Source organism: Zonotrichia leucophrys, chromosome 14, assembly GCF_028769735.1.
Source record: "Zonotrichia leucophrys gambelii isolate GWCS_2022_RI chromosome 14, RI_Zleu_2.0, whole genome shotgun sequence".
NCBI classification, from domain to species: domain Eukaryota; kingdom Metazoa; phylum Chordata; class Aves; order Passeriformes; family Passerellidae; genus Zonotrichia; species Zonotrichia leucophrys.
In genome coordinates, this window is record NC_088184.1 from 10615012 (window position 1) to 10679546 (window position 64535).

A 64535-nucleotide genomic window follows, 5' to 3' on the forward strand; every position below is an offset into this window, starting at 1 on the left:
CTCATTGCTCTCACCAGTAACTACTCACTGCTCTCACCATCACCCACTCACTGCTCTCACCATTATCTACTCACTGCTCTCACCTTTACCTACTCACTCCTCTCACCTTTACCTACTCACTGCTCTCACCATTACCCACTCACTGCTCTCACTATTACCTACTCACTGCTCTCACCATTACACACTCAGTGCTCTCACCATTACCTACTCACTCCTCTCACCATCACCCACTTGCTGCTCTCACTATTACCCACTCACTGCTCTCACTGTTACCCACTCACTACTCTCACCATTATCTACTCACTGTTCTCACCATTACCACTCACAACTCACTAGTAACTACTCCTGTCAGGGCAGCCCACAGGCACAAAAGGCAGGGACCCACAGCTCCTCACCCCAATAACAGGCCTGAATGACAAGTGGGACAGAGAGAATTTATCAGTGTCCTAATGAATTACCCTGCAATGGAAAACTGATACCTGCTCCCCACCTAGGCATTTTCCAAAGGTTCTTTTCCCACCTCCCTCTAATCCCACTCTGGTTATCAGCAGCAAACCAGCTTGGCAGCACCTACAGCCACCCAGTAAACACGTGATGCAGTCACTGAAGCCAAAGTTTGTCTCTGAGTACCCTCCCACGAGGAATTCAGTTGTGGCAAACTGGTTTAGACCAACATCTGCATGGCCAAGATCAGCTCCTGCTGGCCCTGGGGAGGCCAAAGGGGACACACACTGCTGAGCAGTGACTCAGCAATAATTCCATCACAGATATTTATTAACTGCATGCTGGGCAGTGCCTGGTGATGTCAGAGGTGCTCACAGTGATTGTCACTATGGGCACAGCGCAGCACTGCTGCTCTTTGGTTTCCTGCTCCTCCACCTGCCTGTCCTAGGAGGTTTCTGGGTGTGATTTGTGCTCTCTGCCCCAGATATTGCAGGAGAACAATTGCAGAGGTTTCAGCATCTTTTTTCTTAATTTTTTTTTCAAATGATGTGAGCTTTCCTACTGTGCGGAGATCATAAAAATACAGACAAGTTCTCACTTAGTAGGACACCTACAAATTCACCCTCTGCCTAAGTATTTTTGGAAATATTATTGGCTCAGCAGGGAATTAGAAATGTATTGAAACATCCACAATACCTGATAGATAAATAGGCCACACAAACCCAGTTCAATTGGTTAATTATGTCTTTTCATTAAACAAAAAGCTTATGTAATAATCCATTCTTTTCCTAATCCTATAAATATATATTTTTCTTGATATAACTTATTTTTAATGGGTCAAGAGGAATTTAGCCATGGATTTTAAATAAAGAACAATTAGACCTAAATACAACAAAGTCCTAGGAAATGTAGCAATATCTTGCTTTAAAAAAGTCAGTTTTATATAAAACAAAATTAAAAGGTTTGTGTCCAATCAGATTATCTCAGTACAAAAATGCAAAGAAGAAAAAAATAAGGAAATATTTAAAAGGAAGTATCCCCTTGGGAAGACAAAACTGCAGTATATTAAAAGAGTAATAACAGGATTGGCACAAAATAGAAATTTTTAAATATAGACCAGTGGTTCTCAGCCTCTTCTGTGCCATGATCCCATACTTCAAGGGGGAAAAATTTGGGACCTTATCTATGGAAAGATGGGTGTTGCCTACTCCTTAGGGATGGAGAACCACAGATCCCACGCAGAGGATAAGGAACCAAAACCTCAAGGAAATTCAGAAGTAGTTCCAAACAGCCTTTTGGAGGATTTAGCTAGGTAATTTCTTAATCATGAACAATAATCTATCACCCAATCTACAACTGCTGTTGCTAAAATACATTAATACCAGAAAATAGGCCCCTAAACCATTTGGGTATCTTGGGAAATGCTAATCTCAGATCTCAAGACCTATTTTCCAAAGAGGGCTGGAAATCAGGACTGCCTTGCTGAAAAGATGATCAGCAGCTGAGAGCAGCCCAAGCCTTTGTGGCTCAGGTTTCAAAGTCCATGAGAACCTGGCTGATGACTCGCTCTGCCTCTCCAAGGCACACAGCACCTACAGCAATGGGAACCCTGCAGGCCAGTTTATCACCAAAGCAACCTCAGCAAACAAGATTTATCTCAGCAGCATCATCTCTCACTGCCTTACCTTGGTCTCATCCTGGCCCCAACAGCAGAGGCAGCTGTTGACCTGCACCCTCTGGGGAAATCTTTCCTTTTCCCCCTGTGGAGCTCAGTAAGCCATCCCACATTTTCTCTCTCTTTTGGAAGAGGTGTTGGTGGCTTTTAGTCTGGGAACCAAATCCCTTGCTAGCAAGAGACCTTCTACAAAGACTCTCCTTGTGAAGCAGAATCTTTGTGTGCCTGGCCATGCTGCAGGAAGTGAATGTGACTGTCTCCATGTGAGGCTTCTCAGAAGTGTCCCAGCTTATCAATTGTGCATGGCACAGGAATGAGAACTTCAGCAAGAAAACAGAAAAGATCATCAAAATGTCAGGAAGGCACCCCACACGCACAGACAAGACAAAAAGGACTTTCATGCACACAATGATTTTTTTCATCTCTGACTCAGATGGCCAAACACAGAGCAGAGTCTGGCCAGACTTGGGTGGGCTCTGTCTCCTCCCAAAGAGGGAAATGTTTGCTGAGGAACAGAATGATGTCTCCGTGTGGTGTTTGAGTGAACCTGACTTGGGGACAGCTGGGGAGAGATCAAACAACTTTCCAGGTAGTGCTGGTGAGACCCAGGGCGACTTCTTTCTCCATAAATATTTCAGGCAGATAGCACAAACCAGGTGTTCCTGTTGCTTGGCTCATCTCTGCTCCAAGGAGCATTCCTGGCATTTCTGCTCCCTCCTGCAGGCTGGCTATGCTGGAAGCACCCAGTGTACCCTGTCCAAATGAGGCCTGGGATGAGGCCTCACTCCAGCACTGCTGGGAAAGTCTTCCCAGGCTGTCCTGTGTTGCCAGGGGATGAAGATCTGGGCCCTGACTTCTAGGCTGCAAGCAGGACATGGCATGCAAGGGTTTTCCCCTCTCTGTCTTTTCTTCCTCACTCCACTGTTCCCCTCTGTCCAAGCCATACCAGGATGAACAAGTTGATGAAAGAGGCCACTGGAGGTTCAGGGACTGCCTGATCCTGGGTTTTACCTTCTGCTACCACAGAGGTGGTGACGTCTTACACCCCTTGGATATGACTCACCAAAGATGCCTGTGACCCTCCTGAACACAGTGAGGATTGATGAAAATAAGGCATTTCCGCCATCAACTTCTAAGCTGCACTTCTCCCTGAGATCATGATATGGCTGACCAGGCTTCCTAATTTATGTCTCGTCAGAACCAGAAGAGAAATCTAAGCAAATCTGAATAAGTTATGGTCAGCACTCCTAGCTGGCCTGTGAACTGTGAATGATTTTCTGTTTTTCTGCTACATTCATTCATCCATGAGGTGCTTTTGTGGTGTTACAATAGAGCCTCCCTGTTCTGTGCTGCTGCTGAGCAGCCTCTCCAGTGCATTTATATAATTCATATCAGTAAAATTTTCATGTGGGCTAATACATGAGACAGCCAGAGATAAGAAAGAAAGTTTGCTCAGGGGGAGGAAAAATACCATCAGCACCAGACTTAGCTGTTTCACTTAATAGCTTTCCTGGAATATACCCATCTTGCCAATAGGAGATAGTGGCTCCAGTAAAGCCATCTCCTTCACACAACATATGGGACCACAGAGTGTGGGGAAGATGAATTCCTAGAGCTACCTTTTGAAATGTAATAGCCTGGCTCACTCAGCCTGTTACCCATTTAACAGCAGAAGAATGAAATGCATCTCTGTGGATCTATTTCCACTGGGGTAAATGCCTTTTCTGCAGCTACCAGCTTAATCACACCATGCACTGGACTCTGCTCCCCACTGAGAGCTCCCAACCACCCCGTGGCTGATATGTCACCAGGGCAAAAGCCCTGCAATCAGATGGGAAGGGTGAAAAGCCATAGAATCACAGGATGGTTGGGTGAAAAGCCACAGAATCACAGAATGGTTTGTGTTGGAAGGGACCTTAAAGCTCATCCCATCCCCTGCCATGGGCAGGGACACCTTCCACTAGACCAGGTTGCTCCAAGCCCCATCCAAACTGGCCTTGAACTCCTCCAGACATCCCCACCTCTTTGGGCAACCTGTGCCATGGCCTCACCACCCTCACAGGGGAGAATTTCTTCCTGACATCTAATCTGCCCTCTCTCAGTTTAAAGCCATCACTCCTTGTACAGCCTTCTGGTTCCTACCTTCCCTTCTTTCCTGGAGAAATCTGGCCAAAACTGGGTGATGCCCCCCAAAGAAAAGCAGCAGCCATGGAGACACACATGGCTCTGGGCCCCTGTCCCTGTCAGCTCTGAAACTCCAGGCTTTGCTCTCCTCACTCACAGGGACCCTGGATGTGGGGTCCCCTCTGTCCTGCTCCTTCCTCTCTGTTCAAGCCCCCCACCAACTAACCATCGCTCTCCGCTCATGTCAGTTATTTTCCCCCCCTTTTCTGATCTCTTCCCTCTCTTTATCACTTTTCTCCCTCTTCACACATTTCCTTCTCTCCTTTCTACTGTTATTTTTCCACCATTTTTCCCTCCTACCTCACCCCTAACATCCCCTTCCAAAATTCACCCCAAGGCACTTTGTCTCACTGGAACTCTTCTGCAGGAAAGAATGACTGGGCTCATAAAACCTGGCTAAATCTCTGCTTAGGAACATCTTTTCTCTTTCCCTTTCCTCTCTTCCCTGCTCCCTGCTGACTGGGGGGGACTGAGAAATTATTTTCCTGCCTATCTGCTGGCACACACTGCACACTGTTGTTCTGCTGAGCTGTGAACCTCCCCAGTGCTGTAGTAAAATCAAGTGGCTCAGGCAAGGGATACAGTGGATATATTTGCCTTGTTTCTTGGAAACCTGAAAGCCAAAAACCTGTTCAGTAGAAAATGGTTGGACACTTTTTGCACTGGGAGCCGGAGGAGGGAAGAACTTTCAGCCAAAAAAATATCAGTTTTCTACTTGAAAATGGAAATGTAACTAAAGCAAATACTAATAAAATTGTTCAACTCACAGTACAGTTTCCATCTCAATGGAAGAATTTCCAGAAGTCTTAGCACAGTATTTTCTATAACTTATCATGTATCATGCTTATTCTGTGAGAATTATTTATGAACAAAAAGAAAATACTTTGTGGCTTTCTCTTGGTATGAAAGATTTCTTCAAGATTAGTCACCACTGTCAGCCTTCCTGATTAAAAATATTTATCAGAAATCAGTAAAAGATCAAAACATTAAATGTGAGGTCCTAGTAGTTCATAAGATTTCCAGTAATGAATTCTTCCAGAATGTATGATTTTTCACTAAGTTATAAAGCTTCATATAGTTGTTTTAAATTCTTTATATCCCACACTCAAGCCCCCAAAAATCTTGAGAAAATCTCATTTCACAGTTTCCCATAAAACCAGGTGCAAAACAGCTGCTTTGGGCATGGAGGGATTCCTGAAGCACTTCATTGGTATAAGTAGCCAGTGAAAAACCATGAAATTGAAGGGATTTTGATAGGTACAGTCCCAATCCTTCAAGAAGGTGCCATGGAGGATAGTATGGCTGAGCATTTCCCACATTTGCAGGAAGGACATTCACACAGTCAAGTTTTCCAAGCTCAGTGGAATATTGCAGTAATGGCTTGGTTTTTCTCTGTTCCACTGCTGAAAACAGCCTCAGCTTGCTCTGCAGTGCTGATATGGGTCACTGACACCCCAAAGCTCACTGAGAGCATCCATGGAGAAAGGAACTTCCCAGCCTTCCTTAATGACCCTCACACCTCAAAGATAAATGGCTTTGGCCATTTTGTGTGGCTTTCCTGGGTGGCTGCTGCCTTCCCCACCTACCTTCCCCAGAATCACTTGTTTATTTATGTCCATTAAGGCCATGGTAAGAGGGAGATTTTACCCATAACTTTTCCAAAGCCAATTAAAGACAAAATCTCTCCATAATTCATCTTCTTCAGCACTACTTTGATTGATCCCCAGGTTTCCTTCTGCTGAGTACCTGCCTTACTATAAGCCTTGCTTTAAAATTGTTCTCTCCAGACAGGTTCTGTAGGGCTGTAATTTAATTTAGGTGATTCAGCCCTAGAAACATTTACCACCTATGTCCCATTCTTCCTCCCCCAAACTGAGTTCTGCAGCTCCATAGGAATATCATTTCAATGACCATGTTTTCATCCACCTGGAGAAGGAAAAGGGTGAGATCATGTAATGTAATAAAGCCTGTAAAATTAAACCTAAACCACTGAGAAAGCAAAAGAAGCAGCTGCAGGTTCTAGGTTGCTAGATGTTGGGGGTTTTGTTTGGGGGTTTGGTTTTTTATTAGAACTCCATTGAACTTCTCACTGTTCAGCATTGATTTAAAAATATGCTGTTCTTAAGTACAGGTTATGCATTTCACTCACTATGTATGGCATCTGAGAAAGACATAATGATATGTGCTTAAAGGAGTCAAAACAGTGAATCAAACATTGATACTGGAAGAATGACAGTTCTTTTTTCCACCTCTACTTTAAATGATTATTTTAAAGAAGAGCACTGTGCAAATTGCAACAGCTTTAGCAAGACTCACCTACTGGGACAGAGTCTGACTGCACTGCATTGTAAAGGATGTTTTCTAGGGCCAGGGGGGTAGGTGGTCATTCTGGCTATAAGGGTGATACCAATGATATTCCTACTGTGAAGAAAGTATTCGATTTTCATCATTTGCTTAAAAAAGTACCGTTTTGTTTTAACAAATGGGAACATAAATGAAGGATATTTCTGTGTGCTTCGCTTACATGAATATTTCCCAGTGTTTTTATATCTCAGTTCTCCAAGGAATAATGTTTTTAATTTCCTTCTGAAATGTAAAATAAGACCTCTGGGCTTAAAGACTCCATAAACAATAGTTCTTACTTGCTTTCTATTTAATTAGCATGAAACAGATCATGTAATCACTCAGGGATAAATCCTGACCTCTCTGGAGAGAGAGGAGGGATAAGAATAAAGGAATTTTCTTCTTTTGTCAGTAGCAAACAAACAAATGCATCAAATATAAAAGACTGAACTGGCATTTGCTGTTCTATTAAAAAGTCACACTCTAATCAGAGGGGCAGGCTGGCTGGTGACAGAACTGATCAGCAGTAGAAGAAGGCATTTTAAATGCTGCTCCACGTGCTTTATGCCACTGCAAATCACAGAATCATTAAATGGTTTGGGTTGGAAGGGACCTGAAAGATCATCTGGTTCAATCTTCCTGAAAGTAAACCAGCTTTCAACTGCTAAACCAGAGGCATTTCCTTTCCACTGTCTGCATCACCTGCATATTCCAGGTCAGCTTTTGGTTAAGAGAAGTCCACAGATGGTGAAGAGCCATTATATAACAGTGTCCATAGGCAAGACAAAACCTTGGCCCAGTGCTCTCAAAACTGTCACTATTTATTGACACTTCTCACATTTTTCCACTGAGAAACCTGCCTCTGGAAAAGCAAGCTGCAGGGCTAGCACAGCCCATAATTGGTTGGAGACACACAGCTGAGCCTTGGAGCTCGCAGGCTCTGGAGACCAGAGCACAGGGAATAAACCCAGGACCATTTTCCATCAGCAATTCTCACAGCCCAAAGTCCCCTCCTTTCCCAAGGAAATTCGATGGCAACAAGAGGATTTCTTCACAGCCTGGGTCAGCCCTGAGCAGGTGGGGTTGGAAAGCAGCTTTGAGGTGCTGCTGTGAGTGGAAGGGAATTCTTTAAATCCCATTATTTCCCTGCCTGGGTATCTTCTGCTTTAACACAGGGTAGCCAGAGCTCTCTGGACACAGAACAGGTTTAGCACTGACCACAAATAGGAGGCTGCTCCTCAGCCCCTGCCTTTGCAAGAGCTGCATACTGTTTTTGGCCCAGGGATTTTGGATGTTACAACCCTGACCTGCTGTTCTCCTGACTCCAAATAGCTGTTTGTGCCTGTGAGGTGCAAGGCAGGTACAGAGCCAGCCCTGTCTGCTAGCAGGCTGCATTTATTTCTCCCTGGAAAGGTTTCCAGACTATAGATGTAGCAATAAACATCTGAAATGCCAGGAGAGATGGTCTACTAAATGCATGAGGCTAAGGACATAAATGAGTGGAATAAGCAGGTACTGGAGGAGCAAATTAGACACTTGGCTTCCTGTAGCTAATTTAAATGGGAAATGGGAGTTGTTCCAGGTATTCAGTAAACAGGCTTGCAAATTAGCTTCCCACAGTTTCCTTATGCTGCTGTACATGTATAAAAAAACACGTACTGTGGTTCATCGCTTTAACTCACTTTGTTTCCCAAATCAGTGCATTCTCCCATTATTTTTGTTTTTTAGAGTGGATGTTTTCATACCTGGTTTTGAGCAAATAGAGTAGGAGATAAGTAAGCACTGGGCTGTTAATAACCAGGTAGCCAGATTCCTTATTTGTGAAATGTTCCTTGAGCCTGGTGTTACCAGGGGATACAAAACTGCTTTTCAGTAGCTGCTATCTCCCTGTATGAGAGAGAGAGAGGCTCAGAACAGCTTCATATCTTCATCCCTTTTTCAATTCCATATGAATTAACTGGAGGCCAGTTCAGGCTCCAGAGGAGAAGCACAGAGGGAAGGAATCTGCTTCCCAGAACCAAATCAGCTCATGCTCATGGGGAAAAAGGAGTCTGGAAGGACACCTATTATTTAATAAGGGAAAAAATTGTTTAAATCACCCAATTCCTTCAGACTCCAATGTTAGCTCCAGATTACCTTCAAACCTTACCCCAGGATTAATCTATATGACAACAGATCTAACTGCCTGTACTTGCCCACACAATATCCCTTCCCTGGCTAAAGGCAGCAGCGAAGATGGTGTTACTGAGCTCATGACAGTCTCTGGCAAGTACCTACATGTCCCATGAGCTTCTACAAACAGTCCTTTCCTGTGTGCTCCCTGCCCATTCACAGGATGGAACACAAGAGTAGGGCAGCCCCTTCCTTTCAAACTGGTCAGAGACCATTATGCTTTAGGAATATAATGTCAAACTTCTGATTCCTGGCTGTTGAATCATCAGCAAAGGGGCCAGCAAAGCTCAGAGCAGAGCACAAGACCACCAGAACTACCCACAAACCATTTTCACTGGGAATATTCAGTTTGCTACATTGTCCATTTCATTTGAATGCTAAAGGCAAAAAAGAAATCAGCATTTCCACTTCTGCTCATTCCTTATATGGTGAAATGTTAGATAACTTGTGTTATTTATAACTTGCACATTTGGTATTTTTTTCATAAAGGGGGGAGGAGGAGGACATAGTGGGCAAGAAGACTCTGGATCTTTTCCTGTCTGACTGAAGAGTTAAGAATTAAACTGTGTCATAAGAGCAGTCAACTTTATGCCTATGCCATGTAGAGGGGGAAATTTTGACCTGGACAATCACAATTGATGTATTTTATAACTTTAAAAAGGGATCTACACACACACCACATACAGCATGGTAAAAAGTGATAGACATCAATCCTGAAGCTTTGACCCGTAAGGTAGCCTTTAAATGTTTGTATTTCAAAACCTTTATACATCCCAACTCTGTAGCACTAACTATAAAACCCTAGGAAAAAAGTTTTAGACTTACAGTGATAGATGGCTCATATAAGCTCCTGGCTTCCCTCCTGCCACAGCTGAGTTGCATTTTCAGTCATGATGAGCTGCATAACAGGGCTGTGCCACTGCTCATTCCCAGGTAAAGTGCTCTCCATCCCTCTTGTCACTGCCATCCAGCTGTGTCGTCTCATCTGCTCATTTTATTTTTCAGCAGTGTTATTGTTCTGAAGGTAAATCCTGCCAAACCTCACTAAAATGACTGTTCTCCCTCCATGGTGCTCATGCTATGTGTAGTGTGGAGCCTTCCTATTCCCCAGCCCAGGTTTCACAGACATCACTCACGAACCCCTCTTCCACACCACAGGAGATTTATTCCAGATGTGAAGGGAAGGTCACACCATCATCCTGCCACTCACCCTGATCAGCATATAGTGACATTTCTCTGCCATATTCATGAACCAGACCTCTTTTTAAAACTGTCAAACAGGCAATTTTATTTCACAGAAATCACTTTTGGACAAATGACCTTTACCTGAATGCGTGTGGCAGCTCTGTCAGGCATTCTGCAGCGCTACAGCACAGGACTCTGAAGCACATAATGCTGCCCTCTGTTATCTCCCCAAAATGTCAGTTATTTTCTCCATAGTGGCATTTAACTTGGGGGAAACCTCTTTGCATGTAGCAGTCTTTGTCCTAACTCTTCACTCAGCAACAGCAATGATATAAACAAGATCACAGGTTATTTCCAAACTAAGCCTAAAGCAAAGGTAAGAATGGCATGACATATGTGAATTTAAGGGCAGCCATTAGCTGTGCTTAAAGATTGCTTGCAGATGCTGACTACAGATTTTTTTTTTTTTTGCCTTGCTCTGCCTCTCAAAATATTGTTTTCAATGTCCTCATTGTCTTACTAGCCTTCCCTTCCCCCTGGACCCAGCGACATGCAAAAGGAATGACGGTAGATGTTACTTTTTCCTGCTCCGTGGCAGAGAGGAGTGTAGGGTTTCAGAGATTGTAAACTATTTCTTCTGCACTGAGAGATTGACTGCATGGGTAGAGCCCATTATATATAGCCATGCTGACAGTATTGCTTCAGAGTGTTCTGTGGGAAAAAATCTGTCTGCACTATGTTGGTACCTCCAGCCAGGCAGAGAGCTGTCTTGATAACTCATTCAGATAATGAATAAAATGTGGAATGAATTCCATGCAGGATCAGCACTCTGCTGATGTGAGAACCGGTTGCAAAACGTAGGACAGGATCCTCCTGTGGCTGTTGTTTTAAGCTTGGCAAATACCGTGGATTGTATATGCTAAAGTCAGGATATTATTAAAATAAACCTCTCAAAACTCCAGAGGGTTGAGATATGATGCGGCTTCTTTTGAACTCAGGTCCCCTTATCACCCAGAAATGTTGTATGTGAGTGCAGTTTTTTTATATGAAGTTCTTTAAGACCAGGACAGCCTGTTATTTCTGCCATGTCCAGGAAAACCAGGGAAGGTATGTAACAGTAATAAATCAATTATTTCTTGTAAATTAGACCAAGATAGCATTGCCTAACAGCAGTTTTCCAGATGGCTGGGATGAAAGGTGGACTGGGCTGGAGGGGAAGGGAGGATTTCTAGATAACCAGAATAAATGAGACACACTTTAGCAGTAGAACTGGAAAGATCCAGAGGGATGACACCTGTGTGTGAGGAAAGAGATATCTGGCAGCTTGGGTTATGTCACTGGGTTGGCAGAGCAGGCTGAAACAAAGACGTTTTCTTGACATCATCAAGGCGGCAAAGCTTTTGTGGTGTTGAATTAGGAGTAACCAAGAGGAAAGGAAATGACAGATTTAAATAAATGTGGTGTGTTCGTACTCACCCAGTAACCTTCAAGTGACACAGGACATCTTCCAGTTCTTCTAGGAGAGATCAGTCCAATACTCTTCAGATGGGGATGTTGAAAGCAATAGTAATTACAGTTTTAAAAATTAAACAAGTTTTGATCCTGCAAGGCTTTTATCATACCTAACCGCCAGCAGCTGTAAAGTGGTCAACTGAGCAAAGAACATAATCAAAGAAACTTGATGTTAATTAGCTAGAATTTGCCATTAACTCATTAATATGCATATCTTGAGATAATAAAACATAGCATCTAGTATTATTAATATATTAACATTAATTATTTTAATATTCATCTGCTCCTAATCAGAGGTAAAACTCTGAATGCTATTGAAGAATATCTACACACTGGTCCCCAAAAGGCAATCTTGATTGTCAGCAAAATGGGTGATTCCATGAATCCTTCAAGGAGAAGGATTCAAACCCCAAAGAAGTCCCTGACTGCCCAGCAGGGATGGCCAAGTGAGAGCCCAAGTAACTGAATCCAGCCTGTGAGTCTGCTCCCTGTGGCATTGTGACAAGCCAAACCAAACAGATTAAAAGCATTTTTGCAGGTATTTGTCAGTGAGGAGCCAGAGGGTCTGGTGAGGCACTGCCCAGATGCTGGGCCCTCCTCTGAACATCTGGCAGGGAATAAGAGTGGCTCTGGAGTGTAGGAAAACTGATGTGATAAACCAAATAATCCCTGCTAAGTCTGCATAACAGACCAACGTGTCTTCCCTGCTAGCTCTGAGAGGGAATTAGTCACTCAGAGGATTTGGGATGAACCTAAAGGAACAGCTTTTCACTTTGTGGGAAGCAAGAAACACTCAACATCATTTTGTGCCTACGCCTAAAATGCTGGTGAAGAAGTACATGTTTTACCAGAGGCGTTTTTCCCAGTGTCTCTCAAATTGCTGCCACTTTCACAGCACTCCTAAGACAATTCCTCAGCATAATTCCATCCCCCATGGCTGAGTTTGCTCAGGCCTAATCACACTTGGGCAGCTGATGAGAGCACGTGGTGTAAAGGATGTGTAGCTCATGCTCTGAAAGAGCAGGGCAAAGACAGACCTATGTCCCTCCTACCCCGTGGAGATTCTGGGCTGAACTTGAACCTATGGCAACATGGAATAGCCCCATGTTCTGCTATAAATTAGTTACAGACTCTTCACAGCTGCCCCTATGACGATGTGGAGATGAAAATCAGCCCAAGGCTCACACCAGGCACCAGGTGTCACTCTGTGTTTTGCATCAGTCCCACTGTCTTCATCAAAATGACTATTTTTCTCCTCTCAAAGACAGAAAACATCCACATCTGCTATATTTGGATGCTGGACATCTGAAAAAAGAATCACCCATGCAAACAGCCTGAATGAACCTGCTGAATGGCAAACCACTGCCAACAAGTCTCAATGATTTCTCTAGCAGAGATGTTTTTGCTGGTTTTGCCTCTGAGAAAAATAGAAAAGGATGGGGGAAGAGCTGGTTTCTTTTCTCACACATGCACCCATCATCAACAGCTTTGCTAAGGCAGGAAAATGATTTCTGGGTTGTTTTTCTTGTTCTTAAAACTTGTAAATTCAACAAAAGTGTTTTGGCTGTTATTGCTGTTATTGTGAGGTAATAAATACAGAACCTAAGAGTACAGAAATTCCAGGGACAGAAGTATTTAACCCAGACACAAAGAAACAGAAACATGAATCGCTTTGAGAATGAGGCAAGGGAAAACCAAAAAGTAAGGGAAGAGGATGAGGGTTTGTTCCAAGGTCTTCTCTGTAAGTGAAGAGGGTGGGTGGTTTGAGATAAAATCAGGAATTTGACTTCTCAGGACAGATGGATTTGAAAAAAAAAAAAAATACATCTACAGGCCAAACTAAAAATGGTTATCATGGTGAAGTTATGGGCTGTTTCAGGCTGCCAAGACAAATAGCTTGCATCCCAAAGCAGTAAAGGTTACATGCATGGAAAATGGAGCTATCCCTGAGGACTAACTAATATACTACAATTATTATTGTAATTTTATCAAAGTGTTTTGACAAAACCAGGGCATGCTGAGCTACCTAGTCTGACTGCATCTGCAAGAGTCTTAACAAGAGATATTCCAGCCTAAAATGTTTTCAGCTTCTGATCTTCATATTCTAGCTAACATCAGCTAATGCTGTTTGAGACATGAGGGCAGTGTCACTCCAGCAATTACCCAGAGCTGTTTGAGGTTACTGATGTACTGAAAATGCTTTGAATTTCAGTAAGTTTGAAGTTATTTCCTAATAGGCCTCATGCCACTGCTGCAGGAGACATACCCAAGGAAAATGTAATCACATGTGGAATTTCAGCTAAGTGCAGGTATTGCAGGGAGAAAAAGTATCCACACTTCTGACAAGGTTGTATCAATCTCCACTTATCTGCTGTTTTAGTAAAACTGCCAAGGTATGCAGAAAGGCACTGTGTCCAGCCTGGCACTTACTCTGATGCACTGATAATATACATTATTATGTAATTATTCTAGATTTATGCTTCTTATTGTATAAGAATATTGTTTCTTTTTGGAGCAACCTTCATGCTTGGAAGACAGTGTAAATTCCCCCATGTCCCATATTTCTCCACAAAGTGTAGCCTAATGGTTAGAGGAAAGGACAGGACACTGGGATCTCCCAGGCTTCTTTCCCAGCTGTGCAAACCATGAAGGTCACACAAATCAATGAAACTCTGCACTGAACTTTCCTGGGAACGCGATAAAATCCTTAATCTTCCCTATCCTGCAAGATATCAAGCACACCAGCCCAGCAAAGCCCTCCAGCAAATGCCTGGATCTCTGTAGCCAAATCCAGAGCTTGTGGTGAGCAGAGCTCAGGGTGTGCTGCTGCTTCCACAGCCAGGAATGAGTGGGGGGCGACTACATCCATCTATCCTCCAAAAGGATGTTTCAAACATTAAGTAACAGGATTCCTGGAGACTGGGCACAGGATGCAACAGAGGGAGATTATCATTTCTATCCCTATTCTTAATAGCTATTAATGGAAATGGGTGATAAAGTATCTCTAGCTACACATATACAACATTTCTCTCATCCTGTCAAGGTAGAGCATTACCTTGTAAAAAAAAACCAAAAAACCTGGGGTTCAGGTTGGGGAAGGGGCAAAGAAAAAGCTGTTTATATCACATTAAGCACAGTTTGGAAGTTTGTACTCTTATTTCTCCCTGGGAAGCCAGAACCTGCCTACAGGGTGTGTTGAGTTAGTTCCTCATTCTTTCATTGCTTTATTTTTTTTTTTTTTTAACTTCTTTTGAAATCACAGTGTGTGGAGCATACCTTGCCCCCAGGGAAGGTATTGCTGAGCCATTACTCACACTATAAAAGGGTGCTAGCTCTCACTCCTCCCTTGCTTTGAGGCCCCTTTGGAGGTGAGGAAAGGGCTGCCTGGCCAAACCACCAGAGCCCAGGGTTCAGCAGCCCTGGGGCACAGAACAGAGGGGTTTGGGGGCTCGTCCATGGTGCTGGCTCTGGGGAGCTCCAGCCTGGGGTCATGGTAGGCTCCAGGAGAACAGCCTGGAGGTCTGGTGTACCTCCTAAGGCTCGGATTGACTTAACAGCTTTCTTTTGGGGGAATATCTCCCTATGAAAGTCCAGTTTCTGTCTTCTGAATGAGTGGAGATTAGGAGGCAGTGGAAAAAGGGGGTGTGCTCTGAAATTTAAAGGTAAAATCCCTCACTCCCAGTTCCAGTGGACTCTGCCCCTTTTCTGTTTGCTTTTCCCTCTGCATGTGCTGGCAGTTGGCCCTAGATGAGGCTCATGCAGGGTCACGTTGATGCCCAAGCTCAGCAAATCTTGGAGCTTTCCCCTTCCCCTCAGCACAGCACACAGCCAGGGCTCCTCACAGGTGTCAGAAAAAAGGAGAAATTTCTCATGGTTTATAAACGTCTCTGACTTCATAGACCCCCATGAACCTGCAGCCTTCCAGCTCCCTACCACACTGCAACCCAAGCTACGTGAATGAGGAGAAAATCATCAATGTAGTTAGCAATGTACCATAAAATCCACTGATTAAATTACTGGATAAATATTTGAGTGGATCTAGCTGACAGGTATGTCATGCATGCAGTCTTAAAATAGGAAGGCAAAGGGAAATGAGGGAGAAATGAGCCAAGGAACAGGAACAGGAACAGGAATGTGATTTCTGGTAACACAGCTCATGTTCATCAGTGCCTTTTTGGCAATAGAGAGGATGTGTGTGGTGAAACTGAGAGCAAGGCACCATGTTAAAATAAACTGAGAGAAGTTGCAGCTATAAAGAAACAGAGCATTAAGCAGCAGTTCTCAGGGAATAAGGCTGGTGAACGAATTTATGAGGAATTACATCAGCTGAACCTGGCAGGTAGTTTTTAACATGCTTGCAAGAAACAGAGGCAGGTATTTCCAGCAAAATATTGGGGAGCTGGGGTGAATGTGGGCTCAGTGGAGAGTACAATGCTCTCACCAGCCTCTGATGGTGTTGGGCTGTGCCTCCACACTGGTTCCTTCACCTGCCATCTCCACCAGGGGCTGGCTGCTCCTTCTGCAGCACCAGGGTCTTGTGTTTAATATAAAAAGATGAAAGGAAGAGCTTGCCCTGTTGCACAAAGGCATCAGGGCAGTGTGTGGCAGCCAGCAGGGCCCTGCTGATGAGCTGTTGAGGCACACACAGCACAACTCTGGGCAGCAGCATCAGGGCAGGATTAGGCATCACCACATCCATCAGGTCAAGCCTGGGAAGGTCTCTAAGGACAGCCTGATCATATTTGTGCTGTTCCAAGTAAACAGTCTGCACAGGAATTACTTTAAAACACATTTAATCCATTTTTGACCGATTTTGCAAATGTTTCCCCTTTCCTCAATGCGGCATTGACTGGCCCTGCAGAGCATTTGGCAGTGGCCTGGGTGGTGTGTGCAGTCACTCTGCTCCTTGATGTTACCTCATCAAAGAGCAGCTGAAAATGATATTTCCAGCCAGACGGTTCTTGAGAGTGGCCGGTGAACTCACTCTGCCCTGTGCCCTCCAACTGGAGATTAGAGCAGCTTCCTGTATGCCAATTCAGTGATAAATTTAGGATTGCGACACGCTGACCAAAAAAAAAAAAAATCAGTAAAATCATGACAGGCTATTTTTGGATTCAAAAGAAACTCCTCTTGCTGGGTCTTTCTGAGCCCTCACCTCCACGTACAGCTGCAGAGGAGAAGGAAAACAGGATGCAGGTTTGCAGAGCTGGAGGAATAGAGCATAAATCAAAGGACACAAGCTGGTCCCTGTGTGGTGCCTGGGTTGGACCCCAACGTTTGGGCAAGGTGAGCATTTGTCCTCACTGGGGACTCTCCCAGGAACAGCTTTGCCCAGCTGCCTGAACGTTTATACTGGGCCATAGCCCCATCTCACTTTTTCCTCCCACTGTGTCACCTCCTTCCCCTGTGCTGACAAGTGATTTAGACAGCCTGCCCTGCTGGCCCTGCATTTGAAATGTAAATTAAACATGGGACATAAAGCTGGGTTTCAAAGTTGACTATTAACTAGGGCGGAAGGGGTGGCGTAGCAAAAACAAACAGTTCCAAGTTCAAGTCTAAACCATGAGAGCAGGCTACAAACCCTTCCTGCTCTCCCATCGCCAGCCAGCACGAGGCTGAGCACTCTCCTTGGAGCAGAACGTGCTTAGGGGCTGTCTGAGCTCCTATCCCCAGTGTCTGGACTCCAAATCAAGTCTAAGAACTGACTTCAAAGGGAGGAGGATGCTGGGATGCTGGCATTGCACATCAATGTGCAGTGGTCACAGAATCACAGAATGGTTTGGGTCAAAAGGAACCTTTAAATGTTGCCTAGTGCAGATCCTGATGTCCTGGAAGCTTTTGACATTGAGCTCTGCAGTGGGCTGGTACAATAGCTCACACCCCAGAACACTTCACAGGCCCTGCCTTGGAAAAGCTGGTGTTTGAAAGCAGCATCTCCTCAGCTTCCTCCAGGAGAGCTAATGGCCAGCTGTACCTCACAAGATGGGAGGTAATAAATACAGTACCCTGGAGGCACCTCTGCTGCCCCACTGCTTTCAAAACCAGTGGAAGTTTTGCTCCAAAACTATTGGAGGCCCAAAGCAAATCAGTGTGAACGTGGTTTTTAGCAAGTAGAGTGTACTTTTACCATTACAGAATGTAGTTTAATATTTATTTACTTGTCACCTCAAATAATTCTGGTGGGTGGGACCAGCAGCAGCACTTATTTTCTCTGAAAAGATTTGTACTATGACTTAGAAATTTGTCTCTGATAATTTTGTAGTGTCACCATTAAGGTCTAACTTGGAGCTCAGAGATATGAGTAACTGATCATGCAGAGAGGTGTGAAGCAGTGCTGGTAAGTGCACCCATCCTGGTACACAGCAGTTCCCTGGGCTTGGCCTGGCCAGCATCAAATCCTGCCTGGATAGGGAGTGAGATTTCTTTGCTCTCCAGGGCAATCTAGCAAGAAAGAAATCCTCACCTTTTTCTGAATTCCTTAAGGCAGTATTTTTAGTGCAAATTTTCTGACAGTGAGAGATGGTGAGAAGAGCAGCTGTGAAAGGTGCTGATCTCCAGTGGGCAGGGATGGCCCTAGTGGTGCTGGCCACCAAGCTGGCTGAGCAGGGGCAGATCCAGCCTTCAAACACCCTGCTCTGATAGATGGGTCACAGCCTCTGGTAGACAGGATGGTGCCCTGGACTCCAGGGAGCACCTCTGCCTGTCAGATGCCTTGGGCACATCATTGCATCTTTCTGCCCTCAGTGATCCTGTTGGTGGAGTGACAACAATTAATTGCTGTTGAAGACTCCTTTTGGGGAGGGAAGCAGAGCTGAGTGATGTTTCCTCACCTCAATCCTGCATTTCTGTCCCCAGGGCTGTGCTGGCACCTCTGTGTGCACAGGAGGCTGCTCCACCCCGGGGAGCAGCCCCACCCCAGGGCTCTCGGAAGGCAGAGAGCACCAAGGGCAGTTTCACACGAGCTGCTAACCAACATCCCTGTTAGTAACATTCCTTTGTTGATAGCTTGGACTGTTTTCAAACAGGCTTTGTCATCTCCTCCAATATGGGAAAGCGTTGTCTGAAGCCATATAGGATTATAACTGTCCTAGCCTTCCTGTAAATAATGTGTCACTGCAGTGAAGGGAACTGCTCTGCTCCTCATTAGGCAGCATTGCAGAGTTCATTGAAGCCAATTTACCAGAGCAGCAGTGAGGATATCATCTCACCATCTCTATTTCCATTAAACAACTGGATCTAACTCTCTTTTATTTTTAGGCTAACCATGCTGAGCTTTCAAATTGCCTTGATGATAATGTAGCTTTTAACTGATTTGTCGTGGCTGGTTGTTTTGCACATGAAAGTTGCTACTAGCTGATTAGGAAGAAAAAAAATTCCACCATTGCTTCTTCTATTGCTCAGGAAATTGCAATCCCCAATCTGCAGCTTGAAAAGCATGTTGCCATGGAAATGATGCTTATGCTGTCGTAAATAAAAGTATTCCAGGGTCACCAGGGTCTGTAGCATAAACAGGGGCACAAACACTGCCTGGAAAAGTGCCAGAGTGCTTTAAACATATAGGAAGATAATTTTAATGGTATTTTGCTTTCACTGTTATCATCAGAAGGACTGATGAAGGTTAACACATAGCTGTGACCTTGGCACAAAAGCGAAGCAGAAAAAGTCTTGCTCCTGGTATTAATAAAAGTAGAGAAAACTGTATCACAGCTCTCCTGGCCAGTGTTCCCCAGCTCAGTCAGAGCACTGTTCTTTTCCCACTGCATCTCTCACACATTCAGCAGTGAAATTTCATTGTATGTTCAGGGCACTTTATTGGATTCATGAGCACAGGAAAACCAGTTGATCCTGTGAAATGCTGTGTCATGGACTACCTGCTGATGCAGTGAATATTCCCTCATTCTCTGGCTACATCCCACCTACAGCCCAGGAAAACATAGGAAATTGCTCTTTTCCTTGGAGGGGAGACACTTTTGAAGAAGATCCCAGCTGAGGGAAGGAACCCATGTGCCTTTCACTGCTCCTGTGAGAGAGCAATGACAAACAACTCCCTGCAGGAGCATGGACACAGCTCCAAAGGAGAAATCCAGAGGCCAGCAACACAGAGGGTTTGGATGTGTTGGTTCTTGTGAGTGTTCATGAGGAAAGCAGGCAGTTACTGTTTCTGGTGGGTTCTTAACTGTTCAATGGACTGCTCAATGGCATTAAATGGGCCATACCCTGAAGCTGCCTTGGGCAGTATCAGATCAAGGATACACAATTTTCTCTCTGTGTTTTTAATACCCATACAAGCATTTCCAGCACAGGCAGTCACTTTAAATAAAACTACAAGAGATTGCAAATGCCACAGCTTGCTTATTTACTTACTGTCTCTTAGTCTGCCCAAAATGTGGAAATAATGTTTCCAGAGATGCTCGAATTCATGTGCCTGTTGAGAATCCTGGCTTCTGTCCTGGATGATATTGCATATTCAAGGGATGATTCACTCACTCCTGAGAGGGAGGAAGGACTGTACCAGCTGTACCACCTCCCCGTGGCTGACTGACAGCCTGGTGATGTTTCCACAAGGAAGCCTCATGCCTCCAGGTTAAGCCAGCAATTATGGAACAAACAAAAGAGAAGTGAAATGGAGAGATGAATCACTGAGAGACCAAACAAAAGAGAACTGGAAAGGTGATGCCAAAGCCAGAATCACAAAACAAAAACAAAGTCTTCATTTGTCTCAGCCCAAAATGTCTAGAGTGGATTCTGCATTTCTTTTTTGTGTAAATCAACAATGTTCTTTGCCATCTGCAAAGGGAGGATTTGGAAAGGACCAGCTCAGTTTTTAGGGCTTTCTCACCTCACTCCTGTGAGAGGCTGGTAAAACCTACAATCAGCAGCCCTTGGTTAAAACCAAGAGGACCCAACCCTAACACTCTTGACTGGTCCATAAACCGACTCAAAAGTCCAAGAAGTAGGTTTTCTCCTTTTGTACTCCAATTTTTAAAAAAGCTTTCATCCCTGTTGGGACAGGAACTGTGTGGGATCTGGGGCTGATACCATGTGCATTACACACCTCAGCATGGATTTGTCACAGCAGGGCTGGCCAGGGCTTTGAAGGCAGCTGACAGCTCCCAGCTGGCCAGGAACTCACTCGCGTGGCCTCTGCAGCTTCCTAATGGGAACAGGGTGGAAAACCTGGGCTCAAAGGTTGCCCAGAATGACTAAGAGAGGAAAAATCCCTCCTGCCACTCCTGTGCTAATCAAAGGGGTGTGGAGGAGAAGTTTCAATTCCTCACTGCCAAAGAGGAAAATAAGATAAATATATATGTGTATATATATAGAAATTACACAGCCAATTCCTGTATTAAGGAAGAAGCCTTCATGCCATTAAAATCAGTCTTGAAATAATCATGCTGGTGGTGTGGGGAAGCTGAGCCAGATAGCCCAAGCTCCCTTGAAATGTCTTTCAAACACATCTAATCTGTTTACTCCTGGGTTTTACTGCTGGCAGTACCTGGGACTTCGCCTCTGAGATTTCCTACAGTTTGTAATCCCAGCAGGTCAAAGTTCCCAAAGGTGGGGAGAAGAGAAAAGGCAATCCCTTCCCTGCCTGTAGCAAAGGTATGTGCCTTGGGGCTACTAATTTAGGACCAATGAATCAGGAATAAGTCACATAAAACCGTCCAGCAGTGGTGTTTACAGAGCAGCTCCTCTGAGCAGACAAAGGCGTGTGCCAACAGGGAAAGTGCCCTGTAGTTTGTGTGGCTATTCCAACGGCTTTTGCAGAGATGTGAACATGTTGCCAGGGAAGCAGGAGCCTGCACAGATAGAGGTGTCCTCCTGCTCTGTACAATAGGAAAATGGAGCTGCCCCTGCACTCCCCGCTTTTTGTTTTCCTCTTTGCAGCTTAAAAATAGGCAGAAAAGGCAGTTCTTCCAGAGGCTGATTAATGGCCCTTCTGCACAAACTGCATTTTGCACATATTTAAAAATCTTGAGCTAGATAACTCTTTGACCTAAAATATAATAGGTTCCTTTTTTTTTTTCCTGATAGTGTCCAACATTTGTACATTTTCATACCTTAGTCCTTTCTAACTTGAAGAACAAAGTGGCCAGGCTGTGGCTGTGGATGTGTGTGCACCCCCTGCACCTGTGTGGCTGCTGGCTGCTCTGAGACATCACTAGCCCAGCTCTGGGGCTCACCAACACATCTCAGACCAGTGGGAGAGATGTCCCAGCCTGGCAACAAGAGGCCCAGGAAATGTGCCCAGCACAGCTCCCATTCCCATGGGGCTGGGATGATCAATGTCATGCCCTGCCTGTGAACCATTCCCCAAATTTTCTGTGTGTGTGATGTGAGACCAGGTTATATTAAGCCCACTGCTGAAAGGAGCAGGGACCATGACTCCCATGGGCACATAGCAACTATGCTACAGAAAGAGTGAAAAATTCAGGGAACAAGTGGCACTGTAATCCATCTTACCTACCCGGAATAGATGTATCCATGTACTGATCTCTATAAACACGCCCTTTTTTCCATATGGGTGGGTATATATTTATATGCACCAGCCTCAAAATACCAGTAAGTTTTTATTAGCCCCATTTGCAGATGGGGTGATGATGACAGACAAAGTGCTTTGATCCCTCTAGGCTGCTCCTTCTTGGGAGGGGAGAGCTGGAGCCTTCTCTCCCCAGGAGAGGTAACAGAGGGAGGTGAGTTCTCCCAAACCCCCAAGGAGCTCCTTGGTGTGGAAATCTTGCTCAGCTCTCACTTGGAATCGTGCTGGCAAATAAACATGAAAGTGAAATCAGCATTGTGAGATAGTTATGCAAGAGCGGGCGGATCCCAGGACTCAGCCATTGTTCCAAAAGTTTAATTAACATTATGAAAGCTGATTAAAGGAAAATCTTTAACCTCCAGGGAAATCCCATTTTCCCTCACTTCCCATACTGCTGTAATTTTCACAATGTAAGAAGGAAAGTGTTATTTCAAGGCATGATTCATATCAGCTACAACCTGATCTTTGCCACAGTCATGTCCTGCATCTTAAATAATCACCAGCAGTGACACCAGACGGGGACACTTCTGAGACAGCATTTTTCCCCCTTTATCCCATGACCTGAATTGCCATCATAATTTCTAGACTTTGTGTCATCCTGGCACGACGACAAGCATTCACCCACGCTCCAGAAGTAAAAGTTGGTTTCACAAGGACAGTGATACCTACCCAGACTCAGCATCTCAGATACAAAGTGCGAGTGACACGCCACAGTCCAGCGTGGTAACAGCAGGGGCTGTTTGCTTTGGTCATCACAGCAAATTCCTTTGAAGGCAGGAGTTTGGAGCACCATCCCCAGTGACTCCCACCTAACCTTGAGCCAACTACTTACCCTTGCTGCTCTTTTGGAATTGGGGGCAAAGGCAGTGCTGCCTCTCAGGGCACTGCAAACTCATGAATATAACCAGGCACTAGAGATGTTTAGGTGGAAACTGCTGGTGTAAATTATGTTAGTGGAGAGATTTACTTTCAGCTGCAGTGGGTCTGTGAGCAAGCACAGCCCCCTGGTATTCAGCTGTGTATGGATGGCACATTGCCTCTCTGCTCCTCCAGGACTATTTTAATTACATGGCATGGCCCATCAGAGACCTAATCCCAGGATCTAATCCTGGAGGCAACAGACAGCTGCCTGTCTGCCCTGTGTGCTCAGAGAAGTGCCCTTGGGGCTGCAGTGAGGGTGATGCAGATGATGGGACAGCAAGACAAGCACTCACCCGACACACAGAGCAGGCACTAGCCCTGGTCACCCCCTGGCCAGGGCACCACCAGCTCCTTGACCTCTCTGACATGTGAGTGGCACTGGGCAGACTTCAGAGCCCTGGGTCCTCCTTTAGTTAGCAAGAATCTGGGTGGCTGCTGCATCCACAGACCTCCAAATCTAATTAAGAACGCACACGGCTCCAGTCCTTTCCGAGCATCAGGCTTATATAAATACATACACATATAAATACATGGTACAAATACAGCCTCTGGCAGCAGGAACAGTCTCGTACTCAGATCTTCAACAGCTCTTTCCATCTGTAGATCCTGCAGGTCAAAGACATGGCAGAGCTTCAGGAACCATTCTGAAAAGGGGAAAGATTATTTTTTCCCACTGTTGTCTGCATGTACTTGATGCAAAATCCATTTTAATTATGATACAACAGGGTCATCCTCACTACTCTGACTCTGAAGAACAGGCACCACTTTTGCGCACACAGAGACATTAGTAAAGCAGAAGCTCTATTTGTAGGATGAAATTTCTCCTTCAAAAAGCACTAGAACTAAATCAAATTCACACCATGAATACCAAATGCATGAAATTCTGACTCAATAAAACGCAGACAGCTGTATTTTCTGATAAAAATGTGCCTTTATTTTTTTAATATTTCTTTTCATTACCTGGATTCTGTGTTTGTCAGAGCAACAAAAACAAAACATAGTTCTCTTTGATACGCGGCAAATCTGAAAACAATCCTGCAAACAGCACAACACAAAAACTCCCACAAAAAGGGAAAGCTATAAAATTTGAGAGGCGACGAGGCTTTCAGAAGTGCCAGTTTCCCAGTGCAATGGCTGGAAGGGTGGCCTGGCCTGGCGGCAGTTCAATCATTTTGTAACGAAGGACAAATACTTTCAACATCCTGAGAAAGAGGGCGGGGGGACGGGGGCACGACTCCCTTGCTTTCCCTCCTCCTGCTATTCTTTCTCCTCCCTCCCCCCACCCCTTGGATTTTCAATAGCTCTTTAGTGTTTCCATCAAAGGCTTTTACCATTCATCCTCCCTTCTGGTGCCTGCCTTCCACCTGTCTATCCATCACAGCCCTAACCCAGGTCCCTTTCCCCCCCCCCCTTTTGCTATTTTTCACGCGGTGGGATTTGTTTATAAGCTTCTGTATTACCTAAACTGCAGGGGAAGAGGCTGCTGGGAGGAAAGTGAGAAAGCAGGATTAAGGAGGAATAATTCAGCTCCATTGCATTTCCATCTGAACGGTCATAAAATGTGCAAATCCTGTTCCTGGGAATTTCGTGTCAGAGGCCTTCCCTGCCACTGCCCTTCCCGTAGCCCTTCTCTCTTTCCCCCTCATGGAAAAACAAATGTTGGGAAGGATGACTGTGACTCCACAGACCCCAAAAGCCGTGACGTGTGTGCCAGCAGGGAGGAGGCTCCTACCAGCACGTGTGCAGGGAGACACTCCAGATGTGGCCAGAAACTACAGACAGTGGGGTGGGAGGCTGCAGGGATTGAATCCAGCAGGACAACAGGAGTGAGCAGGGAAAGGCCGCTCAATATGACAGCTCCCAACACCCCCCAGCTAATTAATGAGCCTGGGTAAAACACAAAAATAACCTCCCAGGCTTGTTGGCTCTCTAAGTAAATCGTACAGAAATATGTGATTCAGACCCCAGCAGCTTGAAGAGTTTCTACTCTCTCATTTTTAGCTCATCGCCATCACAAGGCACCAAAATAGGCACAGACCACATTTCCAGGCCCCAGAGAGCCACCAGCAATCCACCTGTCTGCAAACTGGGAGACAGAAGAAGGGCCACTGCTCTGTACAGTCAGACACTTGTAACTGATTCAAGCAGAAGTCACTGTGACCCCTGGACTACCTGACCAAACACTCTCAGGGGAGCAAAATTTTAAATTTTTAATTTTTAATGTTAGAAAAGGATGTGGCCCTTAATCTGTCCTCAACCCTTTTGAGCCCACAAACCTTTTCTTGGTGGAACTTCATCTCATATCTGCTGGACCTGGCAACAGCTAGCAGCTATCTTCCACTTACAGACACATCCTGGAGATACTGCAGATCACCCAGCAGGTAGCACATGTCAAAATAAGTTCCTTTGATTGACAGTTATTTATTATTTTTAAATAAAATGAGAATAGATTGAATGGGTTGCTCAGCAGCAGCTCAGTTCTTTGTTTGGCAACTTCTTGGACAGTTTGACCATACATATGACAACACAAAATAAATTTCACTTGCTTGCAGTAGCAGTTGGCTATAAATTCAGTCCATCGATGATTTATAGCTCTAGCAGCAGTGGGATATATGAAATGAGAAGCCCTTTCATCCTTGAACTGCTCTGCAGTCTGGTAGAGATGATGAAAGCCATTGTTCCTAAGGCCAGAGGAGAGCAGGAGCTCATTCAGCTGTGGTAGGAGGAGGTGTGCAAATTGGGTCCAAAGGTGAGAGGAGGCCCAGAGACAGAGCAGCCCTTGGTTTCGAAGAGCAGCCAGAAAGAAATCCTTAATGATGCTCAGCTTTGCAGGCTGGAGGGGAGCAGTATTTCCATCAACTAAATCATCTCAACTCTTTGGCTTCCCTGAGGGCACTGCACCAGGACAGACTGGGATTGCTCAGCAGAGCCACTCTCAGATGTTTGTGTTCTTCCCACCCACCAGCAGCCCCGACCTGAGCGTGTCTTTGGCACAGCAGGTGGGATCCTTAATCCTGCCCAGGGCCAGCCCCAAGCAAAGATTAGCAGAAGAATCTGTTTTCATTAAAATCCAGCCTTCCATCACCATCCTGCCTGATGGTTCAGTTTAAAATGCACATGTCCAGCTCTTGTAGCAGCTCTGCTTCTGCAGGGAAAGGGCAGTTCAGCAACCTGCCTCTTCCCTGGCTAATGTCTCTCTTCCTTTTCATCAACAAGTAACTAAGACAGACACTCTGAGGAATGTTAAACGCACCTCCTCCTGGAGAATTTTGCCAGCAGGATCAGTGGAAATGGGATTTTGCCTTTATTATGTTTCTTTTGACCGTGGAACTGGTCTGATTTTCCTCCCAGTGATTTTTTTTTTTTAAACCCCACAAAACAACAAAACAGGAGAAGACATACAAATAAACACTAATACGTACAGGAAAAATACAAAACTTAGCACCATGCACTCCCCTCATTATTAGACAAAGGTTGGGAAGGGTTCACAAGTGTAAAACACTCATGTGAATTATGAGATTACTGCTCAGTTTTCTTTCAAGTCGTGGGCTGGAAACAGATGGTGGCTGTAGCATTTATGACGGCACAACATGTTACTGCAAGCCTAGCCATCTCTCTCTCTCTCCTCTCAAAAATGCAGCTGCAAGGAAAGTTGTGGAAAATCACATTAATAGTCTCTTCCACCACACAGTTTTCCAGCCCTTCATCCCTGGCCAGCACATGGACAGAGCCATCTTGTATGCCAGCAAGAATACTCTCCTAATCCCTGTCCTGAATAGTTACCACTGACTGGCTTATTTAACAGCTAGTTAAAATGTGAGGTTTGTTAGCATTGTAAAAAAGCCTCCAGAAAGCAGGTTCTTAAGGTCAGGGCAGATGCCATGTGATCCCAAGGGCTCCCTAAGGGAAACACTCAGAAAGAAGCCATCAGAGAGTCTTTTAGCTGTTTATTATTTAAACATTCAGTTCAGACCAAGCAGGTTGATTTATAAAGAAGCCAAAGACAGATAAAACAATTGCTAAAGCATCTTTGTAACTCAGGAGTCCAAATCTCACTTCCAAGCAAGAGTAGAAACTTTTACAAGGGCAAAGGCCTCTGGATTTTCAGTCAGAGAGCCTTCCAGTGACCATAGGCTAAGAAGGATCTGGGGCCCTGAAGATACAAAGAGCAACTAACCCCATATTTAAATGTCTTGCCTGAAGACAAGAAAAAAAATGTCCATGTACTTCAGTCCTGATGGAAATGCCTTGCTGCCTAAAATATGTTCATACTTGGGCTTAAACACTTGAGCTGAGCCTGGGGCACAAACCCTCCACTCTCAAGGCACCACAGAGGACTCTGCTGACACCAGAGAACTCTTCAAACAGTACAAAACTGTTAACCTGTGATTTCTGTGTGCTTTACAAATGTGAAGCAATCCTGTATCACATCTTTTCTGAGAGCATTAACTCTCTGGGATTCCAAAATTGGGATTTTAGAATTACTTCTTCACTTGAGTTAATTAAGACTCTGTCAAGTAATAATTTTTCCAGACAAGTGTCACTGGTGTATTGAAGTATCCATGCTGCTATTTTCACTTTTCTGGCCTCACTGCCTGGTTGGGAACATCAGCACCAACTATATGTGTTCATCCTTAGCCACTCCAGCATGTTCCTGCCAAGCTTCCTGCACCCAGCTGCACACAGGACAGCATTTCTGTCCTTTGGGGTGTAGAACAGGGCAACTGAAAGCAAGATAGACTTTTACCATTCCCTTTATCACTTTTCACAGCTAGACCAGGAAGTTGCCACAGAAATTCAATAGTGTACACACTTGAAACTCCAAATAGCCTTTTGCCAGAGATAGACTCTCTCCAGGTGATATGACCATACATATCCACTGCATATCTGTCATAACTGCAAAAGCCCTCAGACCTTTTCTCTAAGATAGAGAAGGTGCCATTTCATTTTTCTTTTGGAAACCTCCTCCTGCAGAATTCATTAGTATCCTATGCAACAATGTACTTCCTGTAAGTACTGAAATATAAAGTGTATTAGAAGTTTCCACTTCTGTTTTTATCTTTTCCTGATCTAGCCTGAAAATTCTTTTGAAGTTCCTCAAAGTGTTCTTCATATATGCTTGTTTTAGGAAATACCAGATCACTATTGGCAAACTTCTCCTTAATTAAGTGAGATAAAGGAATCAAGATTATATGATCTGCTTAATTCCCCACCTTTTTTAGGTCCCATTTTAGGATTTTTTTTTCCCACTTGCCTTTGAAAAGAAACATTCTGAAGAAACTAAGGAAGGGGAAGGCCCAGAGGGAGCAAGCTTAGCTCTGGGCTCTCCAGTGTACCTGAGTTTACTGGCAGAAAACCACAGAATAAAGATCTCCCTCATTACTATGGAATGGTTTATTGAAAGGTTTCAGACCCTTGTGAAACTCACATCACTCTGGACAATGCTTAAGAGGAAAAGACTAAACTGCACTGTGTTAGCACAGTGGGCTCACTGTGCCTTCAGGCCTCAGCTCAGCAAGCCAACTCAGATCATGCCTAACTTTAAGCACAAGTAATTTCAAAGAAACATCTCTCGTGCCTCAAGTTCAGCTCTGCACTGTCTCCCTTGATGAATCACAACTTAGGGTATGCAGGGAGCTAATGGGAAACATTTGCACTCCCCAACCCCAGCTGCAAGGTCCGAAAACCCTTTAGCTAAGCAGGCATGGCCCAACCACTCTGGATGGACCAGAGGCTCATCACAACAAATGGGTACAAGCTAGGCCAGCTCTTCTGAAGCACCTCTACAAGAAACATGTCCCAGAGCAGCTAAACTTTGATTTAAAAGCAGTATTTGGGGCAATCAGTGAAGTACAGCAGCTGAGCATCAACCTGTCTGACTCCTACGTGGCCTGTTGGAGAAACCACTCTATGTGGGATAAATGTTTCTGTCACTTTAGCTGTGGAAACCCCCTGCAGTCAAGGGGAATTCAGATCTTGGGCAGGTTTCTGAGGAGCTTCCTGGCTCCAAGGAGACTTCTGAGCAGAATGCTTTGCAGTGGGGGAGTTTGGGCCAAGAAATGTCTGAGGGGTGAGCCCTCAGGCCTCACCCACACTGGAAGTGCTGGAGCATCTCTTCTCCCTCTCTCCCTCCTCCTCTGGCCCCACACAGACTCCACCAGCAGTTGAGCAGGGCCCAGAGGTGAAATCTGGCCTTTTGAAACTTCCCTGGTCTTCAGGTTAAACCAGCACCACCTTTATACAGAAAATGCATGTAAAGGCCAAAGTGCTAAGCAAAGGTGAAGCACAGCTGGAGTGAAGGGGGCTCCCCATCTGAAAAGTCTGAAATCCAAGGTTTGGGTGCTGCTGGCTAGACATGGAAGGCAGAAGTCACAATAACATCATTGGGTCAAAACTAGTCTCTCTTCAGAACAGAGATGTTCTGAAGCCAACAAGGGTTTCTTGAAAGTTACGAAAAAATGAATTAAAAATGGATGCCCAAATCCCTCAGACTGCTGAAAAAATCCAGCTAGGGATATCCAGCAAGTCTGGAGGGGTCCTTCATACTTCACTGAGGTCTAAAAGTTTGAGTTCATCCCCAAAGGGAGCTGAGGCCACACAGCACTTCACCCACAGGCCCTCTGTGAACGGAGTCTTTCTTGTGGTCAGAGGGGCTATCTTGAATTTATGTCTTACTTCTCCCCTTGCGAGCAAACAAAACAATTTCTATGAGTAATTCTACCCACTAATTGCCAAGGAAAAGTCTGGTAAGAAATGCTCTGCATTTTTGACAGGTCAGAGGCTTCCCTAAACAAAGTTGCTGTTTTATGTTTTCTATCAGCACATGTTCACATCCGGGGTCCTCAGTGAATTCCAGCGTGGATGAGTCTCTGTGGGAAATTGCTTTTCCCTATTTTCTTGTTCTAACTGCTCCAGGAAACGAGTCTATTTTTACAACAACACTAAACAGCAAAATATGAAACCATTATCTGCTTCGTGGCAAGAGTTTCGGGTCAGTTCTCAGGTAAGTGTCACCTCCAGAGAAGTCAATGGAGTTGTATCTGCTCCTGCAAGGCAGAGACCTGACCAATTATGTAATTGGTTGATCAGTTACCAGAGCACAGAGCTACCACAGGCCTAAGGAGTGTCTTGTTTTCATGCGTCTCAAAGTTCATCCAAGCCCTGATGCATTGATAAGTGAAGTATTCTAGTATTATGGTCTGTAAAGATGATAATTAACTGCTGAAAGATTTAAGCATGAGCCTTCTCTGCGAACACATACTTTGTCACTGAATGATCCTTATAAGTAGTATCTCTTCTGGATCCTTTTTTCACCTGCCAAATAAACCAGGGTGGGATTTTCAGAAGTGTTTAAAATGCTTTTCTCCTACTTAGTTCTGATTGCTTTCAAGAATTAAGATGTTTTCAAAATCCCTGGGGATTTCAAGCCCTGTAGGCTCAACTGCATCTCTGTGTGCTTCTGCTTTTTGCACACCTGATTTAACAGCTACTCTGAATTCAAAGCTGGACAGTAAACCCAGTTTCCTTCATTACCAAGATCAAAGATAGTACATAGAGGCCCAAAAATCAAGTCTGATCTGAAGATGAGTGTGAACACTTGTTACAAACTTGGCTCTTTAATTACAGTTTTCAGCGACTACTCCAGCCTTCACATGTGAACTTCTTTTCTGATGAAGCACTCAAGTGTGCCCTTTTTGTGTATTTTATCTAAGAACTTGGGAGACATCTGGCATACACAAGTATCAGTCCAAACAGAAATTCTTGAGCTGCTCAAAACTCAAACCAAGTCAGATTTGGTGGCCTGCTAGTAAGTCAAACATATAAATTATCTGATTCCTCTCTACAGGAAGAAGTAACCCTGGAAAAATGTGAGATGAAATTTTCAAGTGACAGAAATTCTATCACCAGGATGCTCCCAGAATTTCATCCATTGATTATGAGCTAGACTAAGAGTTAGCACTTTCTTACCTTCAGGCTGGGAAAGAGGTACTCATGACTTTCCACCTAATTGGAAAGCTCACTAAACGTCACTCGAGACCAGCATACAGAAAACAAACTTAGAGACAATATCTAAGGAAAACAGAACCTAACCTATGACTTGTTCTTTGATTTACAACTGTGATTGTGGGCCCCACCTCACAGTCATATGCCATGGCAATAGGCAGCAGTTCAACAAGAACCAGTCCTAACTTTTCACATGTTGCAGTGATTCTGAGCTACTTCAGCACATACTTTAGCCTGATGCAGCAAGTAATTAGAATGACTAAAAGGACAGGTGACATGCCACAACTGAAAAAAGAGTGATCAAACCCTTGGTCTTGTTTATTCTATCTTTCTAATTCTTTAAAAAAAAAAAAAAAAAAAAAAAAACCCACCAAAAGTTGCCAGATTTCACGTATTGAAATTTGCTCTAAATAATTTCTCCCATCTCAAATTTGTCTGTTATCAGCACAGCTGTGAGTGTTCAAAGTATATCCTGAAGTACCCAAACAAATCATCTGAAATGGGCTCACTGGCATTAGCAACTGAATCCACCCATGCCAAGAAAATATTTTCCCCAAAAATAACAAATATGTAATTCAAAATGGCAACCTCCATGGGAGCAGGAGTGGCACATCCCAGCTGTTTTCCTAGTTGTATATACAAGTTTTGTTACTTCATCTTTGGGATTGCTTACGAATACTTCAACACTCTGAGAGCACAAAGACCCCCAGCCTACAACTGGGATCCTGTGTCAGGAAGGCACACACTAATTAAAAAATAAAGCATCAACTCTGCTCGATTTGCCTGAGGTCAATGGGATGTTTGTCCAAACCTAGGAGCATGCTCAGGCACCAGTTTGAAGATGAGCAAACACAGGCATCTCTTAAAGTGTTTTTCCATGTTAGGGCCTGGGAAAAAAAATTCAGATTGAGCCCATGATAAAAACAGTTCCCCATGGAAAAGTTACCCACACCATAAAAGGAAGGAATGACACTGAACTGAAGGAGAATGAAAATTGTCTACTGAATTTTTGTAAATTCCCATAAAATCTAAGTCTTGTTCTATGTGCATAATTTTGACTGTAAGTCATGAAAGGCTGACTCCTAAGAGAAGCAGGAAATGACTGGCTCATGATAGGATAAAAGGCTGCATAATTGCATGGGCAGAAAGATGGATTTTCATCAATCTCTACATTCTCTGACAATATGGCAGTGGCTTTTGATCATGTATCCAATGCACAGTAATTAGGCAAAATGACTTACCCTCAATCTTTTCAGTATTTAGCTCTAAGGGTGCAAGGATTCATTCTTGGAAAGGGAAGATGGTCGTGTGATTTAGGGCACTGGATGAGCACTCAGATCTGAGTCCTCTCCCTGGTTCTGCCACAGCCTTGCTGTATGACCTTGCACAGGCTTTTCTCCATGCCTCGGCCTCGCCTAAAATGGGATAACAATAGTTCTTTATTTCAGAGGACATAGGGATACAAAGCAGCTCAAGGCTGTGCCACAAAGATGCTACAGCAAAGAGCAGCACAAAAAAGCTCAGACATGGAATAATGCCTTGCTAATAAAATGTGGGAACACAGACAGTAATTAAATTGAGTAATAAACACAAAACATAAGCTGATTTTTGAGGAATGCAACACTGATAGGCTTTGTACCTGGAATTAAAGGAAATTTAAATGGGATTCATATGAGTTGACCTGACTCTGAGATCTGCCAGCAGTACAAACTGTGTATTAGAAACACCAAGGAAATTACTTCATTCAAAACCTCTATATGATGTCTGTTTTAGAGCAACCATGATTTCCAGCCCAAGTGAGGGTCAGATAACTACCCAGAACATTTTCAAAGCCATGAGAGTGGCCTACAAACATGATTTCCTTCTATTTACAGCAAAATATGAGCATGCAAATCTGAGGTAGTTTTTAAACTTCAAAAAAAAGTCTGAAACATTCAAATTAAAACATAAACAGGGACACTGATCCTAATTAAACTGTCAGATGTCTGGAACAGCTTCAATGCCACTATTCCAGCATCACACTGTTGCTGGAATTGGACAGCGCTTTAGCAAAGAGTCTTCAGTAGTATTTTTCCAAATGCAAAGATGAATCTTTTTCTCTAAAGCATTTGCCTTTCATGTCAGGGGTCTGTGGATCTGGGAGACAGGATCTCGGGGCACATGCCTAGATAAACCAACTGATTTGGAGACCACCAGATCAAAGGCTGGTATGTCAGGCAGGAGGAGAGAAAACAGATATGAGACACATCTTAGGAAAGGAAAATAATTTCTGAGACAGAAACAAGAGGGAAAAGTCAGAGAATGGCTGGAAAACAGCCCACAAAAAGGCAATATAGACCTAAGGAGGACGGGGAAGTGGAATGTTGAAGCCCATTGGAAGGAAGATGCTATTTCAAGTAAGAGTAAAAAGACTAAACCCAAAGTGCTAGAGCTACCTGAGAACCTGGGAGAGCAGCAACTGGCTGCAGTCTGCTTAACAAAGCAGATGCCAGGCAGGACAGAGGACAGGAGAAAAGGAAAGCAAACTGGCACACAATCCCTGGTTTCACTCAACAAAATCAACTGAAGGACAGGTCTGGAAAGACAAAGCACTGAATTAAGTGTAATGAATTGACTAAAGAATCAGTGACCATGCACCATATTGTAATGCTGAAATTGGGTTTGGGCAATCCTCTCTGTATGGCCTTTCTGATCAGACAAGACCCAGAAAAAGACATAATCAGACCAAGAAGTTTGGATCCCTGGACAGAGGAAATGAGTGCAGAACATAAAACAGAAAAGCATTTCATCCCCAAACTGCTGCCTACAATGTGGAAGGACAAAACCAACAAGGTGTTAAAGCATTGCACGGAAGTGCAACTTTTGACAACCACCACCCTTGGCTCCATTAAGCCCTCTATTCACCCCCCACCCCACAAATCACAGAGCTGTCCATCAGATATCTTGTGGCTCCAGTTGCTCACACCTTTCCCTGCAACACTCCAAATGCAGCACATTAGAAGTCCAGAGGGAGTCCACCTCCAGCAGACAGCAGAAGAAGATATGACACGGCATTCACGAATGCACAGAGAACTGTTTAATTTACAGCCACAATGGTGAAACAAACCATTTCAGAGCTTGGACATTCAAAGTTAAGTCTGACACTCATTCTTATATTCACTTATTGTGCTTAAGTATTAGAGAACACAGGATTACATTAACCATACACAACAATCTGAGATCCCTGCGGGACCGAGGAGTGGAAGGGATGAGCAAGAATGAGGGACCAGCCCCTCAAGTGGTGTAAGCTGGTACAGCTCCATTGCAGGCAAGGGAGCCATGGTGATTTACACCAGCTGAGGATATGGCCCTTGAAATGTCCAACTTAACTTTGAATTAACGACTCCCGTGCCACAACCTTTAGTGTCACTGTTCCTTTTGGTTGTATCTGCCACTTGGAAGGAGAACTGATCCCACAAACCACCACAGCCCCCAGGCTGGTGGGTGAGAACTCAGCTGGACTACAGGAAGTGATGCTCGTGTCGTGACACTACTCCTCACAAGTTAACAGCCATGGACTGCATCCTCATCTGATGTAAATTAGCTTGGGGCCACCTGAAGTCAGAAACATTTGCCAATTTATAGTAGCTGAGAACATAGCCCTGAGAATTTTGTGTTTTCTGCCGCATGCTGTATGAACACTGTGCTTGACAACAAAGACTCACGCGCGTTTCATTCCTCGTAACAAAATTAACTCAAGACTACAAGTCTCAAACAAACGGCTATTGGAAAAGTCCCCATTCAGTCTTCACTCTCTCCTGGTGTGCTGAATTTGGCCTAACAGGTCTATTTGCTGGCACCAACAAAACCTCTCGGTTTGCTCTGTTTACAAGGCTTTGCTAGAAGGCCAGACTCCCTCGTGATGTAAATCAGAGCTCCAGGATACCCAGGGGAGTCACTCCCAAAGAGCTGGCCCACAAACCCAAACACAACCTTCTCATGCAAGTCCAACCACAGGACTCTTTCCAAGAGTTGTTTTGCAAACTATTCCACTTAAGTGACTTTGACATCCTTTCACACCTGCACAGTGTCTGAGTGGGTCACATAATGCTTTTCATCTACATGATTTTAATGGGTATATGTTTGGTTTTTTTCTTTCATTAGATATCTTTTAGACAAAAAAAAAAAAGGAACGGAGCAACATTATTGGCATCCCACTGAAACATAAATATATAAATTACATTTTATACACTTTTTTAAACGCAGACACATACATTCATGTGCATAACATCGTGAACAGTACACTTAGTGGAAAACAAGCACAGACAATCTTAGTTAAATGTATTTCCAGTTTTGGTGCTCAACAAATACACTGGGAAAATGATCACAAAATAGAACGGTGACTAACTCTATCTCTGCATTAGCATCTGAAGCCAATAATGCCTGTTAGCTAACATTGCTTTGTTTGGTTGAATTTGGACATAGCTACAGGAACAGGAGGGGAATGTTTGAACTATATTTAGAGAAATTGAAAGGTTAAAAATCTCTCTTTTGTTGTTTGAAGGTTCTGCAGTTCATTCACATTTGAAGATATTTTTATTTGAGTGGAAACACTGTCTTCAAGACAAACTTTTTTGTTGTTCCAAACTAAGAAAACTCTTTCATCTCTTTGTAGATGTTTCACAAATAAAAGAATCCAGTAGTTCATTTTACATATCCAATGTAATAATCCAAATAAAACAAAGGGTACATAATCCAAACTACTGGGGTGGGGCAGTGATTTTGGCCAAGTGAGTAGCCATGTCATATCTGGCACAGCCCTAAATTTCCAAAGCAGTACAGAAGGATTTATCCATGTGGCTCCCACTGCAATCTGTGGGGAACTGAACATTTAATCCTTTGGCACTTTGAAAATAAAGGAGCTGGTGCCAGAGTATTTTATCTGCCCTGCTATAGTTAAAATAGATTTTGATGTTATTTGGGCTATTCTACTACAAAAATATGACCACAAAATGCTTTTTTTTCTTTTTTTCTTCTTTTTTTTTTTTTTTTTGGTTCAAGAAAACATAGCAGGCTTTCTCAGGTATATAAAACTGTTAATTTTTAGATAAAAATACAAACTTCACCTTTACAAAAACACATATTTCTGTTGAATACACATAAAGCATAACATTTTACCAAAAATAAAGAATTTTAGGTTTTGTTCAAATATTTGCAGCAAGGTAGTTCCCATGCCACCATGACATTATACAATGCAGATACAAGAATTTGTACATTTCACACAGCTTCAACATGTGAAATTAAAGTATCTGTATACTGATAAGAATGACAATTGCTAACACAATATCACTAGTAGGCAACTGGCATAAGTCTTAAAGAAAAAAAAAGGATTTTTGCATGGATATCCTATGATTTGTTTACGCACATCTCTCTTTTTTTTCTCTTTTTTTTTTTTTCTTTTATGTAATGCTTTAAATTACGGGGGAGGTTGGGGAACATAAACCAAGAAACGTCTAGAAAATTATGCATAGGTATACCATTTTTATTTTAATACATCTCATTAGTTTGCATCCCACTAGGAGAAATACCATAATGTTTTGTGTTCTGCTTATTGTTATACCAGTCTTTTATATGTGTTATTGGCAAATGTAGTCCAAGAGATAATAAAAAGCTAGGCAAAGAGTAAAAAGAAAACTTAATAATCACTTTATGGTGTAAAAAAAAAAAAAATCCACTTAAGGCTCCCCAGAAGGTTTTTTTGTATAGACTTTTAAAACACCACCAAGCAAGGATGTATTGTTCTATAGTGTTTGCGTGGCATTTGATCATTTCATACATTCCTGCTTTTTTTGTGCCTGAAGTCCACCAGTGTCCATCCATCTTCATCAAGAACGCAGGCACATTTCTTGACGTAAAGCACCGTTGACTGCTCTGACAGAAATCCACTATTCACTTAGATTTTTGTCATGTTTTTTAGTTCTTTTGGTATCCTCCATTCATTCAACTGTCTTTTTTTCTTTTCTGTTTTTCTTTCTTTCGCTTTTTTTTCTTTTTTGGACAGGGAAGCTTCCTATTGTTTCACAGAGTGCTACAATACTTGCTTTGATGTCACATTAAACAAATGTACATTGTCTCTTTGTTCTCATTAAGTGTTCTTTTGAGCCAGTTTTTTTCACACAGGAGAACAAATAAAGTATACAGTCAATAAGCACCATACATAGTAGGTTCAGGAATGTAACAAACCATGTACATCCATGTCCCAGAGAGAAGTTTTTTTTCTAGCTTATTTTCACCTTACATCTGCAGGAGAGAAAAAAGATACAATAACTCTATGATTAGAATCAAAGGTCCTGTCCTTGAAGTAGATGACTTAAAAAAAAAAAAAACTGTTCTGCATGAAGAGTCACTAACCTGGGACAAGAAGTTCTAAATGCTGTTTTGATTGAGTTTACATGCTCACTTTTAAAGTTGAATTTTAGAAAATCTTTGCTTCTATCATACTACTCCCAATAAATACCTGTTAATCTGAAACAGGATATCAAGTTTAGCATTCTTTAGAAATGATACATTGGTATAAATGAAAACTGCCACTGGGAGTTCATGTGCAAAAACAGGGGCTTGAAATTAAATTCACCATCATCCAGGCGTTAGGCACAGACACTGCAAAATCCAAATCATCCCCACTCCAAATACCAGAATCAATTGCAAGTGCTGCAGTTTACATACTTTCAAGTCATTAAGAAATGGAAATTCCATATTTAATTTGGAATGTGTGTCGCCATCATCATACATTGCTAATATGTTGGCCAAAGGATTTCAGTCATTTTTGCACTGAGAGGGTGTTAGTTTTTCACTACACTGAAAACCTCATGAATTTTGATGACTGACTATCATCATCCTACTGAGACTGAACAGACCAAAAATAAAGATCTTAATTCTCTGGTGTAAGTAACACAGGACTCTGCAACACACACACAAAAAAGGCATTTCTTAGCATCTTTCTGGTCAAGTAAGCAGATCATCAGACTGTGTCAGGTGCATGTGCAATCAACCCCAGTTCATGCCAGAACATGGGTTTGATGGTCACACAAATAATAATATTTGCTGTATGTGCACTGAATGTTTCACAGCCAAGGACTGGGAACACAATGATTTGTAACCTGGAAATTCATTCATGCATTATCACGTGATGCTTTGACCTCAGAAATCAATAATAATGAAACACAAGCAGAGGCAATTGAACTTGAGATTTCAGAAGCTGAAGTATTAGCACCCTCCAATAAAAAAGAAATCAAAAAGGCAAGAAAAGGAAGTAGCTCAAGAATGCAAGATGCTGATGGTGATGTGGAGCTTAAAGGGAAAATACCAGCAGGTAGAATTATCAAAGCCAATCAAATCTAATCTCTTTGCAGCCTTGAGGTAGCAAGTGTCAAGATTTTGAACAGTGATTAAGTTGAAGTGATGATATTTGATTAAGTTTTCCAGTACTTGTGCTATTAGGGTGTTCAGCATATAGGTCCTACCTGAATATCAAATAGTTCCAGTAGGTTTTATGTTGGTTTTAACTTTTTTCGTTTCCGTTTTTTACCTGATTCCCTAGGCCTTCCTGTTAACATAAGGGCAGGGCTGGTGAAAAGCCCTAAGGTAATGCATTTCGTGTAACACTGAAGTCATAAATACTCAAACCGTTTACATTTCCAAGAAATCTCATTATCCTTTGCATTAAAGTAATAACTTTATAACGTCTGATTTGACATTGAGTTTACAAAGTAATTACACAAAAGTAAAGAAATAATAAACGAAGTTGGCATTGCCCACGTCATTCCCAGGATCCATCTATAATTGCTGTTACCATGCAGTACTCAACATTTGCCTTCAGCTCTGGAGTTGAGCTATTTTCAGCTCACCATCCACTTGCTGGGTGCAAGTTTTGCTCCTATCAGTAATTAAATCCTAGAAATATGCATTTTTCCATGATAATTCTGCCCCAGTTTTTACACATATCAAAACCAAAAATTTTGATCTTAAAATCATAGCTGCTTAGTCTATGGCAATTAAAGACAATGTGAAAAACTGAAATTGATCTAATGAAACTTTTTTTCCCAAATGAGAGACATAGAAAATGTATCAAACCATACCCACATTTAAAAATAGCCACTTTATATGTGGTTTTGTCTAATAACTCCACCTAGTTTCAGCTAAACACTCAGCTCTGATGATAAATTGATGTCCAGTAAAATTGCTTTTATAGAAATTCTAACTCCTCTGCTCTGTACATAGCAACTGAAGTTTACATTTGCTTGGACCAGGTTTATGTCTCCCTGCTGGATGGAGCCAGTACAGAAAACCCTTCCTCACCCAGCCACCTACAAAATCTATCACCTTTGGGCAGCTTTCCTCCTATGTTTAGCTGCTCTTCACTGGCTTTTTAATTTTGGGCTGGTTCTACTGCACCCTTAAATTCCCTGCAGAGGTGCAAAACAAACTTTTATAGCAGCCTTCAACCAGTATCAGGAGAAAAGGAAATGTCTTTTCTACCATAGTGGGTTTCCTGAATAAGTGCGCTGAGCTCTGCATTGATTGCACTGTGGTAAGTAGATCAGAGCCAATGATTTTTAGATTAATTTAGAATGATTTTAAGAAAGCCAGATTGGAAGTAATTTTTCCCCACAAATCTTTCCCCACTGTAACTCAAGGGTTGTCTTGACAAGGCAAATTTAGGTTTAATGCCACAACTGACAAATTCTTGAGTATACATCTGTAAAGAAACAACAGGAATGAGCAATGTTGTTTCCAAACTAACTCCTTAGCCCTGAATCCTGAATTTATTCCCAAGTGCTTTACATTAATTTCATTCATATTTTCCCCAAGGTCAAGTAAATCTCAGTGTTCTCCACAAAGTCTAAAGAAATTAGGCAACAGAGTTCATCCACGAGCTGCAATATGACAACCTTTAACTTAGTGAAGCAAGACCTGAACACTACTGGGCATCTGTATTTATTTAAAGGCCAACCTAATGAGAAGTGATACACATTAAATTTTAAATCCATGCTCCTTATACAGCACAAACTGGCCCTCATTTGGCATCTTCAACACAGAAAAGTAGCTGGGAGCTTCTCTACTCAGCTCACTGTAAGCAACGTTTGTTTTACGTTCTTTACTAATATAAAAATGAGGTCCATATGAAATCAGCATTAATGCAAAAATAAAAGGAAAACATACCAGTTTCTTCTTCTCTATAATCTGAATTAGTATTTGATGATGTACAGGTGCATTCCATATGCTCTTCTAATCTCACCAGAACTTCTTTTAATTTTGGCTTTTTTCTAACATACTCCACTTTTGCCACCTATAAAATACGATGAGGTATGTACTGAGACACATCAACATGGTTACAGTTCAGAACTGAAGACAGATAACTATATACCTCTATTTTTAATGTAGCCAAACCCATATAAAATGTTAGCATACTAATCATCTTTTATCTTAATTGTGCATCATGTAACTATTTATTGCACAGACTATTTGTTTATTCAAGTTCAGTAGTTCGAAACAATTTTCCCCCAAGAGATAAAACAATTTCCCATTCATTTTGGTTTGATGTTTTAAGCAACTCAGTTTCCACATGTATCACAATAAACTTCTATACAGATTCAAATCAGTGGTTTTTCTTGTAAACTGCCACTTTTAGCACAATCTTCTGTAGGTGTTGTTAAAGGCTGACAGTGAAGGCATTATCTTGGTTTGAAATACATTTTATTATTTACAAATTGGTGTCTCCAGAGCCCTCTGAACGTGAAGTGCTCAACCCTACACAACCAGGATCTGAATATCACCTCAGAAAGCAGGTTCATTCCTACTCACCCCCTGCAATAACCTGGGGCTTGTTCACAAGAGTTCTCAAACAGAGTTTTTAAGTCCAAGGGAACTACCACTCCTGAACTGGGTCCAGCCTTTGGCTTTATTGTGGAAAGCTGGCAGACAGAATATTTCTCCCCAGTCCTTCAAACTGTTCACAACTGCACTGTTCCACTTAAGGCATCCTTAAATAAAAATGTCTGGAGGGCAAGTTGAGGTTGGAGGAAGGATCATGCTGAAGCAGCTCTGGCTACACATGGATCTCTCATCTGAAGGAAACCAAGGCAGAACAGAAGGATGTTGGGGTGGGGGGATTCTGAACATCCTGACCCACAGGTTGGCAGCCAGGAGAGGAGGAATGGCAGAGGGGGCAGAGCACTGATGTTCTGAGGTACTGAAATGGCTCATGGGATGCTGGGCACTGACTTGTGCTAAGTGTAGTGGGCATGATGGTCAGGGCCATGCAAGGGAATATGGCCTGATGTGGGCAAGGAGAGCACTAGAGACTTTGTAAGGGGTCCTGTGCTCAGCTCTCAACTGTGTTGGACACTGCAGAATAGGTGCTGAGCATTTGCTTGCAATGGAAATCACTACAATTAAATCACAGCTTCTCAGACCTACCCATCTGACAACTGGGCACTGCAGTGGGGCTGTCCCAGCAAACAAGAAGACCACAAGTCACAGGGATGCTGTATAAATGAGGTGAGGGAGCAGAAGGACAGGGCAGGCTGGTTGTCTCTACAGAAGTTACATGACAAAGCCATAAAGGCTGGTCCATCCAAAAGCTCCAGTCACTACCAAATAAAGCACCCACAGTGACACTGCCAGCCATGATCTCCTTGTGTGTTTGGTGGGGATTCAATGCTCCAAATCAATCTTCACACCGCGAAAATCATTCCCCTGCCCTTTCAAAACTGGAACAACACTGTTACAAAATGAGAGTGGTGGTTGGAAAAACCCATTCTACGGCCAGTTCCCAGAAAAACTCTTCTGGCTCTGGGGTCACAACTATCAAGAGCCTCTGAATGCCAGTGAGAGAAGCTAGAGCTAAATCTTGGCCTTTCTAAAGCCAATAGGAGATCTAAGCTTTCACAGAGCAAGGAGTTCAGATCCACATTTTAGTCACTACCCCTTGTGTCAACAGGATCTGGAGATGATTTTCATTTCATCCAGCAAACCAAAGTTACAGAACCAGATGCAATAACTAAAGTACCCACATTAAAAGGAATATTCTGAAACTGTCAGCTCTCCATGTAAACAGATTAAGAGCTGGCCATGACATACCAGAACACTTTATCTGAAACACTAACTATGGGCTGAAGCAGTTTCAATATTTCCTATCAGAACCCAGCTCCATCAAGCCTTTGAACACCATGATTGGAAAATGTATGGTGCAACTGAGTCATCTGGTGTCAAAGGATGACTAATCCTTAAAATTTATGAAAACAAACAGTAATTAAGACACCTCCATCATCAGAGACAAAGAAAGGGACCCAGCAATCACAAAACAGCTCTCGGATCTGCCATGCTTATTACAGCTGTTAGAATAAACCGGTCTCATTGAAAATTACACGCAACAAAAATAAACTGTAATCAAGCTTTTAAAAGCCTGTTCTTGTTTTGCCTGGTTTTACAAACTGAAAGATATATGCAGTTCCTGTGGCTATTTGGTATTAAAGAACAGTTAAAAAAACAGAAACTTTGTGGAGGATCATAATGAATTTATGCAGCAATTTGAAGCTGGCTTTTAGTGCTGTAGTTAAAATACAATCCAGCACACGTTCCACTGCCCTACTTCACGCTACACAAGTTAAAGGAATTTCATTTTGTAGATGTTGCAAATACTGGAAGTGAAGCAGCACAAACCAGATAAGCTGCTGTGTCTGTGTCACCTGTTAACACCTGCTGCCACACACAGTGCTGATCTACAGCAATGAAGGCTGCAGGTCACATTTTCAGTAGGTATAAACAGGGCTAGCTGTGCCAACAGCATGGGATTTGGCCTCGTGTGCAAATATTTTTTTCTTCTTTGTATTTTTCTCCCTGGCATTCATATTGTAAAGTTTCTCAAGTGTATTACACAGAACTTTGAGGTGGTCAGTCCTCATCAAATCAACAAGCTCCTTTTACCTGTCTCTAATGTAACAAAAAAAAAAATCCTCAAGCTCTCCAGATCCAGAAAATATCACTACATAAAAACTCTTTGAGAGCAAGACAGTGAAATATGTGATTAGCTTCTCAAATGGTATATAATCAGTGACACCACCCTTGCATCAGTGTAGATTCTAGGTCTACATCCTGCAATGAAGTGTGGTGGCTAAGTAAAAACGAAAATACAATCTGATAAAAATATGTGGGCTAATGGAAACATCATGGGAACACTTTTTTTAATAGATTCTCCAGGTGAGATGAAACCAGAGATTAATAGCAGGAAAAAAAAGCAAGACTGTAAGCAGAAATGTCCAGAACACCTCCAGCATGAAGCTAAAATTTATCATGGGCAGGAGCTCGCAAGAGAAGTGTCAGCACAGACAGTTCCTCGTAACAGCAGAACTCATGTGCTGATACTTAAATACTGAATGGAAACAAGCCCAAAAAGCAACTGAATGAGGATACTTCTTGGAATCATCTATTGCTTCCATACTAAAATAACTGTGTGCTGATACAATGGAGGGAAAGCCTGTCTGTGAGGAAGATGTGAGGGACTAAAGGACTGGGGAGGCATCAGGAGCCTTCAGGGCCTGGCAAGTCAGTGCTGCAGGGATGGGAGGGCAGGAATGGCTCTGTGGGATCCCTGTGTCCCCAAGCAGAGCAGCCAGACCCTGCCAGGCTTACAGGGCTTCCCATGCTCCCAGGGCACCTCGCTGCTTTTCCGCCTTCACTTCTGTCAGGGTTCCCTTTGTTTCTCCTTTTCCTAAACTGACCTTTGATACCTGGTCCTGCCTGCAACTGCAGTAAAGCCACAGCTCAATCCAAGTGCTACTTATCCCAATGGCAGAAAAAAAAGGTTATTGAACCTGCAAATGTGACATACAGCCATTTCACCTGTACACCCCATGTGTTCTGCAAGGCCTTTTCAACCTTTTGAGGCTGGGGAGCTCTGCTGAACAGCTCATCCTGAACTACTAATTCAAAATTAGTAGTATAGGTAGGATTTGCTCCAGAATACTAATGATTTTCTGCTTCTCTGACCAAACTCACCAAGAACAACACCATGCTGAAAAAGCCTCTTGGGAAGACTCTTGTTCAGAACCCCCCAAATAAATTATAGTCTGGTACTTGGTAAGTACTGAACTCACTGTACAGAAGCAAAAGGATCTGCAAATGTTGCTGAAATGCTTTTGCACACAGAGGAGAAAATCTCTCTGTAACAAACACCAACACTCCTAACTCCCCCATCCTTGTCACCATTGCTCCATGAGGAGAGAAATGGAATCCTTTCCCTCCCATCAAAGAGCAGCTCCCATCCAGCCTCTCCATCCCAGTCTGAGTTCTGCAGGGCTGTGCAGGTGCAGTTTGCTGAACAGAGATGTCTTCAGGACCAGAGCTCTCATGGACTCACTGTTACCAGGCAGGGCAAACCCACCTTGCACTAATGAAACCCACCCTGTGAAAGGGAAACCTCACAAGACCCACTTCAGGGAAGCTGCTCCACCAAACCCCCTGGCTTGGAGCCTCCCTACAGCTTCAATTCCACATTAATGGTATTTCACTGATGAGAGCTCAGTGAAGACGAAGAAAGGAAATCCCTGAACCCTCCAGCCTTTGAATCATGTCCCAGGAATGAAATGCCCCAACACAAGCACCTCCACTGCTCCTCCCACCCTGCCCCAGCCGTCTCTTAACCTTGACTACAGTGGCCCTCAGTGAGACAAAGAAAACACCCTTTGCTTTGGCCTGTTGGATGATGCAAACCCACTTGCTGACCTTTCTGGATGAACATTTTTCTAGTGTGAATGGGCCAGCTATGATCTCACTACCTTGTCAATGAGGAGGAAGCGGGGAAAGCCTTTTCAATGTTCCATCAAAAGAGAGCTTTTATGCAGTCTGACATCAGGGGAAAACACAAGCTGGCTTTCCAATGCACTGCAGCTGAGAAGGCTCTCCAAAACCGCTCCCACCTTTCCAGGGACCCTCGCTCTGAGCCAGCTACTTAATGGCATGAGCAGACATTCAGCTCTAAACTTAGGATTGGCAAAAGGCTCAGAAAACCATCAATTACATCAAAGCTACAAGGGGATCTGACTCTGGAGGGCATAAATATGGATTCTGTTCTAAGAGTTCTGGTGTTACAGTGGGGTCAGCCTACAACCTTTACAATGAACATCCTGTTCCTGCTTGACCTCTTGTCCTCTTTTTCCCCTGCTACTTAATGACTGTTTGGAGCAGTCTTGGAGCTTGGAAAAAAAAAAATGTCCTCCAAAGCTGGCTGACGTATATTGATATTGCTGGTGGCAATATATTTACACAGCCACGAAAAGCAGCTGCTCAGCTGAGCCTACTTTTAGCTTGTGCCCTACTAAAATGAATGCAAATCTAAAAGCACTACAAGGGGCTGAGAGACTTAAATTCCTTCAACGTGGTGGTGTGCTGGGGAAGCAGCCCCAGAAGTGCCATCTTGCAAAGCTGCTGCCAGGAGTTTGAGTCTCTATCTCATCTGTCATCTCCCCCATCCCTCAGGGCCAGGAGAAAAGCACAATCTCACAATACTGTTCAATATCACACACAGGTACCAACAGCAAGTTCATCTCACACGTCTCAGCTCTTTGCTAAGCACATCCAGCTGTTCTGTACATGTTTGCTGCTACACAAAATCAAGGGGAAGCTGCATCAAACCCAAAGGCAACAGCACTAAATATCACAGCCCTGAGGCACTTTGCTGTTTAGCTCCTATTCAGAAAGGTTTACAATTGTAGTCCTTCAATCTCCCCACTTTGTTCTCAGCCCTCAAATAATTATTGATCCCAATTTTTATATAATTTTTAATTGTTTCTGCAAAGCGTACCCCACAAAGGCCAGGCAGCAAGCAAGTGTAAAGCATGATTATTTTTGGGAACACTGAGGGAATCTCAGATGTTTCTCCAGCTTATTTGGATACAAAAACATTGCTCTCAGATGTTCAGAAACAAAAAAGAAAAAGAAATTCTGCCCAGACACGTCTGCATGTATGAAAAACAGTGTATGAAAAACAATGAAATGGCTTAGGTGCCTTATTTTTGTTTTAGGATGTACAGCACTAAGTGAACAGCACTTTTCTCAAGAAATCCATTGCAAGTGCAGCAATCAGTGTGTTGTGCTGAGCAATTTTACATTCAAGAATGTGGTGGGGTTTATTTTAATTCTGCTCTTAAGAAATTCAGGGCAACAAGAACTCAGAGTCTTCACAATAAGAATGCTAAGTGTAAGTCTAATCTCCTACACACAGATGTAGATCAACAGCACTTGTTTAAATACTGATAAAAATTAGAACACAGTGAAGCCAAATGAACATAAATATTTCACGTAATATTTACTGGAAAGTTGCAATAGGGATTTTGTCTAATGAGTAAATACAGCATGAAGCTGTTGAGTCTTCTATCCCTGGGGTAAGATAATTTGAAACACATTTTTTCAGATCAAAAGTGTTATGTTGTCAAATATAAAAGCCCAATTTAGGCTGCATAATATTTAATTAAGAAAACAGCATTCCATACTGTGATTTATTTATTTTTTTAAGTCCAATGCCCCTTGAGTCATTTTATCTTCTTAACTTTAAGATCTGTACTGCGCGAGATCATGGGAAAGGCACGATCAACTTTATTTTCATTGCCAAAAAAAAAAAAAAAGAGAAAAAGAGAAAACCTAAAGGGAATCCTGTGAAAACCAAATCCAAACCCAAGATTTTCCAATGACCACGTAACTTGAAAAAGCCATAAGCGGAGAGGGGCGTTCTATGCAAGGATGGACAGCAGAGATTTGGGTCACACAGGCAGAGGGGTAAGGGGAGTTTCCAGGCTGCAGAGGAGCCAGGCAGGGCCCTGCAGCCCCTGCTCACCTTGACACTCCTGTGGTGTATCCGGGAGGGCTGGCACTTGACGCTGCTGGTGTTGCAGCAGCCGGTGCAGCGCTTCACCTCCACGCAGGGCGGCCATATCAGGAAGTTGGCCGAGGTGGGGTCGATCTGGCTCCGAGGTATCTCGTAGATCACCGTCCGCGTCTTGCACACTGCCGGGATGGCCTCCTCTGTGGGCACAGGAGAGTCACAGCCCCAGGTGAGCGCCCGTGGGGATGAGGTACACGTGGGGTCACTGCTCCCAGTCCCCACTGGTCACTGGTGAGCCAGGGCTGAGCGCTGTGCGCTCACAGCTGAGCTGTGCTCTTACCCTGGGGACAAGCCTGACTCGCTCCCAAAGCCCAGCCCTACAGCGAGGGTTTCCAGTGGCCTGGATCCTGACACAGCTTGGAGCACATGCCATGAGATAAGGCAATCCTGGCTCTGGAAGTGACAGAAAGCCAGGAGCTCCTCCACATTCAATGACCCCCTAGTGCAGAGTGACTGTGACCCCTCAGAGTCACTGTGCAACAGCAGCTGTTGCTTTCCAGCACCTCTTCACACAAATACCATCATACAAACATGCAACACCTGGTAAACACTGCCTCAGAAGTTAAACTGAGGATTATGTGTACCATACCAAATGTGCACAGCTGGGAAACAACCTGCATCAGCTTGAAACTTTCAAGACTTGGGTTTCCACTTCCAGAGCTTTAACATCCCCACATCAGGGAGTCTGGTTTATCCACCATTCCAAAGGGCAACTGCTATTTTTCCTGCAGTCATCAAAGCTTTGTGGATGGTGGGTTTTATTTAATTTGTTATTTCTTGAATGATGCAAAACCACCAGAGCAGCATGATGGAAAAACCTGCAGCAAAATCAATATCCTGGTGGGCTCAGGTAAGGTGAGCTTGTTTAGGATTATAGAGAGTAGCTCTGTACTACTGTGTGATGTTGCCATGATCCAAACCATGTATCATCAACCTAGGAACTGTTTAAGAAGTCACACTGATATTTCAAAACAGTCCAGAAAAAAATAGCAATTTCAGGGACAAGTTGTTTGCTGATAAGTTCTCCAAAGACAGCTGGGATTTTTTTTTTTTTTTGCCTTACAGTGAAAGCTTGTGATAGCTTTGGGTTAGATGTGTCAGGGAACTGGAACACTGCCTGCACTTCTTCACTTAGTTCTTAAGTACAAGAAGCTCAGGCCTAACCTGTGCCTGCAACATGGAAATCTAGGCTTAGCTTTGAAAGATGCATCTCAAAAGACTAAACACCGTGAAAATCCTTACACTCAACCCCCAGTGCCATGAACTCAGGAAAATTAACAGATGCAATCCTGCAAGATAGCTGGCAACTGCCACAAGGTATTGAGCACACCCAGTTCCCAGTGCCTGTGGTGGGGAGGCACCCAGCACCTTGCAGGGTGAGGCGCCAACGTCGCCGGCTGCTCCAGCACCGCTGCTCTCCCCAGGCAGCCAAAGCGCTGCCAACTCACACTGCAAATCCCTGCTGACAGCAAGCTGGGCTGGCTCTGCCTGCCACCACAGCTCCAAGGACAAACACGCTGAATTACCCACCAGGGATAGCACCAGCGATGTTTTCCACAGGCCAGTGGAATGGTGGAACGCTCACAGCTAATCAGATGAACAAGCAAGGCACATAAATCCTATTCTCATGCCCCTTTTTTAATTTATATTTGGGATTTTTTGCATTCTCATCATCATTAATAAGGATAAAATCCCCTGTAAATATGCCTGGTGCCTTACACAGTGATGGAAATCAATGCCCCAGCGTTTCCATCAATGGCTTTTAATTTTTGGGATAAACTGTATTTTTCTTGTGAATAAAGAGTCAAGCTGTTTCCTTTTGTGGAGCTTCTGTACTGAAAACTCTACCAACTGTTGATGTTTTTTAAAGCACACTGCTGTAGTTGTTCCCCACACTATGAATTATACATTGAATATCACAGCATTTTCTAACCGAGGTCTAGGTTTCCAACATGCTGCAACAAGAAAGTGAATGTAAAGAATTTATGCATGTCTGTCTCCTATGGACATCCTCCAGAAGACAGCTTCTCAGGCAATGGCTCATTTTGTGCAAAAAGAAAGGCAGAAGCTAGAAATGGCCCTTTTTTCCCTTTGTGCATGCCACATTTTTCCAGTGAAATGTCCTGCTTGGCTGACCAAAGGCATCCCCTCTGCTTTCACTCCCAAAGTACAAATAGCTTGTTTCTTACCAATGCTTCTTTTTCTGCGAATGGGCACAGGACGGTTCTCTTGCACATGTTTAGCAGAATGAACACTGTAAGATCTCAAGTTTGTTTCTGAAACATCATCATATCCTAGAACAGGAAACAAAATGTTAAACCTCAGTGCTGTTCCACAGGTAAAAATCTATGCTGTTCATAGGCACAAGACCAAATCCTGCTACAATCACTCTAATGTAACCCCTGTTAATGCAATTGCAAGGGCATAAGGCAGGGAGTAAAGACACAGACATTGAATATCATGTATAAGCATGCACAATTTAATTCCAATATCCATTTTACTGAAAGCTCCCAGAAACAGTGCACACGCTGTGGCACAGAACCATATCTAAAGTAAAACAGTTGCATTTTTATGTGAAAGGCATAATACGGCTTTTCTTACTGGAAAGGTGTAGAAATAGGAACAATAATCCTGCATGTGTAATGTTTCTAACAAAAATTTTGAAGTTCTGGTATGAGGCAACAGTAGAAAATATGGTATTAGACTCAACAGCAACAATGCTGCCTCTGTAAATTTTCTGTTGCTTGGTTTTTCAGGGCAGTACTAGGGCAGAATCAAAAGCAAAAAGTAACTAGCATGGGTTTCCTTTTAGCCTCTCTGTTGCAGAACAAATCCCCTGTGAAGTATCCTAACCTTTGGAGGGGCATCTGAAGCTACTGCAAACTCTGGGACTGCATCCAGGCTTGTCTTGTTCCCTAAATAAGCCTACCACATGGGTTAAAGGGCCATGAGAAAAAGCAAAGATGGGAAACTTGGCATTTCATTTATCATAAAAAACAACAAAATAACTGCTCCAACTATTTGGGTTTGTTAAGTGAAGCAGTTCAGGTCGTGTCCCATGCCGTGGGGTCTGAAAACCACAAGCACAGTCTGCAAACGGGGGATGAGGAAGAAGGAACCAAACAGAGAACTGCACACAGACCCCAGGACACCCAAACTAAGGGGTTTAGCACTCTGCTGCTTGGAGTGTCCTCTGGAACATCACTGCAGAGTTTCAAGGTTTCACTGCTGGCTCCTAAGAAAACTGTGACATGCTCTAAAAAAATGCAAAAGGGTATTACACAGTACTCAATTACCCTCTCTGCAAGCTACCAACACCCTCCACTCCCATCTTCTGCACTGTCACACTCCCTGCTTCCAGTTTGTTCTGTACACACAGCTGTCTGTCTCTGGAACGTGTTTTAATCTCAGCTTTATTAGTAACACACATCATAAGGCTCTGCTCCACAAAACAACCAACTCCTGTTCTCCTCCCTCCAAGAAATTGTGCCCTAAGGAACATGCAGCTTGTGAAATCACCTGTACAGCCAGGTGAGGCAGGAAGACAGATGGATCTTCAGCACCTTAGAAAGAGTTCTGCATCCCAGGGTTTATCATTAATTCTTGGAAAATACTACTGTAAGTAGCTAAGAGAAAATAAAATCGGAGGTCCAAGAGGTAGTGCCAGGATCACCCACTGGTCCTGCCTCTTCTCCTTTATCAGCTGAACAGATCCTTGTATGAAATTAGTCATTAGTCTCAATTTATCCAAAGCAATTGGCTCCCAGTTCCTACCTATGGTACTTGTTTCCCCTAGATTTTGATGGGAAATTTTGGAACCTGACTAATTAGCCGGTACTGGGCCTTATTTGCAGTCCCAGTCCAGTAATGTAACACAGCAATGACTAAAGGGTATTATTTCTGCTTTTATTGCACCCCATACTCCAGAAAACTCATCAGTGGTATAAATAAAATGGCTTGCCAGAGATCCCACAGGAAGTTTGCAACTGAGCTGGGGAGTGGAGCCAGGTCTCCCACATCCCATTCCAATGGCACCAGGCCATCCACCTGATCCCAAATGGTGTTATGCAAAATGAGGATCCGTTCCGATGTGCCTCCAGCCCTCTTCTGTTTCCTAGCACTCAGCCACCCAACACCTTAATACTGACCTCCTTTTTGGCAGCTTCAAGTTGTCACAACCTCTCCCTCAATTTGAGGCAATGAAATGGTACTTGAAAGCAGCATGAATTCTGCTCAGCCTGAGATCCAAGCTAGTTTGGGAGCAAGAAGCATATCCGTGCACAAGCAAACAGTGTTTAAAAGGAGATTAAACACAAAAGTAATGCCTCTAATCCCAACTGCTTGGTGGGCACAGGCATCAGGCTGGAAAGGGAAGCTGGCAGGGCTGCCAGCACTACAGCAGGACTGGGCCATGGCTCCTAATCCCACACTCAGCAATGCTGGCACAGCTCCCTCCTAGCATGAAGGATCCCTTGCTGCCTCCTTGAAAGAAGCTGGTAAGAACCAAAGGACTGGTATGATCAGCTAACCAGTGTGTTAAGTCATGTGCTTACACATAACTGCTCGACTCAGCTGCAATCAGCCTTTTTCCATCACAAATTTTAAAGCAAAATGACACCTCAAAGGGTTGTGTTGCTTATAAGATGATTTCTAAGGTGAAGAAGGCCTCTGGTTTATACTGTACCTCACTGTCTCACTACATATCTTAAGCATGTATAACAGTTCCTAAGTTCATGTCTCTCTGTGAGGGTTGCAAAAAGAAATCTACACAGCTAGCTCAGCAGAACAAGCTCCAGTCAAACCTCAGTGTGTTATCTAACACAAATTATATTATTTCTACCAACACATCATCCAAGTTTAGTTTAATAAACAGAATCATGGGGCATGGCTGGAGCCAGAAGACACTACAATGCTAAAGGCACTTAAGTGTCCCCCCTGATTCCCACAGACATTTGGAAGGAATTCCATTTCCCAGTGGAGTCAATGGGAAAATCAATGCACTTCAAGCAATGTTTAAGTCAACAGGAGTCTTGCCCAAGCAGGAGTGAAAAATCACCAAGTCACCTTTGAAACTCACACTTGGCTCTGAATGTGTGGCCAAAAGACTTCGTTCTATTTCACTAAAACCACGATGCTACAAAGAATACTCTCTAGTTTGACTTTAAGGAAGGGTGATACTTCATTTGTATCAGTTTTTTCCCCCAAGGTACTGAATTAGTTGCAGGGTGAGGATAAGCTCTTAGCAAAGGAAATGTGAGTTTATGGGTTAGCACCTCACAAAATGAGGCTTGGAGCAGAAAGCCTAGAAATGGGTGGTTCTTAGTTTAGAACTCAAACACTGCTCATCACCAAGTGAAGATGGAGGATGCTGCACAGAGCCAGATTAGTGCAGCTTTCTTTTAACGTTTTAATAATAAAAAAATGTTTTCATGGCAGCCGATCAAGAAATTTCTCTGTAATCTTTTATGTACTGACAACATATCAATGATGGGCATAAAAACTCTTGCAATTAGCCTTGGTCAATCCATTAGTGTAGCTGAAATTGTTCTTTTTTGTCAGATTGGCAATTTTCCACTGGGTCATGGAATATAAATCACAGAGTTCCTGTGACATTCTGCCAATACATGATTACTCTTTTTACTCAAGAAGCATGTGGAAAGCATCCTAAGTTTACTGCTATTTTCTATTTATCAATTTATACTTTTGAATTTCCATCTTCTTACCAAACTATATTATGTGAGGTACAACTCCCAACGCATCCAGTCTTCATGCAAACCCTTCTAGATTGCACTTTGATACAAAGTACAGATCCAAGATTTCTAGAACCAACAGCAGGAGTTTAGGAAATTCTTATAATCTCATTTTTTTCAGGAATTCAATGTAAGGTACAATAAGCTGAAATGGTCTGTCTCACAATCGTTCCTAGAGCCAGAAACCCCACGGCAACATCAGTTTGGTTTTTTGATCTTCTTTTTGGCTGATGCAAAATTTGCCCTTCTGACATCCAACTGCAGAGATAGATGTCATTAAGTTTTCAACTTTGATCTGTTAAAGGAAATATAAGTAGCAGCTCGCAAGATCCTGTTTTGTTTAGGTTGTTTTTCTTTTTTTCTTTACCTAGTGTGATCAACCAGCTGTAAAGAAGGAGGAATATTCCCCCATCTCTCTACAGGCCACACATGGAAGATGCCTCTCATGATGTGTAAGAGGTGCAAGAGAAGCCAACGCACTGCACTGTACCATCCTTCATGGAGCACCACACCAAAATCCACAAAGCCAAGAGCTCATTTTCCAAAAGACTGAGCTCTGCAGCAGCCCAACACTTTTTTCCATGGAAGTATACAGTTAATTTAGAACGTTTCTCCACTTAACAAAAGCTGCTCTGCTAGTTCTTAATCACAGGCCGTTAAATTCACATGGCCTAAGGTGACCCTGGTGGATGCCCTTAACCCGTGCAAAGAGGCACACTCAGCCCTGCCTCTCCCCAAGCAGGCAGATGACTTGGGGAAAAATCTGTTCCCAGCGGGAGGCAAGCATAATAGGTGATGAAATGAACTCTACCTCCCACAGGACAGATGGGAGAGGTGAAGCACGAGGAGGAAAAGCACGCTGCTGAGCCACAGAGAGCTGCACAAGCAGAGCAGAGGAAATGCCCCCGTTTTGGGGGTTTAGTCTGCTCGTAGTAAAACTGTACTCTGCACACTAGAGCTGCCTACTTCCTGGGACTGTGCATGCTTTCTCCTTTAAACAGGGTCAGACTCTGCTCTCCTTCATGCCAAGGCAATTCTGTCACTGCCTCTGGATCCCAATCGCAGCAAATTAATACAAGACCCTGTTTCCTGGTAGAAATAGAGAATTTTCATGCTGCCTTTACCCTCTGAGTTGGACATGCAGAACTGGGCTCTGACAAACTGGCCTGGATTTTCATTTTTGAATACAATGATAAGCTCCATGTTGGGTTGTGTTTTTCTTTAAGTAATATGCCAGATGGTCTGGGGGTGTGGTTTCTAATTTTATGAAGGGGGTTATCAGTCATCTCTGCGCTACAATATAGAGACCAAATCTGTCAGAATAGGAGAAAAACCTGCCCACTCTGACTTACAAAACTTACTTTTCCAATTAAAAATATATGTTTTGCAATGCAGGAGTGAAAATGACTGTTCTTCCTTCATTTTCCACAGATTCCGCCTTGTTACTCAGGAATATCAGACATTTTCTTCATGCATGCCTGATCCTGCAAACTCTTAGCCTACAAGATCATTCTTAATTCTCAAGTCCACCCACTGAGTTTAAACAGGGCTACTCACATGCAGAAGGACTGGCAATACCATGCACTAAAACGAGGGAGAGAATAGTCACTGGAGTGATTTTGTTCTGAGCCTCAGTTGAAACTGAGTACATGCTATAAAACGGAAATATACCTACTGTACAAGCCCTCACTGAACTGGCTGTTCCCTAAAGGCAATTGCAGCCCTAAGGAAATAAATTTCAGAAATATCACCTTACCAGGGACAACGAGAAAACATTTGATTTGCTAATTCAAGCTAATACTAAATATAGTAAACAGGCCTGATCCTGTTTACTGAGGAAAGCACAGCAATTTCAATACTCGATTAGTCACCCTGATAAGCCTTTAGTAAGAATTACTCACGACAGTAAAGTCTGCAGGACTGTGCCCAGGAAAAGCAACTGTGGGTAGTAAAGCAGGGTTACTCCATGAGAACCCAACCATGAGTAGCTCAGAGCACAGCTTAGCACACAGGCAGAAGCAGCACTCACATAAGCAAGAACCGGGTGAAAGCCTGAATATTTTGGTTTTATTTTTTAATATTGTTTGAGTTCATGTCTTAAGGAATTACTGTTTCACAGTGAAATAGTAAAATATTTATGTCTCTTGTTTCTCTAATGGTCTCTAAACTGACAAATTGCAAGAAAACAGCAAAATGAAATGGGTAAACTTGTGGCTGACCTTCTCCATTTTTGGTCTTGCATCCTCCAGTTAATATTTGCCATGAGATAAATAATTATTTTCTGAAATAAATTTCTTTGCTACATCTACCCATTTATTCAGCTCCTGCCGTTGCCCCACTTGTCTGCCTGATTCACTTGCAATGGAGCCACGTGAACTTTTGCTCTCCTTCTAAGTGGTATTTAAAAATGAAGCATGTGCTTGTTACACTGAGGTATTTGAAAAAATAATGTATTCTGGTAGCTACAGAACCCTGACTCAAAGGCAGGAGCAGTATGCACTATTTTAAAATGCTAGCACTCAGATCCAGCCCTTCTGCAACAGCAGCCAACTCCACCAAGTTCACTGGGAAAAAGATTTTAGCAGTAGTGCACTTGTCTGGTCCAAAACAGCCTTCAGTGAGGAAATATGAACTGCACACCCCTTCCCAGTTGTGAAAGTTTCTTTAATTTTGGTGATAAACAACTATGATGAAGCACTGCTCTCCAAAAATACTAAACCAATGCCAATCTGGTAATTACTAATTAGCCTCCATGGTAAAGTGTTGTGCAAGACAGAAATACTCCCATTTTCAGTGTAATGGGAAAACGTTTGCTCTCTAATCACATGAAAATTGAAAGCTATGACTGTAAAATACGTTCCTAGTGCATTCCTGCTCATTAATAGAGCACTGCACAAAAAGCAGAGAGTTAAACTCTAGAAGGATCCTGCAACTCTGAATGAAGGTGATTGAACCTGGCACAGACTTTACAAAAATACACAGCATATGGTTTAAAAGGAGATGGCCCAGTACCAATGCAAGCAAGAACTCATTCATTTTTTCTCCATGTTTGTGCTTCAGCAAGATGCAGGCTTCCCCTGGGCACATCAAAGGTGCCGGGGTTTATTCTTGCTCTCTACTGAGAGAAGAAATCATCAGGAACAAAGTGCATCAAGTGAAACCAAATGATAAGGAACCCAGCAATACCATGCTTCTAGATCAGATTTACTGCTGCAACGATCTGTTAAACTGCACGTTCTCACTACACCCATTTGCATGCCTAATGATGCAGAAAATAACCCTGCACTATTCTCTTTTGGAAAAAAAGGGAAAAAAGTGTATTTTTGAGGGTAAGCTTCATATGCAGGTTTCTGTTTAAAATCAGTGCAGACCGTTTATTTTCCTTTTAATAAAGCCCAGCACTTGAAGAGACATTACTTCATTCATAAATATTGTTTCAAATATTTTAAATACCTCTAGGACAGTAGTTTAAAGATAACACAGCAATGCAAGACCAACAACAAACCTTACGGCAATTCTTCTCCGCTGCGAGACGGAGAGAGCTCTAAAAACACGGGGGGGGTCACAAGGTCCCTCTCCACCCTGAACCCCACCAAGTTTCAATCCCCGATGGGCCCCTTGGCCGCCGCCTCGCTGTGACTCGCACCCGGGGCCGCCCGGCTCCCGGTGCGGTGCCCGCACGGGGGTCTCGGGCGAGGCGTGCGGGGAGCGCGGGGCGAGCGAGGCCTCCCCCCGGGGCGGCGGCGGCCGACGGCGCGGAAGGAAGGAGGACGGGACTAATTTACCTACGGAGTCAATCTCCAGGAGGCGCTGCAAGTCGCGGATGCTGTGGATCTCGCTGTGCGCCAGCCGCTCGATGAGCTCCTGCGGGATCTCGGCCTCCTTCAAAGACATACACACCGCGGGTCACCGCGCAGTCCCGCCCGCAGCGCCGGGCATCCGGCGCGCCGCGCCTCTGGGCTCGCTGGGGAGGGTGCGGGGTGTTTGCGAGACATGCGGGGATGAAGCAGGGGGAAAATCCACGCGCGCATCCCCCCACAGCGCTCCGCGGGGCGCCGGAGCGCTCCCGCCGCCCCCGCCTGCGCGCCCGCGGGGGCTGCGCGCCGCCCGCCCGACTGCGCCACGGCTCAGCGGGGCGGCAGCTCCGCACGGCCCCGCCTGGCAGCGTGTGCCCGGCAGCGCCGAGCGCCGAGCCCCGCCGGGCGGCTGGAGCACACCCCGGGCAGCGGCTGCCCAAGTTCGCCCGGGCGGGTGCCAAGTCTCCAGCGGGTGCGGGCTCCCCCGAGCCGGGCAGCAGCAGCAGGAGGAGGAGGAGAACCGCGTCCCACGGGGCGCCGCCATCCTACCAGCGCCCACGTCGCGGCTGCCGGTGCCAAGGAGACCGGGTCCCGGGAAAAGTTACAGCCGCTGTGCAGCGCCGAGCACCGCGCTCGCCCCGGCCGGGACCACCTGTAGCAACCCCGGGACGCGGCTCCGCGCCCCCTCCGTCCCCTGCGGGCAGGCGGGCGGGAGAGCTCCCGACTGCTCCGGGGGAGATTCACAAAGCGGGGAGCGGCGTTTTGGGGCGCGGGGGATTCAGCCAAGTTCTGCCCGCGGCACTAGCGGTGCCCGCGGCCACCGTGTGCAGCGCTGGGCGCCGCGGGGGCGGCCCGGCTCCGCGCACCCTCGGCTTCCGCACAGCCGCAGCCCGCTGGCACCCGCGGGGCGTGGATATTTTATCATATATTTATTATATATATATTATATATATTATATACATATTAATTCTTAAGGGCGGCCAGCAGCCCGGGCGCGGAATGCACGGTCATTCCCCTTCGCTTCTGCCATGCATGAAATGGCAACTTGCTGCCAGGCTCGGCCGCCCAGGGCCCGGGGCAGGGCAGCGCTCCCGGCGGGGCCGGGGCGCGGGGATGCCCGCGGAGCCCAGGTGGGCAGCCCGCTCCCTCCCCGGTGCCCTCCGCCGCGGCTCGCCCCGACCCCCGGCTGCGCCGTGCCCCGGGGACCGGCAGCGCAGGAAGCCGCTCTCACCTACCTCGCAGAAGGTAAAGGACAGGTACCCAAAACCTATCAGCAAAACGCAAGCCCAGGTCCTCATCGCGGTCTAGTGCACTTTAGACACGGAGGGAAGGCAACGCTGATGAAGAGGAGCTGCAGGCCGGCTCCTGCCGCGCAGGAATTCAGTACCATCCCTCAGGGGAAAGGCAGCGGGGTGGCTCGGGGGTCCTCCGCATCCAGGGTGGGTCGGGGCTGCCCGGGGCGGCGGTGGCTTAATGACGGCGCGGCCGCTGTTTGTACGTTCCCCTCGCTACGGGAGCGTGGCTGCTCTCCCTTCTGCCGCTCTCGCTCGCTCCTCTTGGCTCTTAGGACTAGACCAGCCGGTACTTCTGCATATTTGCTTAGATCAGACCAAAGTGAAACCCAAGGAGTCGATCCGGAGCGCAGCCGAAACGCCCATCACCTGTCTGGGGCGGCTGCCCCCCTCGCGCGGGCGGCGCTGGGGCCGCCTCCCCCCGCCGCGGCCGCCGCTCCGCGCCGCGCCGGGACCGCGGGGCTGCGCTCTCCGCCGAGGGCCGGCCCCCCCCGCCGTGCCTGCCCTCCACACCCGGCCCCTCCGCGGAGAGGGGAAAAATCAAAAATCTTTATTGATAAGGAGAGAAATGTTTCTCTTGCCGAGAATGGTCCCGCTTCCCTCCCCGGCTGGGGCGAGGTCAAAAAATAATAATTAATTAGGAATAATAGCAGGGACAAATCGGAGCGGTATTGCAGGATCTCGCGGGCTGCCTTGGTGCAGTTCCTGCTCCACTTTGCACGGGAGAAAAAGACGGGAGGAGGAGGAGGAAGGAGGGGAAAAAAAAATATATATATGCAAGAAGGTTTAAATCCCAAGGGGATCGGAGACGAACTGCAACTCCAGGCAGAGGGAGGCTCGGGGCTCGCTCCGGAGCGGTGGCCGGTCTGGAGCGTGGCCCCGGCGAGGAGCAGCATATACCGCTCCCGCCCTGCCGTGCGCCGCCCCCGCCCCTCCTCCCGGGTACTCCCGGCACCAGACCCACCAACAACAAGTCGTGGGGGTGCCGGCAGCTGCGGCGCCTGCTCCGGGGCCAGGGGCTCTGCCCACTGAGAGGGGAAAACAAGGAGCCGGCGGCGGGCAGGGGTCGGGGGGAGCGGGGCAGCCCCCGCCGCCGGCCCTCTGCGGCACCGGGCGGAGGGGCGGGCGCTGCTGCGCAGCAGCCGCCGTGTAACCTGGCGGGCTCGGCCGTGTGCTCTGCCTTTACATAAGGCAGAGCGGATCGCCATGGCCACGGCGCGATCGTGTGTGCGTGTGTGTGTGCTTTCTTATCGTTGTTATTCTATTTTAGCGGGGGGGCCTTGCCTTTTGCAGAAGGGGAGGGGCAGAGCGGCGGAGGGTTGTGGTGTGCGGCTTTTAACGTTGCTGTTGCAGCGCAGCCTTCATTGCGAAGGACAACACACACGCGCAGCCTTGAGGAATACAAAAGCACCCCCAAACGGCACGAGAGGCAGGGGGGGTGGTGCGGGCGGGGGGCAGCGGAGCCCTCCGCCCTGCGGCACCCGGCTGCGGCATGCGCGGGCGCGGGGCTCCCCGCCGCGGCCGCTGGCACGCCGCGCCCCGGGGCTCCGCCGCAGCCGGACCAGCCTCCGCCGCTGCCCCGAATCCCGCAACTGCCCCGGCACCCCGCAACTGCCACGGCCCCCTCCAGTTTCCCCAGACCCCCGCCCTGGATCCCCGCAACTGCCCCGGCCCCTCACTCCGCACCGATCCTCCGCAACCGCAGCCGGCCCGGGCCCCCCGCAGCCCGTCCCGAACCCCGCAGCCTGCCCAGCTCGCGTTCCCTTCGCGTCCTCCCTCCTCGCCGCCCCGAAGAGAAATTGCCCCCGTTCCCCCGGCGCGGATTGGCACAAGGTGCCTGCTGCACCCTGACATCTCCCTGAACTCATTGTGATTTAAATAACAGCCCTTTCTCATCTAAACAAAGGTTCTTAATAGCAGATGCAAAGAATTCAGCTCATCTGAAAATCCAATAGCATTTAAGTGGATTAACTGCAATAACACAACTGAGGAGTGATACTATCCTTCATGGAAGACAATAGACTGTAAATGCACAGCCAGGGAGACTTATCCTTTCATCTCTGAATTTCCTTCAGCATTTCAAAAGCGAATGCTTTCTAGAAGCCCTGAAGGGGTTTGCACGCTACTGGCTTGGACATGCTTCTAGGAAACAACCTGTGCTTTAATGGGCACTTTGCAATTGCATAGAAGTTCCCACCAAAACAGAAGTGGCCTTTCAAGTACGTTTAATTCTCTCTCATGATGTCATGTAGGCTTACAGGGTGGTCTCCAGGACCACAAGGGGGGAAAAAAAAGGTGGGGGTTGAAAAGAGAGAGAAAAGGAAAAGAGATGTAAAAGATTTGGAAGCACTTTAAAAAGGAGAATGCTGCTGCCTTTTTTTTTTTTTTTAAGACAGAAAATGCTGAGCCAGTGTGGAGCCATTCTCAAATGCCTCCTGATATAAAAAAAATGACCCAAGTGCCACACTGCAGCAGAGCTATCTATGCAGGGCAGGAGGAGGCAGAGCAGGGCAGGATACTCTGGTAGTGCCATCACTTTCTTACATGGCAGAAGTAAAAAGCAATTACTTCAGTTAAAAAAAAGTCTCATCTGCACAGTCTCATTTGCTGGGGTTAAAGAAGCAATTCTTATGGTCCGTGTTGTCATAGTAATAAAAAAAATAATTACTAAACAGTGAAATAGATTCTGACAGTACCGGCTGGCTGAGCATTTACTCCTCTCCTTCCTTCCTTGCTTGGTTGGCTAGTGCATTTGGGATCAGAAGTGCTGTATATTTGTAGCTCTTGCTAGTGGTATTTCACTGCAAAAGCCAGCAGAGATAACTCCTGTTTTGTCTTATGCTAAAAAAAAAACCTATGCAGTTTTGATTTTTCTTATATTCCCCTTATTTTACAAGACATACTGCATCAGCATCTTTTTTTAATCTGTCATTGTGGAGCTCAGATAAGCATCTTTCCTCTGGGTCAAGTTACACTTGGAGTAGCTTTTAACATTAGACTGTTTATAGGGATCATTACAAATATTTGATAATAATGCAAAATATGTAAGATCCCAGAGGAGAGCAAAGACCAGGAAACATAAATAAAATTCACACAGATTCTGCAAACAACTTTATACTTAGGTTGTCTGTCTGCTTACAAAACACATTTTGTCCTTGTCTATTGTTTGATCTAAAATTGCATTTGTTGCCTCCAAGTCCCTACATACAGCTGTGTGAAAAACAAAACCTCAGTACATGTTTGCTTCAGCATGGCACCTTCCTGCACATCTATTGCACATGTGTGCACCAGACATGAAATATCACCTTTTATGTAATACCCACAAGCCACATGTGAAAAAGAAGTGACAGCATGGTAGTTACAGGTTTAAAAGGAAATCAGTACCAAGAACAGAGTGTCAGAAAATTAAATTTTACACTTTTTTATTTATCTGAGAGCAGCGAGCAAGATATTGCTTGTCTAATTTAAAGCACGCACTGTTAGAAGTCTCTCAAATGTCAGGAATTATAATAGAATTACACCATGACAGAGTGTTGAGAGGGAGGATTCCCAGGGTTTGCACAGCACTTGGCATGGGGGAAGGGATGCAGAAGCTGACACGAAATGAGACCACTTCAGTGTCACCAGAGCTGCGTTCTGAGGGTGGAGTCACTCAAGCCAGGGTGCCCCAAATCAGGCTTCCAGCACCCACTACAGAGCTCGTTTAAATCTCTGCTGGCTCAGCTCTTAGAAACACAGGCCAGGCAATGCAACAGGACCAACTGATGTTTCACAGATGCACACTGGGGTTGGGGGAAGGTCCCTGGGAGAGGCGCAGCCAGGGATGGCCAGCAAGGTGGGCATGGTGGTGCTCAGAGGGCACTGAAGCCATTGGCAGCACTGGGCTGGCTCTGAGATGGTACCTGAGGCCCAGGGCATCTATTTCAGAGCTCAGGTTGGAATGATGCTTGTTTGATCCTTCTGACAAGAGGAATCATTTCATTGCAATGACATTCCTTGGGAAACCTGAGTTTTTTCAGATTTGATTTTAGTGGGTTTTTGCCTCACAGATAATCCAGTTAAAATTAACAAAACAATGGGTTTGGGTAAGGGTTTTTGCTGGAAGAGTAGCCTGCTTTCATTGCAGTGTGTGTTTGGGGCTGGCAAAAGCTGCTCAGTGTGTTCTGCAGGGTACACTCTGCCACCACATCTGTCCTGGCTCTGGAAAGGAACCACAGGAAATACTCTCAGCAGTTTGGAACTGCACCATTCTGTCAGTGCCCCACGGTGTATAACAAAGGATAAAAGTGCAGAACATAAAATCCAGAAAGCTGGACAGGAAGATCACCAACTTTGGGTGGTTCCCCTCTGGTTTTGAACATTTTTTTGGCCTGTAGCTTCAGAGGGGCATGTGGCCATGGTGGGGGAGGTCATTTTCCTGCTCTGCAGCTCAGTTGCTGCCTGCCTGAGGAAAGGCATGAGGCTGGCACAGGTGCAGGTGCAGTGCAGGCAAGGATTACAAATGCAGTAGGCACTGATGGCAGACACACCATTCCCTTTCCTGAATCTCAGCCGATAAAGAGCAGCAAGGAAAGCTGCAAGAAGAACAAGCAAGGCTGTTATTATTCCAGTTAGTGCACCTACAAACATTATTTCCTTCTTCTCCAGTTCTTCCTTTTGGATCCTTGCACTGGCTCAGTCCTTCTGGCTGAGCTTTGTTATCTTTGTAACTTTTGTTGGTACAGCTTTCCAGATGATTTCACAGTTGATAATTTTCTGAAATAGTCATGAGATGCAAATCTACTACAAGGTTTCAGCTAAGAGGAGGGATCAGAAGTGGTGTGGAAAGATGTTATGATGTCTCTGCCCCAAACACAGAGGGTGGCCGTGGCCAGCATCCACTTATGTGGGTTGACACTTAAACCTACAATATTTCTGGAAATATTTTGCTCTGCTATGAATGGGGCAGGGTCCCAGTTGAGCTGATCCTCCACCCAAAACTGCCCTTTTGACTTCAGTGGGGGTTAGACCCAATTGTCTCTAGAGTCATTACTTGGTTTAATAGCCAAGACACAGTTAGTAATGCTCTTGTTAATATGCTACTCTCTCCCCCAGTGCCCAGCTGCTCCTTACCCAGGAGCTTCAGCAGCTCGGCTGAAAGTGAGGGACTGTTTGACCTTCCCTGCTGCCACAGCCACTGCTGAGTGACACACACTTCACCTTCAGGGCTGGAGCACGAACTGGCAGCCCTGCCAGCCTGGGTAGCAAGATACCATGTTTAGGCATTAAACTAGGGCACTTGCATACCAGCACTGGCCGCTATTTTAGTGGGTATATGAAGCTGATCCCTGCTCCCCACCCCTGTGGGACAAGGGAGCTGCTGTGAGTGAGGGATATCCTCTGCCTGGTGGATAAAGCTATTAAAAATGGGCTGTGCTTTGTCAGGAGTATGTAGTTCATCCAGCTGAATGACTGTAAAAGTACCAGCCCAGCTTAAGGTATGCTGATACATGCTGTAAATGAGAGCACTGCACACAGGGCTCGGCCCCTGGGGTCCTGTGCGTGGTGTGCTCATGTCTCCTCAGCAATGGGGGTGTAAAGCTCTTCTCCTCTGACTCAAATCAACACCACTTGCAGTGATTCTGTGGAGACCATCCAGGATGTAACTCAGCCACGCTAAGTACCATAAAATTGTGATATTATTCTCCATTGTTTGTAGCTTGGAGGCCTGTAGAGGCCTAGCTTGGAGCAGTCAGTTTTATTAAGCTCCATCCAAACACAGTGAGATAGTTGTTCTTCCTGAAGAATTTGTGTTCTCAAAGTGTGAGCCGCCCCGTTTGTGTTCTTGTATCCATGCAACCTTGTTGCTCTTACATTACACATTTGTCCTGTGAGATTCCCTCCCTTACAATAAAAACTCACGAGAATCATACACACATTTTCAACTCCGAGCACTCCAGAGACTGCAGGATCCAGCAGTACCTAAAGGACACAGGGGATATGGAGGCTGCTGTAGTGGAATTGCTAACTTTGAACTGCAAATGCTTGTAATGGCTGTGAAGCTTCCTAATTGAATTTCTGGCCCTTTTTGTCACAGAAACCTACTTAATATAAGGGAAGGAGAAGAGCAAGTAAAGGATTGGTGATTGGTTTGCTTTTTTTTTTTTAACAGAAACTCCAGTGTAGTGAACTTTTTTCATTTTTCTTTTAATTTTCTTACGCCTACAGCAGCCTGGTCCTCACATCGTCTCAGTGGTTGCACATCATTCAAGGATCATACCTGAAGTCCCCAGCCCCGAGCAGTATCTTTACAGAAGGGCTTCATGGAGCCCATGCTGAGTCTCCAAACTCACCCTCCCTGAGCATTTCTATCCTTTCAAGACACACTGGTATCCACAGACCCACTGATGGTGGTGGTCAGACCAGAGCAGGCAAACCATGTGGTGGCATCTCCTCCTCAGCAAAAATTCCCAAGAAATTCAGTGCTTTCCAGCTGTTTATTCTCATCACTTAGGTGATTTCTTCCTGAGAGCTGATAAAGATCTTCCATAGCCATGAGGCACATCAGTAATCAAAAATGCAGGGAGGATGGAGACAACCTGCCATGGAGCCATGGCCAAACTTCAGGTGAGAAGCTGGTAGCAACCATTTCCAAAACCCTTTTCTCACCACCTCAGGACAAGTTTTATCATTGCCCTACTAAATTCCAGGTCCAGAAGACCTCTGAGAAGCACCTCTGGTCACATCATTTGGCTGTGTCACATGGAGATGTTTTAATGTGGTCTGTCACCTGCTAGTCACCATCACATGGTCCCTGG

General features: G+C 44.7%; 1 protein-coding gene across 8 annotated transcripts; it reads right to left on the bottom strand.

The window, feature by feature from the left end:
- Nucleotides 1-22082: 22082 nt before the first annotated feature.
- PDGFA (platelet derived growth factor subunit A) lies at nt 22083-58613 on the bottom strand. Of its 8 annotated transcripts, XR_010442101.1 has the most exons (8): nt 57682-58613; nt 56435-56531; nt 49089-49193; nt 46852-47039; nt 40182-40308; nt 38483-38565; nt 37371-37484; nt 34034-37259 (listed from the first exon to the last, which is right to left on the bottom strand). XR_010442101.1 is itself a non-coding variant. In XM_064726438.1 (7 exons), the coding sequence occupies exons 1-6, from the start codon at nt 57742-57744 to the stop codon at nt 32262-32264; spliced, it is 714 nt and encodes a 237-aa protein (XP_064582508.1). In that variant the 5' UTR covers nt 57745-58613; the 3' UTR covers nt 22083-23582; nt 32222-32261. The 8 variants fall into 8 exon arrangements, 6 of the variants coding, with proteins under 6 accessions (XP_064582508.1, XP_064582507.1, XP_064582506.1 ...); XM_064726438.1 differs by lacking the exons at nt 34034-37259; nt 37371-37484; nt 38483-38565 and adding exons at nt 22083-23582; nt 32222-32395; XM_064726437.1 differs by lacking the exons at nt 34034-37259; nt 37371-37484; nt 38483-38565 and adding exons at nt 22083-23620; nt 32222-32395.
- Between the last annotated feature and the right edge of the window lie 5922 nt (nt 58614-64535).

What these genes read in the sequence shown, in the direction of transcription:
- PDGFA (XM_064726438.1), bottom strand. Translation starts at nt 57,744, where the DNA reads ATGAGGACCTGGGCTTGCGTTTTGCTGATAGGTTTTGGGTACCTGTCC. An exon ending in CCTGGAGATTGACTCCGTAG is followed by an intron (nt 49,194 to 56,434) that starts GTAAATTAGTCC and finishes TTCCTGTTCTAG; the next exon opens with GATATGATGATGTTTCAGAA. An exon ending in TTATAGAGAAGAAGAAACTG is followed by an intron (nt 32,396 to 40,181) that starts GTATGTTTTCCT and finishes ATCCCATTTTAG; the next exon opens with GCGAGGCCGAGGCATGGAGA.